The 72,089-nt window shown below is 37.8% G+C and overlaps 1 protein-coding gene across 1 annotated transcript; it reads right to left on the bottom strand.

Moving 5' to 3' along the window:
* Positions 1-29,228: 29,228 nt before the first annotated feature.
* Positions 29,229-70,210, bottom strand: dipk2aa (divergent protein kinase domain 2Aa). Its single transcript, XM_065269451.1, has 4 exons — positions 69,929-70,210; positions 59,179-60,065; positions 36,017-36,320; positions 29,229-31,094 (listed from the first exon to the last, which is right to left on the bottom strand). Exons 2-4 carry the CDS (start codon positions 59,830-59,832, stop codon positions 30,754-30,756), a joined length of 1,299 nt encoding a protein of 432 aa, XP_065125523.1. The 5' UTR covers positions 59,833-60,065; positions 69,929-70,210; the 3' UTR covers positions 29,229-30,753.
* Between the last annotated feature and the right edge of the window lie 1,879 nt (positions 70,211-72,089).

Genomic DNA, 72,089 nt, shown 5'->3' with positions numbered 1-72,089 from the left:
AAATGCAATAATCGGACGCATGCAATTTTTGCTTCTCTTCTGTGAACGTGTTTTGCATGCCACTGCGCACCCTGTTCACGCAGACATCATACATTATCAGCGTGTTCACATCCGCTCTAATGGAGGGATAAACTTTCTTACTGAATTGAAAACCTGCACAGGAGCCAGAAAACGTAGCTTCTCTATGCGCTTCGAAAGGGAGCTGTGGACTGAGCCGTTGGTTGCAATTCACAATCTCACCGCTAGATGCTCCTAAAAATTTACATACAATACCTTTAAAGGGGACATTTCACAAGACTTTTATAATATGTAAAATAAATCTTTGGTGTGCCCACAGTACGTGAAGTTCCAGCTCAAAATACCATAAAGATATTTTTTGGGTGTGTCCTTTTAAATGCAAATGAGCTGATATCTGGGCTAAATGGCCATGCAATAAAAATGCAGATTAAGAGGCGGTATTATTCCATTTTGACATCACAACAGAAGCCAGATTTCAATGACCTATTTTTTTACATGCTTGCAGAGAATGGTATACCAGACCTAAGTTACTGGATTCTTCTTATTCACATTTTCTAGGTTGACAGAATTTTCAGATTTTCATGATATGTCCCCTTTAAGGCAAAGGTTTCTGTTGCTTGTCCTGCTGCCGGTCGGGAAGATAATTTAGTAAACGCTCATACGGGTCGTGCTTGAGGAAAGTGATGAACAATCTATGCTGTTGTATTGGTTGGAATATGTTAAAAATTTCTTACACTGTCTGTGCTAGAGGTACATAACATGAATGATACTTCACATTGTGCGGCTTGGTTAGGACAATAAAACTGATAAATGGCACATATTTACAATAAATGAGGGACCTGTGCAACATCAATATAACAAAGATATGGGGCTACATATCTTGACTCTATGTATACATGACAACGATTGCACTAAATGTTTTTCTTTTGCATTTGTGAAAATTTTGTGCACACATCAAATCGTTGTCAAAACTTTCTTACACTTTTCGCTTACAGCAGACTGATCAAATGTTAGCCTGGAGATAATTTTGGACTTTGCTTGGGCACCACTTTCCATAGGTTACTAAGCCTCCAGTAACAAGTGAAGCATATATGAGTGCATTCAAATCAGCAAGAAACCTTACAAAGCAGACAGAGATTAAAGGAAGAACGGAAATACCCCAGAGACTCGAGTAGTTCCACTTCAATGTGATTTCTTGCTGTGGCAGCATTCAGACCTCGCGCAGATTCGCTGACTTCCGTCCACTCACGCAGCACTCAAGCCTGTCAGACGTCAGTTCTCGTTAATCTCTGTCAGCAGAGCATATCCTTCTCTCCCGGCCAGTTAACATTTGGATAGGTCGGTGTCTCTTTAATGAGCTCAGGGCTAGGGGGAGAGATAGGTAATACGTGAGTCTTTGCCCAAGACGCTGCGGGAGCTCACTGGGAGCTGCAAGGTTGTGACGCCACTGCTGTGCGCAGATCTGTCAGAACTGACATCGGCTGTCATGACAAAGATAAATGTATCATTTTGATGTAGTACAGAAATGTCTGCTGGAGATCTGATGTTCAACTTAAAGCAAATGTTCTTCCATAACCTGTCATCATTTATTTGCCCATATGTTCTTACAAGCTGAATCATGAATAAATGACGTTTAACTATTTGATTACAGATATGACACAACGTTGGTAATAAGTGACCTTTTTGATGAAGTGCAATGCGAATGGTATTTTATTTGAGATATTAAAGATGATCAGGATTAACATTAGATGGAGTTTTGTTCCTTTCCTTAAAGGGGGGATTCAATGGTATTTCATGCATTCTGACTTATTGACAGAGTTCTAGAATTGTTTCCTCATGCTACAAGTGACATGCTACAAGTGTCAAAAAAGCAGTTGGACGTGTTACAGAGTATTTCTGTGCCGATTGCACTTCGCCAGGGTTCGTACAAGTTTCGGAAAGTTTTTTTCGATTACAGGTCCAAATGACATTTCAGGGGTTTTCTATACGTATCACTTCTTTATATGGGCACTTCCCCCGGAAAACCCAGCCCACCCGTCAATCAGCGGGAGACGCTAGAACATACAAACATTCACATCACGCGACAGCTTTGTTTAATTTCAAAACTTAACAGCGGCACGAATGAAGAAGTGTGTTTTTGGATGTAAGGACAAGAAATCCAGCCTTATGAAAACAATGCATATAGTTTATTATCCAGGGTAGCGGAGTTTTGCGTCTGTGTTTGATGCTGTGAATTTTCCCAACCGGGTCATGAGTTGCATGCGGTAAGTAAGACTTCTGTCTTATGTTGGAAATATGCGCATGCATATTCAGGGCTCTCAAGTTTTATCAAAAGTTTGGAGTGAGATTTCATCTGTTAGGGGAGGAGCCACTTAAATATTTGCAGCAGCGACCCCTCGGCCCCAACCAATTCTCTCAGGTTTTTGGTAGCAGTTAAATTTAATATATTGTTTATAATTGATTAGCACAAATAGAAAGTTAAATGCAATGATTAATGTATACATTGGCAGGATATAAACATTACTAAAATAAAAGCCAGAGTATAGCTGAATAGCTAAAAAGAGTATGAATAAAGTATAATTTGAAAATAATGAAATAAATGAAAATGAAATATCTTGTCCTTTCCATTCCCAGGTGAAAAAAATACTATAGTAATTTATAGTAAATACTATAGTGTTTTTGACCCATACCATAGTAATGTACTTGAATTAATTTGTTGTGGTAATTCTATAGTTGCTGTGATAACATAACAACTATAGTAATATAAACGTATTACTTTATCCAATACTGTACTACATTGTCTACAACTATAGGGTATAATATACTAGAATATACACTACAGATTACTGTAGTATTAACTAAAGAATACTAACGTTAGAGTATTTATTACAGTTTATCAGTTCACTACTATAGTTAATACAGAGTATGCTGTAGCAATCATTAACAAAGTGTTGTAAATACTATAATATACTAAAATTTACTATGCTATTCTGCCCTCCAAAGCCTAAGTGCAGTATCTACGCAAACACTGAAACTGAGAAAAATGGCTTTAAAGTTTTTACACTAGCCAGCCAAACATGTTGTAGGTAGATTAGTGGTAATGCATTCATGTAATGCCTTGTTAGGAAGAAATTTTTTATAGATAAAAAACATGACCACCAATGTGACCTTTGACTCCCAAAATGCAGATACTGCACTCTGCCTTTGAAAGACCTTACACAACTAAAACACTATTGCAAAAGCAAAGTGCAGTATCTACGAACTAAATGTGTTCATTCAAGTTTTTCTCATGCTTCTTAATACATTTTGATTGTTTTTAATAACTGTAATAGTTTTATTTATGTTTGTGAATGCTAAAAATGCTCCTTTTACCACAAAGAGAGTATTTAACTCACTTTATTAATTTTTATTTATTAAAAAAATTACATCATTAGACGAGGTTTACTTTAAAACAGTAGTTAAAAATTAACATAATTTAAAAATAGAAGAACATGTTTGTCCCAAAGATATTATTGTTTCAAATGTACTATAAGTGGTAACTAACAGTATGTACATTTTAGTTAATTTTCATCTCAAAGTAGCACAGTTATGTAAACTTAGATATTTTTAAGATTAGCTTAAGAAGTACTAAACTAAATGTTTTAATAGTAAGTAGCCTACAAAATTAGTTCGTGGAGAAAGAGCACTTATTATGGAAGTGTACTTTTTCACATAGTGTGCTTTCTGCTGGCCCGGCTGCGCTCGTCAGTTTGACTGGGCTCCGCTATCTTTGCCTAACAATAAAACTTTACCAGACTCTTATCAAACTTTTGAAGGAGTAACCCCTGTCAATACAATTTGATTAGCTGCCTAAAAAGTGGAGAGATGTTCGAATCAACAAACACCAATGCGCTTGAATCGGATTATATCATTATTGTCAGAGGATATTGCCTTCAATGGACGAGCACAGGTAGGTCAAAACTTGCTAGCAGCTGGCTAGTCAATGTTAACTACTTATAAAGCTGTAATTTGCCTTAGCATGAGGTATTATTTAGCTATCTTCCTTACCAGTATTTGTTTTTTTGCGTTTTAACGCGAGTTCAACCATCATTTGGCCGCGGGATTGTGCCATGGTTGTTTCTGTGTGTTACGATCGGGGGAAACCGCAGTATCTGCGGTATCAAAGCTGGAAAAACAAAGCCAGAACGCAGTAACATCACTTACTGCGGTTTGCCTTGGTATTAGCATGGATTTTGTAGTTACTGCAATTTTGACACCCTCATTTCTCTGAAACGGGACAAAATTGAACCAGGAGACTTTGTCACAAGACAGAACAGATGTCATAAAGCTCATTTCAAGCCTTAACTCAATTTCGACCAAGTGTGTAGTTACTGCGCTTTCGCTTTGGACGGCAGTATTAGTATGGTTCAAAAACACTATAGTATTTCCTATAATATTTTTCACCTGGGATTGTTTCAGGTAGCCTCTAGTGTTTAGTACTTTCCTAAAGTTAAAGCTAATTCTGATTGCAAAGCAGTTCGATTTTTTTAATCAATAATAATTTACCTCGGCTATATTTCCCAACAACAGTTTTTATTATCTTTGATCACATTTTTGTGATTTCATCCAAGAATCGTAAAATCAAATTGCTATAAAAAAGAATGCGTTACCTACCGCTTTCATCGGATTCTTCTGTTCCAACTGCCACTTCGTCTGTGTGACGTGAGAATCTATGTTGCCTAGTAACGAATGTGCTTGCAGCAGGATCACGAAATTTACCCAGAAACAACAAATTCTGATTTCTGATTGGCTGGTAGGTGACAATTATATCAGGATGTCTAGTGTGACCGTGTCCGCGGCTCGACAGATATGAACTCGGCAGAGAACTTCTCTCCTGTGCCTCGTTCATTAATTGTATAGAGTGGGAAAAGTTTTCTTATTTTTTCAGCGTGAGAAATACAAGGTGTGGCGTGTGAGCGTGTGAACTGACTGAAATGCGTGAGTCTCACGGTGAAAGCGTGAGACTTGAGAGCCCTGCATATTATATAAATGACACGAACATGTAGTGAATCATAAGTTAAAACAGTGTTGTATAGACCAGTTCAAAAGATGTAAACAACACTGGTCCAGAAGCACTTCCTGTTTCCGTTTTTTAACACTAGATAAACGTTGGGATAAAATAAACCAACAGAACATATAAACCTGAATTAACTGAAGTTAAACAAACATCTTAAACATAATAATATATGTAAAATAAAAAATAACTGTCACAAACTGTAACAGGAAGTGTTTCTGGACCAGTGTTGTTTACATCATTTGAACTGGTCTATAGTGTTGCATGACTCATACTCGCTCCTCCCGCGGTAGTAACTCCTCCTTCTTCATTGTTTCGTACGTTATCGGAAAGATTCGGTAAAGCTAATCTTTCTTTTATTAATCTGATTAAACTAAAACTCTTCGGAGATATAAAGGATGTCATAATACTCTATAGGTACTCCAGATTAACATCAGAAATGCAGAAACAGCATGTGTTACGTGAGCTTTAAAGGTTGCCAGTGGAGTGATAGATATTAAATTGGTGTGGTATGAATCCTGATTCATCCAGATCACCAATTCTTTTTTACAGTGGCGGCTCGTGACTGCTCATCCGAGGGGTGCAAATTTAAAAATGTGTTTGTTGCGTCATGTAAACCATGTGCATCACGTGTTTTGTCAAAATAAGTGCCTGCTGCACACGCATCAAAACTGTTTTTAATAAAAGAGACGCTCACAAAATACACGCAAGACACATTCCCAACAGTAAACTCTGATTTCGCATGAGATTATGCGAGTATCTGGCAAACGTGAGCATCTCTTTTATCATAAACCCTTAGAGGCATCTGCAGCAGGTACGTCAAAAGGTGAAACGCACATTTGCGGACTATTTTAAACAGTACACTGACAGAAAGACATTAATTAGTATCATTCCAAATACAACAACGTCGGAACGGTTGTATTTTTCCACACTTGCAAACACTGGGGCGGTAATTTCACTTATGTCATGCGTGATCTTTTGACGTGCTTATGCATTACGCTTTTCAGATTGATGAGTTTTGTACAAAATCAGTGCATTTGGGAAAGGGAGCGATTTATGGATAAAATGTAGTATGTGGAAAATAATGTGTTTTTGAACCGTAAACCTCACAAACACAAAATTCCCAGTGAACACAAATACTAGTGGTAATAAATGAACTATAAGTCAATTTGTACAAAAGCACTGCCAATTTGCGCACATTTAAAAGGGGTTGAATGGACAACTTGTGTGATATATTTTTATGAAGCTTTTTGTCCTACTTGAATCTTGGCAGTTGTATTAACAGAACAGCTTTGCCTCCTTTCCTTGAAAGCAACAATTAATACAGGCCTAAAATGATATGGGGGTGAATAATGACAGAATTTTTTATTTTACTGTGAACCATTCTATTAACTTTCACATTCGGTAGACTGATTTGACTCAAGGGCATGACTGGCCAATTATTAGAAAACGCAAGACTTAGAAAGCATTTTCAAAACATGTCAGCTTACTTCACACTCAATGAGGTTGTTTCATTAAACTGACTGTAGCATGTTATTCCCTCCCAGATTATTTTAATCATTTCAAATATGCATAACATAATTTCCCATCAAATGAAATGGCTCGCTTCACTTAGCACAAAGGTCGATGCTAATTTGTCTCTCAAACCAATGATATTCACATCTTGTTAATACTCTTTGAACCTGATATTTTATTTATAATTAGCTGTCAGGATATGTAAGACTTAGCTTAGCATTGGTTTGGTTTGGTTTGGTTGAGAAACTGTGCTGGTGTCAGACCAGAAAGTGCTTACAGGAAACTGACAGGAGCTCTAATTAGCACTCTTTCTCAGTGGCTTACACAAAACTCCCACAATGTCTGACCTCACGTTTACTTTATTACAACTGCAGTTTTCCTGCGAACAATGTCATTGAACAACCGAGGGACAACGGTTTCGCACTGCAAATTCGTTTATTTTTAACAAAAATATGTGTTAGATTTTTGATGATGACAAACATTTTCTACTCTCAAAGAATAAAAAGTTAAATGTACTTAAATAAAGAAATATTTTCTTGCACAAAACAATACAGTATGTTGGAGTGGAATTAATCTAGACTTACACATTTGTCATGGCTTCTTAATCAAATTAAGTTAACTTAATCTGAGTCATAATATTTTTAGGCAATGCAATTTTGTCAAATTTTAGCTTTCCGTGAAACATTTTGCTCTTGAAAGGGTGAAAGTATTTTTGCTTCAAAACACCAAGCAAGCATGCAGGGTCCTTAGCATCTTACACATAAACCATACTCAATAACCACATTTTTATTATACAGTAGGTAGTCTAAAGCATGGGTTTTCAAACTTTATAATAACAGGGACCCTCAGATATGATAAACCTTCAGCGAGGGACCCCATTTCCTAAAATGCATATCCATATTTTGTATTAACAGAGGTTTAAACTGTGTTGGATAAATAGTAATTGTAATAGTTAAATACAGCAAATAGTTTACAATTGGAACCCCAGTTTGAAAACCCCTGGTCTAAGATAACACAGGACATACACTCACCCAAAGGATTATTAGGTACACCATACTTGTACTGTGTTGGACCCCCTTTTGCCTTCAGAACTGGCTTAATTCTACGTGGCATTGATTCAACAAGGTGCTGAAAGCATTCTTTAGAAATGTTGGCCCATATTGATAGGATAGCATCTTGCTGTTGATGGAGATTTGTGGGATGCACATCCAGGGCATGAAGCTCCCGTTCCACCACATCCCAAAGATGCTCTATTGGGTTGTTATCTGGTAACTGTGGGGGCCATTTTAGTACAGTGAACTCATTGTCATGTTCAAGAAACCAATTTGAAATGATTCGAGCTTTGTGACATGGTGCATTATCCTGCTGGAAGTAGCCATCAGAGGATGGGTACATGGTGGTCATAAAGGGATGGACATGGACAGAAACAATGCTCTGGTAGGCCGAGGCATTTAAACGATGCCCGTTTGGCACTAAGGGGCCTAAAGTGTGCCAAGAAAACACCAACACCACCAGCCTGCACAGTGGTAACAAGGAATGATGGATCCATGTTCTTATTCTGTTTACGCCAAATTCTGACAGAAATCAAGACTCATCAGACCAGGCAACATTTTTCCATTCTTCAACTTTTCCAATTTTGGTGAGCTTGTGCAAATTGTAGCCTCTTTTTCCTATTTGTAGAGGAGATGAGTGGTACCCATTGGGGTCTTCTGCTGTTGTAGCCCATCTGCCTCAAGGTTGTGCGTGTTGTGCTTCACAAATGCTTTGCTGCATACCTCGGTTGTAACGAGTGGTTAGTTCAGTCAAAGTTGCTTTTCTATCAGCTTGAATCAGTCGGCCCATTCTCCTTTGACCTCTAGCATCAACAAAGCATTTTCGCCCACAGGACTGCCGCATACTGAATGTTTTCCCTTTACACATCATTCTTTGTAAACCCTAGAAATGGTTGTGCATGAAAATCCCAGTAAATGAGCACATTGTGAAATACTCAGACCGGCCCGTCTGGCACCAACAACCATGCCACGCTCAAAATAGCTTAAATCACCCTTTTTTCCCATTCTGACATTCAGTTTGGAGTTCAGGAGATTGTCTTGACCAGGACCACACCCCTGAATGCATTGAAGCAACTGCCATGTGATTGGTTGATTAGATAATTGCATTAATGAGAAATTGAACAGGTGTTCCTAATAATTCTTTATGTGAGTGTTTAACTTAATTTGGAAACACATATATCACCACCTGTAAGAAAAAATATCTATGGCCATTGGCCAGTAAAAAATATATACATGCAGTCCTAACACAAATAGACTGATGCTACAAAATGAAACGGTTTCAGGACAAAAAAATCCTAATTGTACTACATTGGCATTATAACTAAATTCACTAAGGACTGAAACTCAATTTGTGGATTGGATGCACTTGTATAACCTGCACTAAGCATTAACAATGAATTTTTTATGAACAATAGATGCTTATCAAAGACAGGTTTACCAAAATTTTTGTAGAATCTGTTATGGATGCAACAAAAATACAAAAAATAATCCATATACACATTTCATTTTTCCATGAGCAAAGATATAAACCAAACCATTATCTGGCTAGGTTCTTTCAATTTTCAAAATCCTGCTGCATTTCTAAACAGCTCATAACAGCACACTATCATTCAAATGTGTTGGCTGCATGATAAACTAGTATATTAAACTCAGCATGAGTTAGGAGCAGCGATTGAAGTGTATGTTTCTGATGAGCCCGGTGGCCCAGCTGTTGCACTACAGTAAGACTGCCATGCAGAGCATGGAAGTTCTCATCCCCATCAGACAGAGTGATGAAGGCTCAGCAGGAGAAATGGTCTTGGTAGGGGGGAAAGCCTGGCTTTAATGTCTGGCAAAGTCCTATCAAAACCAGTCCGACTGCTTTCATCACTGTGCAACTGCCGAGCTTCAGGGGTCCATTCCGCCTGCACCCTTAACTAGAAACTGTTGGTAAATCGTTCTCTGTTGCACTTCTTTTTAGGTTATTTCCATCAACATCACCACCAGCAAACAAAGGAAAACTTGTGGTTAAAATCACCATTTCTCCCCCAGTTTTGCTTTAGCAGTCAGATTTTACTTTGGACTTGAAGTGGCATGCCGGACGAGTGCCAAATGTATAAATATAAACGAAACTGTCCTTGTCCAAAACATCTGATAATAAATCTGGGAAAGATGTTACCAATGAAACAGTATTTCAGTATTTAAGCATTTTATAATTTAATAAAAAAATATATAAAAAATAATCTAGAATTTAAATGCAGTATAAATGTACAATTTTATATCCTGAATTGCATTTATAGCAATGCATATCAAAATTTAATTGACAGAAAGTGTAGAAGAGCTGAAATGTTATCCATCATTCAGTTGTAGTTACTTTAAAACTAAATGGTAATTTTGACAGATTATATCAACATTTTGTTTTTCTGTTATACTTCTATGTTATGCAAAATTAAAAGAAAAAAAACTCTAAAATGCTTTCGGAAATAGTGTTTGTATCCTAAATGAACTTTCCAGCTCATTTTAATGTCACTCCATGACACTGCGATCATTGAGGTAGTAAATTGAATTCCCATCTCTTATTAAAGGCAATGATTAAGGACTAGATTTAGCATGCACATGTGGGAGAGACTTGATTACATAGCAGCCGTCATGCATTAACACCACTAGATTAGCAGGGAGGTCTGTATGTTTGTATCTAGTACCGTCTACCACACAACAAATTACACATCCACACTTTATGGACCCCTATGATGTCATTTGATGTTTTGAAATATGCACTTGCCTCATGGTTCAAAAGTTTTTTAACACACATCTCAATAACATGAGAATCAGGAAAATGTACTGTCCAGAAACATTACCGTCTATTTATGAAACTATACATATACATATGACAATAACAGTTATTTTCAATTGTTTTTGCATTGCAGTGTCAAACAATTCAGGAAACACAATTTTTTTCTAATATTGTCATTTTGGTGGCTGAATATTAGGAAAATTCCTTATTTGTGTCAGTAGGCGTTTTGAACTCTTAAAATAAAGGTGCTAAACGCTTTCAGCAGCAACAACATAAACAAACGGCTTTTGTGGGCTAAACGCAACATCCAGACTTTTCACATAGAATCAATAACAACGGAGTCCTTTTACAGTAGTTTTTTTCTGATAACAAGGGAAATAAGTAACAAGTAAATTACATTTGTTCATATATCATATCTGACACATAAAATCAATTATTACACTGAGCTAACATTACAGTGTAAAATTAATGTATACAATGTGAACTACAAGTCCTTGAATTCTTGCCTGGCTGCCAAACCTCTCCGCACAGTTGTGATCCATGGTCGTTGTCTCCCCTCGTCTTTAGCAAAACCAAAACATTTTATTTTCGAAAAAGTTGTTTCAGAGATCAGTTTAGCCACTAGCCAGTCCGATAAGTAATTACAGACCGGAAGTTCACTCCGGTTGAGGTGCGTAGACAGATGAAACCGTCAATATAAGGTTATTTGCAGTGACGGCACAGAAGAACTATTTTTGGTTCCCTGAAGAACCTTTCAGCCAAAGGTTCTTACCTTCCAATTCAATTCAAAATGTATTCATACAGCGCTTTTAACAAATGTTTATTGTTACAAAGCAGCTTTACCTGTCAACCCTCACAAATATCGCACTTCATGTGGACTTTCGGTCTCGTGGCCTTAAATTGCATGTGCTCGCTTATGCTGCGTTCACACCAAACGCGAATAGAGCGTTAAATTTGCATCTACCGCGTCTAGTTGGCCGCTTGAACATTCTGAATGCATTCACGTGGCTTGCGAAATAGACGCGAATAAAAACAAGCGTTTCAAGCAAAATTTATGCTCGTCCTAGGCAAAATCTGCTTCTTGTGGGAGGGCCAAGGAGTGACTCAGGGCAGGCCTTCCGCCACAGCAGCAAGCAGGCTCCTGATTGGTTTATGTGGCACGAATTGATGCCAAAGTTCAAATTTTTCAACTCGGGCGTCATTTACAAGAACTGGACACGCAAGTGAGGCGAATTATGGACCTCTTACAGTAAGTACACAAGGGCTTTAGAAAAGGTACCACTCCAGTGACAACTTTTGTACCTTCTTGTACTTTTATTTTTAAAATAATGCCATCAATGCCCCCTTTACACACATGATGCAGTCTTCGGTGAAGCCCACACTACTGCAGGCTCCACACAATTTACTAACCAAGAAGACCTTGCAGAAGAGGAATCAGATGACTGATGTGAGTAGTTCACACTAATGGGCAACTTCTCTTCCTTTTTCCGGCATGATGCTTGAGTCTGTCCCAAAATAGACTCCAGTGCACCCTCGTGGACTTGCGTCAATGGTCCCTAAAGTCTGCACTACATGATGTCATCAAAGTGTGGACTCTAAGGAAGTCCACAAGTCCGGAGTGTGCCATTTGGGACAAGGGCGATGACGAGCCGTGCGCAATAGCACACATCTGCCCCCCCAGCGGTCAAACGCAAACTCGCACATGAGATGTGTGGGCTGATGGATGTGGCGGGGTGTGCATTTTTTAAAATAAAAGTACAAGAAGGTACAAAAGTTGTCACTGGGGTGGTATCTTTTCAAATGCACTTTTGTACCCAAGATGTGCATATTGGTACCTCAAAAGTACACACTGGTACATATTAGGATCTCTTTTAAAGGTACCGTCCCAGTGACAACTTTTGTACCTTTTATCTGAGAATGTACTTAAAATAAATAGCAATTTATATAACAAATATACAATATAAATCAAAAGAAATCGAATTAATTTGTACTGTAGCATCGCTGACAATCTTGTTCGTAGGAGCTTTTACAAACTACAGTGAGCGAGATGGGATTCATTGTACAAAAAAAAAAAAACATGCTAAAAAGATACAAAGCAAATTTAAACAATGCTGGAATATCTTATGTTGCAAGAAATGAGAGATGAATACACAATCATTATGTTTCTAGGACATCTGACATAAAGAGCCTTTACCATTTTCTGAAGCAACAAAAGGTTATTTGTGGTGTATGATTTTTAAATAAAATTATTATTTTATGACATCACCATAAAGAAGCACCTTTATTTTTAAGAGTGTTATTTTAAACCCTGCTAAAACAGCTTACACCCACCCAAGTTCTCCCTGATCAAGGTCATGTTCTGTTGATCTCCCTAATATCTTATAAACTGGTAACGCGAGTAGCCTAAATTAATAAATGAAGAGTTTGTTTCCAAAATGCAATAAACACCATTTTTGAAAAAATTGAGTTACTGCCAAAATCAGTATTATATCAGGTCAGTATTTAAAAGTAAATTCTTAATTTTACGCAAAATCCAATATCCGCCGTGTTATTCTGTCATCTTTTCTCCCTTTTTTCCCAAAACGCAATAAACGCCACTCCTCCTTTTCCACAGAATGCAATAAATCCACTCCACAAATTACAGTGCACCATTCCACGCAATGAAAACAAACAATGGTAGCGCGTTGAGTACACAGAGTCCTAGTTTTCCTCATCTACTTTGTACTTCGTGACGTCAACAAACAAACAAAAACAAAATAATACTTTAATAGCATTGATAAACCTGTGATGGTTTTCTGTGACGGAAAAGAAATGTAAGCCATCAACATCTAATAATTTACGCGAGAGGCACTCGGGAGACGGGTGCTTGTTCTCCCGACAGCATCTAGCTTCTCTCGTGCTAACACATTGACCCCAGGGGATCTTATGAAAAACTTTCCATAATTTTACTCAAAGTCAACGAGAATCACAGCTGATCGCTGGGAAAATGTTAAGCGACAACGTCAAGTATAACCGCGCAGCAATGACAGTGTTCCTAATATGTCAAATTAAGTGTTTTGATTAATGCCATTAATGCTTTTTTTATCAAAGTGTACAGCTGTTCAACTAAATAAAAATAAGATGGCAAAGATGAATGCACATTTATACACTGATTTAATAGATTGGTAGAATTTTGAAAAAAAAACTTGTCATAGATTTATTGCATTTTGTGGAAAAAAAATGAAGTTATGGATTTGAATTTTTTATGTTTTTATAACCTAAAGATGCTATGTGAAAGTTTGTAACAGGAAATAGTGGTTTTCATCTTGTCACTTTCTTGGTATAGAAAACACGTTTTTACCGAAATTTGTCAAAATGGATTTATTGCGTCTTGGAACCAAACTCTTCAAATATTTTTATCTCTTTGTCAATGTGTATTTTTACTCATATTTGGCAAGTGCTGATTTTGTACCACATATAATAGCATGTAATATTAAGCAAAGTTATTTAAAAGCGTTCATTTCGTAGCTCTGTGCTAATGCCCTAAAAGCGGTGAATCACTTAGAGTATCTTCCAGCTGTTTTGTCTGTTCAAAAGGAAGCCTCTCTAAAGACATACGTCCTTTTAAGCTGCCTCAGACAAAAGCTATACTTTTATTTCACTTACCGCTATTATCTCTCCCTCACTCTATTTTATTAACACATGAGGTAGAATTGATCGTTTTGCTTCCCTTTTTCTCGGCATATCACACTCAAATCCATACTTCGGGTCTGTATTTTTCTTTTTTGATGAATACATTACCATAAATTTTGTGAAAATCCACACACGGATGTCGCTTCTAATGAGGCCACATTACCATTTCAGACAGAGCAGGCGCGGGTTTTATCTCTGTATGTGGAGACACGCTGCTACAAAGAGAATGGCAGAAACGAGCGGTGTAGAGGTTCTGTCTATCTTAATGAAGGGTGATGGTGTTCCCTTTGCCGACTGCCAGCATTTAGTGTCGAGCCAAGATCCGGCGTTATCAGTAATGCACACTGCGGTTGGCTACTTTTGGCCGTTGATCATGCAGGTGGCGGCCCTTAAGGCTAAACTATAGCAGAAACGGCAGGTTTAAAGTTACTTAAATAGGCTGAGTTTGAATAAACCAAATTGAATAAATCACCTCAAAGCCATTTTGATTCAAGGAAATTTGTGCGGCGTCCACAAGGTCATCAAAATCAAAAGACAGTCCAAAAGACTGCGCTGTACAAGTCTCTTAATGTGCTTTCTCAAAGGATTAGTTTTAAACAATATCATTGCCGTAACCATATGCGTAATTGAAAATATGCTTGCAATATTTCACACTTCCACAGATGGCGGACAGATGGAGGCGTAGATCAATGAGGTCTGTGACTGGTCTCAGATCAGAGAGTCTTGAAAGACGGGACACCTGCATGGGTTTCATTGTTTTTACCCACAGATTAAGATATGTTACACTTTATCACCTTTTAATTATGCGCAGAGAAAGTGATAAAAGCATCACTTTGTTTTTGAACACTTAGTGGGGGATAAAGATGGCAATGACTGTCGAAGGTGATTCCTGTGAGAGTGGCTATACGGGATGAACCTTTGAGTAAAGTGCAGGAAATGTCACTTTGAAAAGACTTAAGAAGTGTTTTTTAAAGAGCAAATGCAGGGAACAATCTTAGTGGAGCTCTAAGTGTGTTGAAGGGCCTTGACTATTTCAGGATCAAGTTGAATTATTTATTAGGCTGGATCAAAACCTTTCAGAGGGATAAATCGAAGCACCTACTGGCTCATAGCCATGGCCAAAATGCAAAGGGTTGCTTTATATCAAATTTAAAGAGATTGCATGTCTAGAAATTAAAATTTGGTCATGACGTGACCTACCAAAGAAGTAGGCCTAGCATAAAATAAACACATACAGTAGACTTCAATTCATAAATCATCTTTAAATATACTGTACACTGTCAAAAATTAAGGTACAAAGCTGTCACTGGGGCAGTATCCTTAAAAATAAGGTCGTAATATGTACCATTTAGGTACAAATATATGTATCATTGAATTGCCAATATGTAGATTTGATGTACTAATATGCACTTTTTTGGGTAGAAAGGTGTACCTTTTTGAAAGGGTACTGTCCCAGTGAAAACTTTTATACCTTTATTTCTGAGAGTGTATAAACTGTGAGTTTATAGTTATGTGTTGATTATCTGTGTTGTTTGTTTTGTTTTTGTGTCCGGCATTGCATTGCATAGTCACATTTAGTATGTGTATCTTATTGCTGTTATACACTGTTAGAAAAATTGGTCAACATATGTACAGTACCCCAGCTGTCACCCTTTAAAAGGTCCTAATATGTACCATTACAGATACAGTATGTATACATTTGGTAACAATATGTTCCTTTGAGATACTAATATGAACTGTTTAGGTGTAAAGCTGTACTTTTTGAAATGGCTGGAGTGCATATTTTAACCACTTTTTGTAACAGTCCTTTAAAAATCAGCTTAAATGTTGGATTAGGGACAATTACAATTGTAACCATACACCAAATGTTTAAGTCCATGAACATAATTTTCTTTTATTGCCTTTTTTCTCTCTGTATTTATACTTTATTTACTATGTACTGTAATTAAGTTTAGGGTTAGGTGAGGTGAGCAATATACTGTTTGTTTGAAGGCTGATGGATTTATTACATTGCTACTGTATTTAATAAAATGTATACTGTATTTTTATCGACTTTAGTGTTTTAGGGTGCCAGGCTGTTAAGATCTGGATAGGGACAACAGATGGTAACTAGCACTTGTAGCTAACTCTGGTTTGTTTACAGCACGTAACTTGTTTGTTGATCAATGAGCATTGTCCTTATCAAATAAAAACAAATAAATAAATATGGTTTGACTTTTTTGTATTTCATTTACTGTATTGTAGCTACCTATTTACAATAAATAAAGAAATCTGAACCATACTGTACTACTTCATCTGCCTTGCTATTATTTGTTTTTTAATGAATATCTTATTATAATTCATATACTTTACAGTCTAATATGTCTTATGAAAACATGAAGAACATGAAGGTTTGATGTTAAAAGCATTGTTTTTACAACTGTGATGCACCATACGGTATTTGAATAATATACAAGCAAAGGACAAGATCTTTAAAAAATGAACATGCAGCACAAAAAGGAATCATTTAATGGTGTATTGCATCCATTCTGAAGCATAACAAATAAATACACACTTTTATTAAATAGAAAAAGCACTGTGTAAGCATCCTTAGAAACATCTTTCATGTCCTGCCTAAAGCAAATAAAATATTGCTTTAAGAACATAATGTAAAACTGACTGTTCTGTAGCCTATATACAGTTTATTTATGAGAAAGTAAGACTTGTTCACGTCTTTGTTACAACCCCACTTTCCTACTACAGTACCTTGAACGATTTGGCAACATTGTAATTCGTCCAACAAAGCTTTTATTGATTTAGATTCTGACTGTGAGAAGAGTCACGAGACAAAAATGAGACGACATAAATAATTGAACAGTGGTTTATCTGCAACATTTCAGCAATTGCCAACTAGTCCTCCTGCCAGGGAAATGGCCATAGACAGGCATGAAGCTGTTGTCCACTATGCTTTGTGACAATATACATCACTCACAATGACAGGCAGAGTGGCAGAACAGAGAAATTCTGTCTATATATAACACACACTGCTGTCAATCTCCTCTATCTCTCCCATAATTTCCTCCTAGCCTCAGGCTTAATAGCCTATAATTTCACACCCATATACCACCTGAAGAAATTTTGTGTCACTCTTCTAGAACACACCGATGTATATTTAACACAAAACTTCATCCATAAGGTTACTGCTTTGCTAGACTGGAACCAAGAGAGATGTGATTAATGCCATTACTAGTGTTCACACTGTTACGTCCTTTCTTATTCTCAGAATCCAAGCTTGCCTATTCTAGGGCACAGGAAGCCCTTAAAGTAGTTTGATTTCCTCTGCAGAAGTGAGCCAAAGCATTGCCACTAAGCTCCTTATCCAGGCTGCCCTGCTCTCACCCCAAGGCTCTCATGATTAAAAGAGAGAGAGAGAGAGAGAGAGAGAGAGAGAGAGAGAGAGAGAGAGAGAGAGAGAGAGAGAGAGAGAGAGAGAGAGAGAGAGAGAGAGAGAGAGTTTATAAAGTGTTGGAGAGGGATCCATCTGTTAGTGCTGGAGACAGTCGCCACCACATACTGTATGATACCCCATTGTGGGAGATTTGCCCACCTCCCATACATTTAGATACTTAGAGGGCACTGTGCACCAATGCCCCACATATTGTTTGGCCTCAAACCTACACACATACACAATTACAGTTCCCTCCCACAGAAGCAAATCTGCCGAGGGGGAATTGATTTTCTGTTAAGTCAGAAAGTTAATCGTGACCTTGTTAATTCAGCTGCCCACAATCTACAAATCCTGAATCTAAATCCTGATAGATAGTTCTGTTACTGTAATTTTTTATGCTGTCTGTTTATACATTTTAAAGCAACATGTACTTACAATGTGTACAATCGTCTAGAAGATGCACTCATGTTGGGTAATAAATGTGCTTTGTCAAATATCCAGCATTGGGTTAAAAACAACACAGCAGTTTTAAGAGGTTATGCATTATCAAACTGCCTTATACTATTGTTTAAAATATCAAAACTGTGTATTATACAGTGGCGGCTCGTGATCGCTCATTCGAGGGGCGCAAATTCAAAATAAGTGTTCGGAGTGTCATGTGAACCATGCGCATCACGTTTTTTGTCAAAATAAGTGCCTGCTGCACACGCATCAAAACCGTTTTTATGATAAAAGAGATGCTCACGTTCACAAAATACACACAATACCTTCCCTTAACAGTAAACTCTGATTACGCATGAGATTATGCGAGTATCTGGCAAACCGAGCGTCTCTTTTATCATAAACTCTTTAGACACATCTGCAGCAGCCACTTATTTTGACAAGACACGTGAGGCACATAGGATCACTTGACGCGCAGAACACATATTTTGAAATAATGAACCACACACATGACGGGCTACATACATGTTGTCTTCACATCAAGTCCCCACGAAAAAGAAGTCATTATTATATATTATACCTTTGATCAAATTCACGTGTCACAAATGTCCGTAACAAACTAAATCACCAAAAAATTGCAAAATTACATTAATAGTATCCAAAATTAATCAGTAGTAGTAGTACTTTTTGGGGTGGTTTCCCGGGCAGGCCTTATCCTAGTCCCAGATTAAAATGCATGTTTGAGCTACCTTAATTTAAAAACACCTTTCACTTAGATATCTAATATATTTCAGTGTCATTGTTTTGTCTCAAGATGCACATCAGAATAGTTTTTTGTAAGGTATGTTTGTAAAAACTACTTAAATATCTTAATATAACTATAAGGCCTAGTCCTGGATTAATCTAAACTCTGTCTGGGAAACCACCTCTTTATATTTTATATTTTGATCAAAGTATGGATAGATGGTCCAAGTGAATTTGCATGTCTGGATATAAAACCCCAACAAAATGTCACTTTCCACAACTTTCTGTTCTGTCTCGTATTTGGACTTGAAACTTTTCTGCTAATACCCACCACAGATGTTATGGGATGTTATTTTAGTGTGCTAGTCACTATGCGGCTTGTGTCTTGTATCCTGCTGTTAGGTGCCAGATGTCTCTGAGGATGTTTTGCACATCTTCATGTGGTTTATTTCTATTGATGGTTTCTGTTTCTATTAAACTGGTGCTGAGATCTGGTTTTATGATGCTATGGTAAGTCTCTGATTTCTCTTAGACTTGCACTTTACAGCCACTCATACTGTAGTATTTCATAGTAAGTCAGACACTTCTTGCTGGTATAGTGATTGATCCCATGGAGGGTCTTGTATTGCAACAGCATCTCTTTGCAGTTGCTCTCAGTCTGAGGCCGTTCAGCAGTTTAGGTCTGAAAACCTCCAAAATTATTAGCAATTTCAATCCATGGGTTCCTTCAGGAATTTCCTATGGGTTTTATCACTGTTAAAAAATATTTGTTGCCTCATATTTTTTGTTGAATCAACTCAGATTTACAAGTCATTTCGACTTACTGTTATTTATCTTGACTATCAGTTATTATAACTATAGATGAGTTGGTATAACTTATAAAATATAGTTGAAAAGGTCAACTTCATTTTATAAGTTGTAGAAACTCATCTCTTGTCAAGATAAGTATTAAGTTGACATGACTTGTAAATGTGAGTTGATTCATCAAAAAGGCAGCAAAGTCACTGTTTTTTTTACAGTGATGTATAAATAACTTGGGATTTGAAAATATAGTTATACTCAACTGTGAATTTTGAAGCTGCTGTTTTTCTAAAATATATGTTGCTAACAGGTAATTAACAATGAACTGGTCAATGGTTTTGTATAATGACCACTGAACTGTAATAGTTTCACGGGTTCGCATTAACGTCATTAACATCAACTATCAAATATGATAACAAAGCATATTTGGCCTGCTGTCCGAGAGGACCGCTCCGAGCTCAGAATTTTAGCGCAAAACTAGAGTACTCCTCCCCGAGGCGATGAAGAAGGTGAAGAAGGGATGCTTCAAAAATGGGACCTATGTGGCTATGTATAGAGACCTCTGTTTGGTTTACATTATCGTGTGCCTATAAATAATTAAATTATTTTGCATGTCAATTTTATGCCTGTAGAATTTAAAATTATTGTAAAATAACAAAAAAAAGTATAGATTAAAAATCACATTTACTCTTTACTATGTACTTGAGAAGGTGTTTTGTGTTCATCATAATTTTTCGGTCAATGACGTGACGTTAATTATTTTGTGTCCGTATGGTTCAATTAAATGTAAAAGGGTTAAAATTAAATAAATTTAAAAATAAATTTGCAGATTACTTGCGTTCTCTTTTTTGAGGACCAAGTCTAAAATTTTTTAGTTTTATTTCATTTTAAAAGACTAGGGGATAATTGCAAAAATGTCAATGTGGTGTAATCGTTCTGTGAACTGGTGTAACTAGTATTTTTTTTTTAATGAAAATATAAATATATTCATAAAAAAATTTGGAACAAAACAAATCATCTAGTTCAGTGTAATATGATTTTTTTACATACACTGTAAAAAATACTTTGCTGCCTTAAAATGTTTTCATTTCAACTTACTATTATTTATCTTGACTAGAGATGAGTTGTTATAACTACAGATGAGTTGTTATAACTTATAAAATTAAGTTGACTTTTCTCAACTATATTTTATAAGTAGTGACAACTCATCTCTGTTAACATGACTTGTAAATCTTTGTTGATTTAACAAAAAAAGGCAGCAAAGTTTTTTTTACAGTGTACCTTTTTACATGATTTGTCAAAGATTATTTGGAAAACAGAGCTGTTTTCAGCATATGTCCGGACAAATATTACAAAATGCATTAAAATTTACATTTAGAAATAAACTGATATTTTAAAATGAATTTTTTTATGATTACGCTTACATGCCGTCAAAGTGTATAAAATATTTAATATTTCTCATTCTTTGGCGCAATTGGCGGTTACACCATTTGACATTTTCAGGTCTAGTCAGTCTTAACTTTCATAAAAATGATGCAAATGTAATTTTTTATTGCATAACATTAACATAAATACACTATGTGTATTGAAATAAACCTGATGCGTGTTTTTTAAAAAGATTTTTGAATTTCTCATCTTGTTTTTGTCACTGACCTATTTCCCATCTCTCTTTTAAACATTTTCATAGTTTCTTTATCTTTTAAATTTTGCAGTTGTTATGACTTGCGTTTTACATGGAAAAGTTGCTTTTAGTTTGGATTTATCACTAAATTCAATGGATCGGTTTCCCAGACAGGGATTAGACTAGTCCTAGACTAAAATAAATGTAAGAGCTGTCCAAACTGAAAACAACTTGCACTAGCATATCTTAACATACATCAGTGCCCTTTGTTTTACCTCAAAATTCACACAAGTAATGTTTTTAGTAAGGCATGTTTGTTAAAACTAGTTATATTTCCTAATTAAACTAAGGTCTAGTCCTGGCTTAAACTAATTCCTGTCTGGGAAACCGCCCCTAAGTCAGTAAGTTGTGTGCTAATTATTGCCAGTGATCATTTCATTTCTGGACACAGCACACAGCTGACTGTATTAACTTTGATGGAGCATCAACATATGCCCAGAGGAAATGCAACGCTTTTTGAATTTTATTGATCATCTGCTGCCCAATCTGTCGCTGAGTTTTTTTCTCTTTATTTATTTATTTTGCTTAAAAATAAAACATTGGTCAAACATTTCCATTTGTCACCATATCACAGACATCACCTGTGTTTCCCTATTATCACTGAAGCCCATCCACCTTAGATGTTGAAAAATGAAGATGGATTTCCCCAAATGGAAAACAATCTCATTAGTGTCGTATATAGCTGTAGAATTTCTCTCTCAATCCTTTAAAAGTGGTAAATTGTCTCTATTCTTGTCTGGATTAGACACCGTGGACTTAGAAATGACACATTTCCAAGTGTGCGCCATATAAGCCGTCACTCGACGAACGTTCTACCAGATGGCTGGCCATTCAACAAATAAACACAGCTCGGCTTTAAAAGCACTGGGTGAGTTTTAGCTTTTCATGTCTCCAAGGGACTTTTCAGTATTTCCGAGATGGGAGCCATTGGTAAAGCATCAGCATAACTGTGTATAAAGAACATATGAGCACAGTTAGCAACTCCTTCCCATCTGTACGAGCTGTGATGTTTTTACATTTCTCTGTCACAGCTTTTTGGTAGAGCATTGCACTAGCAACCCCAAAGTCATGTTTTTTAACTAGAGAATGCACATACTGATAATATGGAAGTTGCTTTGGATTAACGTGTTTTGGCATAAATGTAAATAAATGAGGAGAGGAGTCTCTTATCAGCTGCCTCTGCTTTACAGCCGTGTTTGTGAATTTATTTTATATCAGTGTGACTGGTTGGTATTTATGGTGGTGTGACTCTTTGATGAGGCTGAAAATAGCATAGCATCCTGTCTCCCCTTATCGTAAATGCCATTACATGGTGGCAATGAAAAATCTTCCCTTGAGGAAACCGCATTCATCTATTTTTTAGTGTGGTTCTGCTTTCATAATTAGCACTAATTAGCATCACCATTTTACACTAACAACACACGCACGCACGCACGCACGCACGCACGCACGCACGCACGCACGCACGCACGCACACACACACACACACACACACACACACACACAGAGATTGTTAGTGAGTGAAACTGGACTGATGGCACAGATTCAAGTTTATTGTCCCTTTTAGGAAAACTAAGATCACATCAGGCTGCCAGGAGAACAGTCACTTCCATACAAATCAGTAACACTAACATGATTGTACACTTCCTCAATGAAAAAAATAAATAAATCGGTATACACATTAAAGTAAAAAACATAAATGGAGACAATGTTTACATAATAAGCAAGGGATAGTTTATCCAAAAATTCTGCCATCATTTATTCACCTTCATGTTGTTACAAACCTGTAAGAGTTTCTTATTTTGACGAACACAAAAAAGATATTTTGATAAATGTTGGTAAGCACACAGGTGCCGTAACCATTGACTTCCATATAGGAAAACAAATGATGGTAAGCACACTCACCCATTGAATTCCATTGTATGTGTGAAAGTCAATGGTTACAATTAGTTGTGTGCTCACCATCCTTTATCAAAATATCTTCTTTTGTGTTTATCAGAAAATAAAATATTCATACAGGTTTAAAACAACATGAGGATGAGAATATGATGACAAAATTTTCTTTCAATAGTTTTACGGGCACAGTCACAAATGAATTACGCATTCTTTTTGTCCTGACAGAGTCTGTTACCCTATGATATAAAATACTCATATAAAGTCGCCTTAGAGAGGGCAGCGATCATGCTGGTGTTGACTTTCACTGGGCTTTTAAATTCTCGAGTTTATTCAGTTTTCCACACGAGGAATCACATGCGAGGCATAGCTCCAGCTGGTTGCTGTGTCTTTAGTAAAACTCCACTTAGACCTGACATGCTGATACCAGTGAACTGAATCAATCTCTTATCCATCCATCCAGTTTGGCTCTATATCTGTAAAACTACAGAACTTGTCAAACCTTAAAAGTGAGCTTACCCAAGGACACCCACGTTTTCACATTACCCACATCACTGCAGTGTTGTAGTACTCGAGACTCGGTCTTGGACTCAGTCTCGAGACCCTATTTTAATGGTCTTGGTCTTGTCATGGACTTGTGAGCATTTTGACTCAGTCTCGACTTGTACTCAAATACATTTGGAATCGGACTTATTCTCGAGTCCACACGAGTCCCTTTTAAAATATATTATATAAAATCAACTGATGTAAAATTGACACGAACAGTGATTGGTGATTTTTTGCACACATCAGACTGGCGCAAGGTCAATTGGTCAGACCTAAGATGTTGGCGCTAAAACAAAGAGTGGCACTAGACATAATTTTCTCAGACCCAACTTTATGTGGACTCGGTCTAGCCTGGCTCCGCCCTCCTACGTGCTTCCGCTTAATTTTCATTTCGCTTCAGCAGTACATCTGGGACTGCTCTGTAGAGTTTCGTTTTCTCTTGCAAAAATCTGCAGGTCCAATCAGCGAACAGAGGGGGGTGGCTAAAAAATGATGACAGTGAGGTCATGCGTCAGTTTGAGTTGTAGTTCAGTAATGGCAGCGGAGAAAGACGTGAGAAAAGCTATTCGGTCCGTTGTTGCAAAGCTGCCGAATATACAGAAGTTAAAGCCGAAGCAAGAACCAGGTTTGCTAAGTTTTGTTGGTCTGATTATTCGTACTTGTTGTTTCCGGCCGGTTTCGGCGCATGATATACGTCACGACCACATGTTAGCGACTGCGTATGGCAGATCCTGAGTGACTCTGCGCAGATCCAATAGTTTTAAACTTCAACAGAGGACCCTCCTTAACAGAAGTAACGCTTTGCAATGGAGCGTGGCCAGACTCTCTGTACAAATGAAATGAATGTACAAGAGTCTGGTTGGACCAGGCTAGACCCTGTCTTGAATCGGAATCAACCTTTTCTGGTCTTGGTCTTGACTCGTACTCAACCCTCTCTGGACTCGGTCTTGACTCGGACTTGAATGAGCTGGTCTCGAATACAACACTGCTGAACTGTATCTTGATCAGAGGGAAATTTTGATCAAATTATGAAGTCGAAGCATCCTGTATCGTTTACCTGGCACTGTGTCCAAATCACAAGCTTTTCGCTATTAATTCACTTTACCACACAGGATTTCCTGTGTCTCCGAGCGTCCTGTGCCTGATTCAGCATGTCGATGCATCTGATCTGTAGTTGCACCTCAGGTCTTTACTCTCCATTCATTTAATAGAGATGAAAAACCTGCTCTGCTCTCAAAGAAGGGAAAATGGTGATTCAGCACAAAAAGGCACAATAGATGTTTTTTAGGCTGCAAGGTCTTAGTTGAGCATTGCCTAACACTGTTGAGAGTAAACTGGATGTTCATTATTCTCGCCACAAACACAGTCAAATATATCAATGATTCTAATGATGATATATTTGGAGCCTTGTGCATTTGATCAATTAGAATGAATTCAGCCAAAAATAAGACTTAATCCATTTAAGACATTTGTACTTATTGCTCAAGCACTAAAACATCGAAGTTATTTAAAAACAACAACTACAGAGAACTCTGTGAAATCTCCTGAGCTATAAAACTGCAACAACTGCAATAAAAAAAATTCTTCTGGAATGAAATTGCATTGGCTCTGTCCCATCATTATCAAACCTGTTGTAATGTGTCCTCTTATAGGGCATACCTGAATGAACACGTGATTATTCATAATCCCTTTCAATATTCTGAGGTAAAAATACTTTCAGGACACTGTTAAACACACGTCTCCCCTTTTGTGCTTCACGGAAAAGGTCATCTGGGTCTGGAATGACATGGGGGTGAATAAATGGTGACTGAATTTTCCATTCCGGTTAAACTGCTCCTTTAAATAAAACAGAGACTTCTTGAGTTAGCAGTAAAGGACAAGTGCAATGATAAAGCACTAACAACAGTGTCCTGCAGTGCCGTGTTATTTTTGCCAGTAATAGAGATGGATGGCAGAGGGGTCAGTGCGTTGCTCTAGACACCCGCGCACACACAGATCTGTAATCATGAGGCTAACACAGCTCTAAAAGTTCCCTGAGGGGTGGCGGGGGGTATGGATGGTGCTCTCTTTTTCTTTTGCACAGGTCAATAGTAATTACATCCTATGTGTGTTCTGTAGGTTGGTCATGCGGGCACAGGGAGTAATGGGGGCACAGCTGTTCAGGCACCCTGCTGTGTTGGCTTTCCAAGTACTCTGTTTCTTTAACCTCCGTGTCTGTAATATCGCAGGGCTGGGATGGCAGATAAGACTCTGTATGTGTGTGTATGCTCTGTGTTGACGTTGGACGCAGCTCAACTTGTATTGTTAGTAGCATCCGGTCAGATGTCGCGTCTGAATTATTACATTTCGGTTTTAATTACAATTATTTGATTCGCTGTGCACTACCTTAAAGGGGTAATGTGTAACTTTTAAAGGATATATCTACATAACTATATTATTAGTTGTGTTCAAAGACCTTACATAATGAACTGTATTGTTTTTATTACCCTAGAATGAGCTGCTTTTGTCTACATACACACTGGGTACCCTTACATGTGAGTCGCCGTCATGTTTTTTACAGTAGCCCTTAATCGACAAACTGTTTTATAGAGCGCGTTTCGTCCCTACGTTGTCTCATACCATAGACATTATATACCTAGATGCCTCATAGACTGACACTGCCTATTGTAGCTGAAGTATCAGCGCGGCATCCATCTTGGAGGCGTCCCCAATGCGCCCCCCTACATTTATTTCAAGCCTCCAAGATGGCAGCCGGTAAGGAAGGTAAATAATCATAACTCCCCGAAATTTTACTGGATTTTCACGTTTTGGTTACACGCAATGTTAGTTACGATGAGATATATTATAAATGGTAAAATAACCAAAATTATTCAATTTTCCTTGTGAAAGGTAATTCCATGCGATCTGGTATCAATACTGTGCCAGTTATTGCAACCGCAAGCTGCACAAAATACGGCTATAGTTGTTCGCTTTCTATTGACTCAGGTGTTAGGGGTTGTGCACACCAAACCTTTAAACGCGGCTGAAAAATGCCTGGACAACGGCGAATGCCAGCAGTTTTTCAGCTGAGTGCCAGCTTTCTTCAGGAAAGCGCTTTGGTAGCTCTGATACGTCAGCTGTGAGACGGTTGGTTACTGTGATACTTGTCCGGCCACTCCTTTACTGTGATTGGACGGCTGCATGAGAACTGACATTGACGAGCGGAGCTTTTTACCCAAGGTTGAATATTTTTCAACTCTCAGCGCTAGCGTGGAAAAGCCGTTGAGCGGTCGTGGGCGTAAAAGTTTTGGTGTGCACGCCCCCTTAGGGTGCAGTGAGGAGACCCAACCAATATGGCGGCGACACTGGATTACATTCCAGCACGTCATGAGGCGTCTACGGATTTTGGCTTTTCCAAGAATGCAAAGAACGGACTTGCATTCTCGTGGAGATCGTCTTGCCAGGGGACCTTGGAAGAACGAACTGAGAAGGTCGCAAGAACACAGAACGCACTTGTGAGAATTGAGATGTGGGTCCCGTTGGTCACCTGGCCTCCGCCATTGTTTTTCCACAATGACTTCTGGGGCGTAAAGCGATTTCAGCACGCAGGTCTGCACTCGATGCATCCTCGATATCAAGAACACATCTGTGTATTTTCATGCGTCCTCTGTACTTGTGTTCTTGAGAATTGGAATTTAACTTCGACCATTAATGATGACGTCGAGCGAGAACAAGGATGCAAGATCGTTGAAGAACGCATATTGAGAAACCATAATGTGTATGGTCTCAGACAATGCCGACATGTTTGTCCTGTGGCAGTTACCGTAGCTTCTCATTGCATTTCGAAATAGAGGTTGGTGGCATTTCATAATCTCACCACTAGAGGCCGCTAAAAATACATTGCACCTTTAAAGTTTTCTTGATTTATGGTAAAATACAGGGGAGACTGTTGTGAACTATTCCCCTAATGTCTGTCTTTCATCAGTTAACACCAATGGGTAATTCATATTACTTCATTAATATTCAAGAAAAAATTGAGCTTCATGTTGTTCCCTCCACTTTTCAGATCAATCCTACAGCCCTGACTGGCTGTAACATCTGTGATTACAGCAAAAATTTGTATCTAACCACAACCATGTGGCTCATACGAGTTCCCGCTGACATTTATAGTGTGATACTTTTGTCCACATAATCAAAAACAAAGTGGTCATGATGTGGAAAAGTGTCCTGTCGAGACTAGATTACTCAAATTGATTCATAGTTTATTTTGTGAATCTGACCCTGGTCCACAGCTGGCATGCGTGTTTTGCGAAGATTATAAAAGAGGCCGTTAAATCACTTTACCAGAAATGTTTTTGTTTAATACAACTTAAGCTCCATACGCCAATTAATACTGACAATATTTGAGGAGCTCAGCTCCTAAACGTCACCTCAGTCAAAAATGAAATACATATGCACCAAATCTGTTTATTCCTTGCATCAGGCCATTCGGAAATACTGCTTTGTTGGTATAATTTAAAAATGCTAATTTACAGGAAAATTGTTTTGCAGCTCTTCATAACAAATGTTTTCCTCTTGTGTGCATAACCGTTTTAACATACCATTGTACAATTCCCAATGTTCCACTTTCTGCCAAGTTTCCAGAGATGATTTGATTTTGTTCCTGTCATGTGGCTATTCTCCACCAATAACAAAACAGTTTTAGTTTGCCCATAAGCTGCAACCAGTGTCTTAACATGCAGCTAATGAAATAATCAGCTAATAAAATAAATGATATCTGGAAACTTAATGCCTACTTGGGGTACTGACTCACATTAGTGAGAACTGAAGTGTTGCATTCTGGGAAAGTCCCCTTCTCCTCTCCACCTTATCCTGTAACTAAAGACACACAGCAGAACCTCATCCATCTTAAAAAAGCCCTGATCAGGCGCACGCCGGTAAGCTGATCGTCACACATTGGAGTTGCAGAAATATTAAAATACCGCCGTGTTGAGGTACTTTTTTCCCCACTTTCCACAGTCCTTAAGAAGCTCGAAACTTTTTGCTCATTTGACATCTGGCACGATTTAGCCTGGGGTATATAAAATGAAGGAGTAATATAAACACTTTTGGAGTGTCTGGGATATTGGATGACTTTTTTAAAACTGGATTTTTCTCACCACATGATTTCGTAAAAGCAGCGCTGACTCTGTACTCTTTAATCCCTACTGTGGATTTTGCAAACAGGGGAAATCTATATTTAGATGCCATGGGTGAATGTGTTTAACTTTAGAGCAGAGTCGCTCCATTCATCACCAGGAGCCTCTCGAAGGAGCGCAGACCTTGGTTCTAGCTCAAAGCCTTTATATTAATCACATCCGTGGTCAGCCGAATAGCAAACAGTTGGATTATTTTTAGGATTTAACCACACTTTATGCTGAACAGGACTATAAACGGCAAAAAAATAAGCTGTCGAACTGCATGTTTTGTGCGGTGCACCTAGCAGTTTTCTCACACTATTCTGCTTCAGATACATGGGTTGGATACATTCCAGATGAAACCATATGGTGGTTTCCAACACATGCGCGCACACACACACCTAAATACATTTCATTAGCTTCAAAATCAAAATAATGATGCTGTTGACAATACCATTTTTAATATGACAAATTTTACTGATTTAAAAATAAAAATCAGCCTGGGTACAGTAAGTATAGATATACTTTAATATACTTTTCAGTTGAAAATACAACTTTGAATGAAGGCACAGTAAGACCAGACGTTTCCGCAGTCTTAAAACAAACACGTACAGAGAGCAAACAGATTTGTTTTACAGACCATAAACAAATAAATCATTTTAACACGAACTGAGGATTCTGAAGTTGTGGTGAAGGTGGAAGATAGGAACATCTTCAACCATGCATGACTACACATACAAAAATGATATTTAAAAGCAAAATTCATTACACTCCAATATTGACTCCCAATATTGCTCAATAAAAACGTAAATTTGACAAAATAAACATTAAAATATGCACACAAATAATCAATAAGAGGACAAAAAGCAAGGATGATGGGTAATAATGATCATGATAATGTAGTGCAACTTGTCTGTAAACTTAATGCAAAAGTACAGTGCAAGTGAAGGGAACTGTATCACATGGTTGTTGTCACAAGATGACTTGGTAACTGCATTGGTCCGAAAACAGGAAGGTACAAAAAACAGAAGTTTATTTCGTTGACAAAAACATGAAACATAAGAGCTTTAATAGAATTTCCCTTTTAAATGATCCTGGTTGAAGCGTTGCTAAAGAAACAATATAAACCAAACAACGATTTTATTTCTCTTTGGCATTGTTACTTGCATACTTTATTGTTTAAAATCCTTTTTCGTCTTTGTTTCAAATGAATCCACTGAAACTGATTGCCATTTTTAACATAAAGCATCAAAGTCTCACCGAGCAGGTTCATTGTAAGAGGAAAGACTTGATCAAATTTCCCTTCAATCAGAGGCATAATTTGGCCAAGCAGGCCTTTAAATTCAGTTAAGACAAGACTAAGGTTCCCGTAGCAAAGGAACCAGGTGGTTAATTCAATATAGAGCTTAGAAATACAATTTAGCCAAGAATAAAAACAGAAAATTAGCTTCCTGTGTCATTCCAGTAATGACCCCTGCTTATGGTGCACTCACCATTATAAATTAAATAGAAACTGCACTGTAGGATCCAAATCCACAATGCCAGAGGGGTTTACTGAAGCATCAGATATTACAATCCGCTCACACGTACACAAAGCCTTGCTGAAAATCTCAGACTAAACTGGTAGCAGTGGTAATGAACATACAGTAGTAGCTGGTCTGAACTGGTCTAAGCAGCATCAGGTGGTCAACAGATTTTGGGAACAGCCAGTGACTAACCAACAGATTTGACCAGCTGGAAACCAGTATGATCTAAAACACGCCTACCAGCTTAAGCTGGATTTGGCAGCACACACAGATAGACAGATAATGCTCCAGATAATGATCCATGTTCATGTGCAAACTCCTTTTGGACAGAACCAGAAAAGGTGTGATTGATATACGTCAACCGAGAGCGAATTCTTACCCTCGCAGGTCCACCAATCCTTGTACTACTGTTGTTTATTTATCAAGGGTGGGGAGCTCGTCCCCTGCTCTTGACACTACCTGTTAGTACTGCTCAGCTGTGTGAGTTGTGTCAGATACTCCCGGAGTTCTTTAGCTGCCTGGAATCGGCCGTATTGTTTCTGAGGTCTGGTGCACTCATCCAGCAAGGCTATGAGGCGGCCATCTTTGACCACGTCATCAGGGGGGTCGTGGAGAAGACCGCCTGTGGACCCTCGCCAGGTGGCAAATCTTGAGAGCAGGTTCTGACAGACAGCGTAGTAGTTGTGGTCCACTGTGACTCGGGAGCAGAGGATGTCCTTGGAAAAGGAAAGACAGGCTTCTTTGTCGCATTCCTCATAGCGGCTCTCGTACCAAATGTCATAGTTCTCTGGTTTATCTGAGGGATAAACAAAAAAAATTTGACAAAAATACTACATACGAAAACATCTTATAATACAATTTATTTTTTGTAGTATCTACAAAGTTATTCCAATTTAATACATGTTGCGTTTTTTATAAAATAAAGATGTTGACATGATCCAACTCTTTCAGTAGAGAATAAATAAGAGATCTGTCTGACAGTAGGTGCAGTTCTACACCCATTTTAAAGCTGAACAAATCGATAACGCTGAGGATTCCTTGCAGGGCTTTTCTGAAGGTGGTGGTGGTGAGGGTGCAGAAATAGACTGGACTGTGACAACTATTTATCAGCAGAACTGTATTGAGTCATAAAGCCCTTTAAAGAGTGAGAGATCTACCGTCTTGGTCATTTGATTAAGCTCGATATAAAGCCAATAACTAATTAGACAAAAATGAAGTCACTGTGCTGCCAATCACTCTCAGGGGGAGCCAATAGACACCGCGTCCTGTCAGAGATATTTTAATGCTGAATAAGCTCTAACAACTAATTAGGTTTTGTATTATAGCACTGTGGCATGTTTAATATAAGTGATGCAGGACCACAAAAAACAGTCGTGTGTCAATTTTTGAAATTGAGATGTAGACATAATCTGAAAGCTAAATAAATAAGTGGGGGATAAATAAGTGATGTATGGTTTGTTCGAAAAGGACAATATTTGGTCGAGATACAACTTTTGAACATCTGGAATGTGAAAAATCGAAATATTGAGAAAATCGCCTTTAAAGAGCACCTATGGCAGTGGTCTTCACTATTTTTTTCATGAGAGCCACGCTGATAGTTCAGGGTCAATAGGAGAGCCGCCTTTACCGCAAAGTATCAAAAGTTACATCCAGTCATTAATAGCATGTCTGCTTATCAATCTGTTGCAAGGCAATAAATACAAGCAGGGCTCGCAAAATCGCTAGCCCGACGTCCCGGGGCTATTGTGAATTCCTGTCGGGCTACCAAAATGTATCTCCGCCCTGCACGTCGGGCTATCTTGGGGATGAAATTATATTTTAATGTTTTTGCTTGGTCTCAGATTTAGTTAGGTAATTATATTATATGTATTTCGGCATCCTCTTGTCAGTCATTATCCTCACGTAACAAGTGAAACTGTCAGGAAATGAAGTGAAAGCAAATAAACCCATCCTTTAATGTGCACGTCTGAAATGCGCGCAACCCTCTGCACGCTCTTCTCCTGGCTTCGCTCTTCACGAGCACCTGCTTGCTCTTGTGTTCAGCAAGCGCGAACTCAAGTCATTTAAAAAAAATAATGTTATTTCATTTTTACCTCATAGACTAACACTGTTTTAGCGTTTCTTTTGTCTTTCTTCAGTTAGTAACTTAAATATGTGAGAAGGAAAATATATTTGAAGGATTTCCGATCGATTTCACAGGTCTACGCTATTAAGAGAATAGGATGCTAGAAGCTTTGATAGGTGACTAAATGGCAGTGGTAAGATATTTTACCTAAAGTGTATAGAATGTTTATATGTCATTTCGTTTTACCTCAGAGTCAAAAATTATTCTAGCGAAAATAAACGGCTATGGTAAGATATGTTAACCTAAAGGGAATTAAATGTTTATTCCTTTTTAATAAATATCTATTTTAAATCTTCTGTGTTGTGTTAAAGTCACTGGTTGTTTATATATTTGATAAAATACCATGTTATCTAAATACAATGTGTGATATGTTGAGGTATTTTTATTAAAAATAACCTGTGTTATAATACATTCATATAATATTTCAGTAATATAACAATTCAATTTTTCTAACGTTAGGGGAACAGTAAAATAACCTAAAAATAACATTAGGGGAATGTTTATTTTCTTTAAGAAAACATTCCTTGCTATTAACCAAAACTAATGTTAGGGGAACGTTTTGGGAACCAAATTGTTAGCTGGGGATGGGCAGGAACAGTTGGCGCACATGGAAATCCAGCATTTATCAATATTCTACATTAAACAGTGTATTTTTTATTCGGGCTACTTATATTCATTTCAGGCTACCAAAAATGAAAGAGTGCCTGCCCGAAGGGCTACCAGGTATTTAAAAATTTTGCCAGCCTTGACAAGGGTAAATCATTCTTAATCATTTACCAGTCAAATTTGTAATTGAGACAAGATGATTTCCCTTAATGACAAAAACAGGATTTTAATGCTAAGCATTCTTATTATATGCTTATGCAGTGCCCCCCAAACCACCAGGGGGCCACCTTTCTCGTAATTTTTGCGGCGCTGCACAGAGCGGTTGGCGACTGACATTACTGTGCCACGAGAGCAATTCGAAAGCATAACAAGCAGTCTTATCTTACGGTACTTTGATGTCATATGACGATCACTCTGTGCAAGTGCTGCATGCAATTGAACACGCTTATCAACGTGCATCTTGATCTAATAGGTATGGTTTTCTTGCGTCCGTAGCAGAAAAGACAGAATAAGCACATGTCTGCATTATCATATCACTGTATTATTTACTCCCATGCGAGCCACAAATTCAAGCTTGCCGAGCCGCGCACTGAAGAACACTGACCTATGGTCTGATTTCCTTTGATATGTAAGTGTGTATTAGTACATGACATGTTGACAATATGCAAAAGGTACAAACCCCAAAGTAAACGATGACGCGAGTTATCGTCTCAAACGTAAATCTCTTTTCTTGTACTACAAATAACATACGGATTGTAGGCAACAGTTCACTTCCTGGGCTTGTTGACATGGACAAGACCGACATTATCATAATTCCTCTTGCTTGGACTCGCAGCATGTAAGTTAATTCCTGTCAGCATTAAATTGTGAGCGAATCTTTCAAACATGGTAGGGAGCGTCAAATCAGGATATCAGAGGTATGCAGGCCAATCACAACGTACAGATTAGTTGGCCAATCAGGGACACAGCGCTTTTCAAATCTATGAGTTTTGTACAAAATCAGCACGTTTCAGGAAGACAGGGATATCTGGAGCTTCAAAAATGTATGGTATGTGGAAAATAATGTGTTTTTTAACCATAATACACGCAAACACATTGTACTATGCCACATACACAAAAAAAGTTTTTTTTTAACCAACGAAATAGATGCTCTTTAAAGTTGTCAAAATTGAACATGATCTTTACCTAATATCCTAATATCCAAATGATTTTTGGCATTTAAAAAAAACATAATTTTGACCACACAATGTATTGTTGCCTACTGCGGCGAATATAACCTAGCTACGCATGACTGATTTTATGGTCCAGGGTCAATATATAATATTATAACAATAAAATGTATTTTAGCAGTCTCTATTACTTGCGAACTTCCAAAAATAATACTGCTAGTAGAGCACATGTGCTATGACTTAATACAGACCGGAAGAGCTGCACCACCCTGAGATTTAATCAGAAATACGTAGGGGGTGCGCACTGCATAGAGTCTATTATGATATACAGATTCAGATTCTGAACGCATAATGGCTTTATTACTTTTCTGGCTATGTAAATCTAATGTGAAAATTCATTCAAAGTTTTTTGTGATTATATAGTGTTTTCTATGAATTAAATCAAACTTTGATGCTCCTAATCTGATAATTAGATCATGAGACTTTAGCCTGGATTTCACAGACAGGGTCACCCTGTTTAGCTATTTTAACTTTATTTTACAATTTTTCAATGAAAGTTCACCTGTAGTTAGCTCCATTGTTGCTATATGACCTCACTTCTTAGCTTAGCGTGTGGAAACCAATCCTCATGTTCAAAATTAATACATTTTAATTATCTAATTTAACACAACTGTTTTAACTTCTGGCTAATCAAGGCATGACAAATTAAAAATGATAAAGAGCAAGTACCTTTGACACACTATAAACAGAAAATCAATCAGAGAGCAATGAATTGTGGGCTAGAATAAAGTGTGTTTTCTTAAAGTCAGTAGTCATTCAGTATTCTATGCATGATCACAGATTTAAAATGGTGTACGTCTGACTACTTGAAATATTAATGTGTGTTAAGTAATCCACCTCCTGTGGACAGACATCACTTATGTTTGCACAAATTATGACCTTTAAGTCCTTGGCGTGATCACGTATTGTACCACACCGAGAACCTGAACCCAGAAATAATTTCAATTTAAAAGATGAATAAAAGCTCGTCCACCCACTGCCCTTCGCAAATGACTCGCAACCTTGATTCCCACACAGGCCTAATGTAGTGCTTTTACATCATACCTCCACACATGAATTCAGAATAGAAACTACATTTTAAAAAGCTTGTTATTAAACACTTCAGAAAGACGTATCTACAACAAACACACACAAGCTTCATTCAAATAAACGCTGGCATAGAGTAGCAAACAGTCGTTGTAATGTACCTCACATGCTCAAAGTTCATCTGCCAGCCTAGTTTGGCATTTCTGGATAGCAGATATCCTGCCTTAGCACTGCATAAATACCTGCCAACCAGTTACCCTCCATATTCAAAAGTGCAGCTTTAGGCCACATTCATCTATTGCTATGCAAATCCTATGACGGCAATTTTAACTGAAATTCTATGCATTATCAAGTTAGGAGCTCTACTGCCTTCCAGGAGCATTTGCTGACAGTCGGTGCTTTATTCAGGTGTAGCGTTACGTGAACTTTAAGTACCAAAATAGAAACTGCTAACACTTTAAGTTGAAGTCTTGGATGGTGGAAGGCCAAACACCCGTTTCCACCTGGTCTGCGGGGCGGCTGTAATGCCGCATGTACGTTTTGTGAAACATTTATGTTGACAATGAACCCAGCCTGTGCTCCAGCCTGGCTGGGGAATAGACTAAAAGTGGGTCAGGATATATAAAAGTCAGTGGAAAAAACATCATCTAACCTGGATAACGGTTTCCAGCACAATTTATTAATGTTATAAACCAAGCCAAGCACAAAAAAAGTGAACAAAATCAAACTCACTCTGTTTTATTAATCTCTTGTCCGCCACTATGACGTTCTCTGCGTCGACCACGATGACTTTCCCGTCACGAGGCCCGACTGCAAAGTTGTCGAACGTGACGTCCAGCAGATAAAGGGCAAAGTCAAAGTCGTTATTGGTCAGCTGCTCAGCGATGTCCATCAGCTGCTTGGCCAGGTCCACTCTTTTTTCCCAGGGTGCATTGTAGAAACTCCACAGCTCCTCGCCCACATAATTCACCGCCACCATCCGACCACAGGCCCCCAGGTATTTGGCGAACGGCCAGCCCTCGTCGGAGGGAAAACTCTACGGAGATGAAACATGAGGAAAGAGAGTCAAGGTGAGCCTGAGTTTTCACATGCACATGACAACGGCTCTGTTCCAAACTTTGCCCTCTGCACGAATACTCGTACTACATAGGCAGCGACGGCACACAAATAACGCTTCGCAGGAGACCCAATGCTGCTTTAAAATACAGCCCCTATAGGCAGCTTATTAGGTTTAGGAACAAATCAAATTTTCTACCACAAAAATCATTTGGTCCCACGGTCACAGCGTACTGCTGAATTGCACTATAAGCTTAGAGCAAAGCAGTCATAACAAACTTTTCTTAAGCACTGCAGATACTCGATAGCCCCATTTCGAGCTAAATCATTAATAATTGATAAGCTACTATTAAATTTTAATTCCAAAGACTGAAATGATTTAAAGGACAAAACACAGCTTTCGGTAACCAGCAGGACTATCCAACATCTGGCCACTGTAGCCTGGGCAGGAGAGACTGAATCACGTAGACACTGCAGCTCACAGCATGGTTCGTGATGGACCTCTGGCACAATGTATCAGTTAAAAATAACCTCTTGCCGGTTCACACAACCTTAAAAGCCGCTCGCACTTGAAAATGTTAACCCAGGGCTTTAATGCAATTCATCTTTGACATTTAAGGTTTTATATTTGTAAACCCTGGGTTAATGTTCATATTCACATATTTATGAGGTCAATACCATTTATTTGATAAATACAGCTCACACGGAGCACATGAGCTGTTACAATAACTGCCTATCCACAAAGCAAAAACAAATATGGTCTCTTAATTCTGGTTAACAAACTAGTAAACAATGCATCATCCAAAACCCCTCAAGTCCTGTACAATGCACTGAATCTACAGTTTGCATGCATGCATATAAAATTTAATTGTGATCTTTGTAGCTCAGCTGTCAAAGCATTGCATTAGCAACGCAAAGGTTATGGGTTCGATCCTACAGGAACACACATACTGATCAAGGTAAAGTACTGTGCAAAAGTCTTACTGTGGGTTTACACCAGGCGCGAGTTCAACGATTTGCACGAGTAGATTACATACAAAGTCAATGCAAAGACACGATCAGACGCGTCATTCGCACCGCCCCACGCGAGGATATGGGCGGCGCGTTTGCGTTCAAAATATTCAACTCGAGCGATTCGGATGACACGAAGTTCAATCCCGCGAGTCACCTAGAGCAAGTAATGCGATGCCCCGCGTTTGGTGTGTACGTACTAGCATTATGCAGGGTTCACACCAGACGCAGTAGACGCGGCAAGCACGAGTGATTTACACGTTGAATGACTAAAACTTCACGCGCAAATGAAGCGATTGAACTCAAATGTTCAAGCGTCCAACTACGCCCGAATAGCGCATTTTTGCTGCATCTACCGCGGCCACCATCACCAGCTTTCTTGTTTTAGCAAAGTTTTAATGTCCATCCATATTTATTTTTCACTCTTTTTAAGATATAAACAGAAAATACAGGAAATATGTGCACAACATTAAAAACAATTTTCAGTACTTAACTCTTTACCCGCCATTGACGAGATATCTCGTCAATTAAGAGAAAACGCTTCCCTGCCAATGACGAGATTTTCCGTCTTTCCGCAATACCGCTATTATCCACCAGGTGGCGCCCTTCCGCAACTTTTTAAAACCGGAAGTATTGCCCTATGGCAAGCTGCTGCATGTCCGTGTCTGTTTTAAAGATCGCTCTGAATGGGATCTCTATGAAAAGTCAGTCACAAAAATGGAATTATTTTTGCTTTTTGCTCAAAATATGGTGTTTTTGCAAAAACCTACCCATATTCAAAAGCTGATTGCAAAAGAACCACTAAAGGTAGGATGAAACGGTTTTTTTTGTTTGAAAGCAGAGGGTCTGTTCTTTCATTTGGTATATTGTATGTTTATATATTTAAAGAAGAACATTTTCTGGAAGGCATTAAACTTTGGTGAAAATCATGAAAAACGCTGGCGCTGGCTGGCAACTTTTTTAAAAAACGCTGGCGGTGAAAGAGTTAATGTCGTCTTCAGCCATCAGTCAGTATTGGTGACCTCTTTTGGCACGAAACACATCTTGAGCTTTTTTAGGAGACTGAAGTCATTCGATTAGAATTAGAAATTAGGATTTAATTTCATTTAGGTTTAAGAGATCCTGCAGCTGCCTGCTATTGGTCAAGTGGAAGGGGAGTTTACACTAAATACTTGACACTTCAGCTTATACTGTTTTTATACTACATAAATATTTCCTGTATTTTCTAGTTGTATTTTAAAAAAAAGAGACTGAGAAATAATTCTATATGATCACTATACAATTGCAAAAACAACAAATCTAATGGTAGCATGGTGGCCTAAGATTTTTGCACAGTTCTGTATATCATATAATGAACTGTAAGAGTGTTCTGCCAAATCCATGAATGCTAATTAAATCGGTTTATCTCAACTACTTATATTGGACAACATCACAATGTACTTTTCAACAAACAGGAATAATATCCTTGAATACTGAATCAATGTTTAGTGCTTATTAAATTGTTTCGCAGGTCTGGCTCTTATTATCGCCCACTCTCTGACAACCAATGAACTCGAAGTAACGAACAGGGTGGCACTGGCCATGCTCTGGGAACATTTCGTCTCTACAGTTTCTTTGTCTGACAGCATCAAATGTCTGTGAAAGGGTATGTCTTGTGTAAGAGTGAGATTGAATTGTTCTGTCTCCCAAGAAAAAAAACCCTCACTGTGCCCAGTGCTAAAATTCAGTGGGTGATGCTACACTCTGCTGTTGAACTTTGTACTTCATAAACGGAAAACAAAAAAAATCAGACCACATCTCTCATCTTTTTAGTCTGTCAGTCACATATAGAGAAAAATAATAAAAACAATATTAAAAGAAAATTATTACATGACCATCTAAAAATAAAATGCTGTTGTTCATGTTGTTTTTAAACCAATCCGGTATGACATAATTCTTCTGAACACAAATGGAGGTGAATGTACATTTGTGCTCCAAACATTCAAACACAATGAATGTCTGGTTGTGTGATCATCAGGTCGCATAAACTTTCTTGCCAACACTCTTAAGTGTTTTAATATGTGTTAAGTGCGTCATAATGTTCTGCCATTGTGTAGAATTCACCTAAACTGTTTTCATTAAATGATCTCCTTTTGTGCTCATACAGGTTTGGAACAACATGAGCATGAGAAAATAATGACATTTATTAATAGGTGAACTTTAAGGAAATTAACAGTATTATATGCATATTCTCTTCAATCAGAAATAATTTTTAATTCTAGAATTACTTCTAGTATGTTACCAGTTTAAATTATCAAGTGTATAAACCTGTAAACCTGACAAGTTCAGAGTACTTAAAGGACAAGTTCGTTATTTTAGATTTAAAGCCCTGTTTTCAGATTTGTTTATGGTGAAATAGAATGGTTTTGACTGAAATTTCGACATTTTCGGCTGCCCTGAGAATTTTCGCATGTTTGTGTTTCAGCTCAGACCTCTACAATGGGTTTAATGGTGCACTGGAACAATCCTTCCTAAAATGCATTAAACTTTCGTTTACAAAGACGTGAAACTCACCGAGTGGTCAGGGGTGTTCACTGGTATGCTCACACAAAAATCGCTCCAAAAGACGCATTCCAACAGGTTTTATCGTAGTTTTTACCACCTCCATTGACATGTATTAGATGTGCTGTGAGGTACGGTATTACTCCGCGCTGGGAACTTTGTTTCTATTCTTGCAATTGGCAAAGGCGGATTAGCACCACCACCTGGGCTGGAGTGTTTATTATTCAAGCTCTAAGCGGAAGAATGTACGGGTGTGAGGCGTTTGGGGAAATAGGTCCACAAGTTAACAACGAATGCTAAAACAGCTGTTGGAAAGCATCTTTTGCAGCGATTTTTGTGTGAGCATATCAGTGAACACCCCTGACCACTCGGTGAGTTTCACGTCTTTGTAAACGAAAGTTTAATGCATTTTAGGAAGGATTGTTCCAGTGCACCATTAAACCCACTGTAGAGGTCTGAGCTGAAACACAAACACGCGAAAATTCTCAGGGCAGCCGAAAATGTTGAAATTTCAGTCAAAACCATTCTATTTCACCATAAACAATCTGAAAACAGGGCTTTAAGTCTAAAATACCGAACTTGTCCTTTAAATGTTTTTTGGTAATGGGTTTCTACATAAGTTTTAAGTAAACCAACCTTACAATTTTTAGGAAAACATATTTATAAATTATAATTATTCCAAACTTAAAAGTTTATATTTCATTGTATTTCATATTTAGTACACTACATAAAACTACTTTATTTTACCATAAGTGGTATTTAACCGTTTATTTTTTGTTCACAAGCCACAGAAACAGACAATGTGACTCATGTGTATGTAAGTGTAAAGAAACTGAGCTCAGTGCAGTGCTTGACTTCACAGTTATTGTTTATATGATAAAGCAACACCTATCCAACATACAGCCTAAGCACAGGCACTGCACTTGTTTTGAACAATGGTAACCACAACACTTAAAAATAGCTAATTAAAAAAATAGCAAACTCAACTCTAAATCTCCAACATAAATGAATGTTTGACACTATAAAGTCCCTCTCTTTACTGAAAACCACATAAAATGTCACTTTATTTAAAAACAATGCCCTCATAATTCGGCCTGCACGATAAATCGCACGCGATTGTGACGCGCATCTTGTCAGTAAAGCTGGTTCCTTGATTAGTAATAAATCACCATCAGCAGCATTTACTACACAGATCCGTAGTTTACTGACAAGTAGGGCTGCATAACGATTAATCGTGATTAATTGTTTGCAAAATAAAAGTTTTTGTTTACATCTATATGTTTGTGTATGGTGTATAATAATTATGTATATGTATATGTATATGTATATATTTATATATATATATATATATATATATTAATACACACACATGCATGTAGAACTTTAAGAAAAAAATATTTATATATTAAGTATTTATATATAATATAAATGTACAAATGTATATACGCATGTAAACATTTCTTAAATATTTAAATGCATGTGTGTGTGTGTGTGTGTTTGTATTTATATATACATAATTATTATACACAGTACACAAACATATATGATGTAAACAAAAACTTTATTCTGCAAACGATTAATCGCGATTAATCGTTATGCAGCCCGTGGATGAATCGCCTGCTAGATTTATTACTTATCAAGGAACAGGCTTTACTGACCAGATGCGCGTGACGATGGGTGCAGCCCTAATCGTAATGCAGTCTCATGCAAAGCATGCTGGGAACTGGAAATCCTTCTCAACCAATCGTGTTAATTTAATGTTAATCTGAAGTAGATTTGACTCTGAGTACGTTTACATGCACAGAATAAGCGGATAACTATTAAAAATCTGCTTATTATAGAAAACTGTTTTCATGCGTTAACATGCAAATCAATAAGCCGGCTATGCAGTCAACTGCGTTTACATGGGACTTGGAGAATTATCAGTTTTCTCACAGGCAGTGACGTCACCACCTATAGTACACAATAGTCGATCAAAAAGCCGACGGCATATCTGTCTTAAGCTGTACTGTTGTATCTCTCCTCGTGTCTGCAGAACCTGTAAATGTAACATGAGCTTTTATTTTCACAGTTTCTCTGCCAACTGCTTTAGTCGAGCGGAGACTTTTATGCGTTACCTTGCGCTTACTTCCGCGTGTGACATTTATCTTTCATACGCGGAGACATGCGCACATGGACAAAACCGCGAGAAAGCGGGTTAAGGTGTTTACATGCCACGGGAAATCGGCGTAATGAGCAAAAAACCACCTGTGCCGATCGGTTTTTGCTTACGCTGTTTATGGGCTTTCCCCGATTAAAGAAAACCGCTTTACGCGTTTACATGACCCCACACGTTAGCAGTTTATTGAGCATAATCGGCGTAAGACTGTGCATGTAAACGCACTCACTTTCTTAGCTTAACTAGCTGAATGCCTCAAACCTCAATACAACCACCAAAAGTTTGTAACTATTTGCCGTGCTTGTTAAAATTAGGCTGTTATATTGAAATGACTCCGTTTGGAAGTTATAAATAAATTATTTGACTCATTTTATTGGAGTTTGTGGTAAAATCGTTGAACACACATAAAACCTTTAAGCTGAACAAACTTTTTTCACTTTGATTTGACTGAGTACATTATACTCTTCGGGTTTTCAGTCACTCTGTAACCATCAGAATCTAGAAAGCTTTATTGCATTTTATTTAGTTATTTCAGACATACTGCATTGTATTGTACTGTACTGTATTGTATTGTATTGTTCTGTATTGTATTGTTGTTGCACTGTCTCTTATCTGGCACTGTCTACACACATGCGCTTTATGTGGCTAGACTAAAATTGTACTCATTTTAGTCCTTAGCTCTGTGTCTGTATGCATGTAGCACCATGGACTTGAGGAAATGCACTGCACTGCTACTGGATCTATGGTTGAAATAACAACAAAGCTTCTTGACTCTTGAACTTACATGCGCGTTTTGTGAGCATGTGCAGCACACGATGCATTAGATACCTTGTAAACATTCCATTTACTTGCACTGAATGTTTTCTGCTTAGTCTACATATTGCCTTGATGGTATCAAATAGCACAATGGCATTTTAACAGCCTGCATTGTTACACTTTGCTATCAAATTTCTAAGGCGTTGCATTTTAAGAGACTCCTAAAACATTAGGTGTGCAACAAGGCACTGACCTGTAGTCTAAACTAAAGCTGAAAATTCTTATCACAAACATTTACCCATTAAATGAGACCGTAGCACTACCATATATGGAGAGAAGAAAGTTTTCATACTTTCAGTCTTGACATTAAAACTGTTATATGAAAAGCTTTAAAAATTTCTGTAGCCCTCCATTAACATAGGCCATGAAATTGTTGAGTTGCATTTGGCCATTCATTGCACAATATCCAGAAACAAGCCACACGTCAGACACTTTCTGTTTTTCCTATGGGGTTCCGGATGTGTCAAAATAATGTCGTCTGCTTTATACAATACATTTGTATATGTCCATTGAAATTGTCTGTATATGTCGTCTGTTTACGGACGTCGTCCTCCCTGTCGTCTAAATATGTCGTCCTCCGTGTCGTCTGTATATGTCGTCTGAATATGTCGTTCTCCCTGTCGTCTGTATATGTCGTTCTCCCTGTCGTCTGTATATGTCGTTCTCCCTGTCGTCTGTATATGTCGTGGGAGAACGTCTGTATATGTCGTTCTCTCTGTTGTCTGTATATGTTGTTCTCCCACCTGTCCAATGCTCGTGTTAATGTCGCCCTGTTCAGCTTTGCCTTTAATGAAGTGTCTATTCAAGATAGCATCCATTATTGGCAAACACGATTTACACAACTCCGCCCATTATTATTTTTTATTTATGAGTAAAAAAAATTAAATTTCAAATGCCATAATAAGTCTTACACTGTAAAAAATAAATCAGGAGCAGGGTGCACAAATATTGGGCAAATGTTATAATAATTAAAGGGTAACAAGCAGGGGTCATTCCTATGAGGTTTCATACAGTTTAAAGATGGAAAATACCTACCAAGAAAATTGTTATTAAACACAGACAAATAAAGGTTTTGTTTTGATGTATTTACATTTGTGAAAAAAGATTTCAGCTCTATTATTATTGTTTAGTTAAAGACACGCGGGCATATTAACGGCACGTGCAGTACAGCCTTGTATGGTCCCCTGGAAGTGGATTTTGCCGTGCTCGCTTTCTCACTTGCCCTCTAAAATATCACATCGAAAAGGAAAATATTTTCAATAAAACAAGTGGAAATAGTGTGCCTTTCGAGTGTTTAATAACAATGAAAATGCTTAGCTATACTGGGTAGTGTAACGGAGGGCTTTTGCACTTCCAGAATGCAGCATCAATTTAATAACTTTAATAAACATATTCATTTAAACTCCTTTTTATTATTGCATCCTATTAATGTAAAAAAGCTGAGGTGAAAATAGTAGGCTAGTTGCCAGTACAAAGTGTAGCATCTAATTATGCTTTTTGCAAATAACTACTTTTGCTGAACACTATAAAGCGCTATTATCACCTGAAAATAGTGTATTGCTAAGAAAATTCTGTTATTGTCACTTAAGTGTTAAAATAATACATCTGTAAATAGAATATACATAGAATAGATTATCTGTCCGAACGCTCCGCCAGCAATGTTTTCCAATAAATCCTTTAACATGCATCTAGCTTTAACTCCTTGCATTTGGCATAATAGTCAAAAGCAAAATTACGTTTTTATACACATGGTGTATGTCTGTATTTAAATAAAGTCAGCTGATTATTTATTTTTACAGCAATTCAGCATCTTTTTTCGATTAATAAAATATTTTTCTGATCACAATTTGCCTTGATTAAGCACAATTTTCTCTTTACTAAATTGATGACATTATAGCAGAATTCTTTGTTTTATTTACACATTACTCACACGTTGAATTTATTTATGACATTTTTATTAAAACAAAAGCTTAACGTATTACATTAACAACGAACAAATGATAAAGTTAGTAAGTGATAAAGTCGTATTGTGTAATTTTTTACACAACCTTTCAATTCACTGGGTAGCAAGTTACATATACATTCTAAAAACAATACACATGAGAAAAACGCATGCAGAAAAGGGTCATCACTTACGTTATGGGCTTATTCATACTGTACAAACACTGCTGGCGGAGCGTTCGGACAGATAATCTATTCTATGTATATTCTATTTACAGATGTATTATATTACAGTTTTTTACAATCACTTTGCTACTATTTTCAGAACCTTGATGTCATTTTTCACAACTCTAGACACAAAACTCACAACCAAAGATCAAAATGCACATTTTTCAAAACTCTTAACTCTTTTCTCAATTGCTTGGATACAATACACATAAAACTTGGATCATTTGTTCATTCAACCAAAATCACATGTTCAATATGACACAACTTAACATCAAAGTACTACTGTTTCAAAAGGCTATTCACACATCACATTTCAAATAAGTGTCTATTCATTTTCTTACAATGATCTAAATATCAATCAATACAACTGCCCAAAATGATAAGTAACTGTTGCATTATTCCTAATAGTTGTATGGAAACAGACAAAGAATCTTCCATGTTTACTGAAAATCATGAAAGTTTCAAGATAATGAGGTTCATTGTAACCAATAAGCATGGAGCATGAACCAATTATCACTGTACTGTATAGATGCAGGCCCTTGTAATTGCTTGTCCAATTCTGCCAACTTGTTACTGATGATTGAGTGCAGATTGTGAAATGATGTGACCTATGTTGTGATTGTACTGTAGTGTTTTCATCAATACATTACAAACTTTGTTCAATGATTCCAATGTGTCTGTCGTATTCTCTCTACTACTGCAGAACTTTTACAGATATGTATTTGCTCTACATGTCTCTACAACTATCAGTTGCTTGTGTGTGATCTATAGTTATGTTTCCATGGTATTTCACAGTAAATTTGTGTTTTGAAACAATGATTGTGCAAGTGCAAGATGTCTTTAAAGATGTGAATGCACAATGCAATGTTTTGAACACTAGACAGCCTGTGTTACAAGTGATTACCGTTTTGAGTTTTGTGTCTAGAGTTGTGAAAAATGACATCAAGGTTCTGAAAATAGTAGCAAAGTGATTGTAAAAAACTGTAATAGCGCTTTATAGTGTTCAGCAAAAGTAGTTATTTGCAAAAAGCGTAATTAGATGCTACACTTTGTACTGGCAACTAGCCTACTATTTTCACCTCAGCTTTTTTACATTAATAGGATGCAATAATAAAAAGGAGTTTAAATGAATATGTTTATTAAAGTTATTAAATTGATGCTGCATTCTGGAAGTGCAAAAGCCCTCCGTTACACTACCCAGTATAGCTAAGCATTTTCATTGTTATTAAACACTCGAAAGGCACACTATTTCCACTTGTTTTATTGAAAATATTTTCCTTTTCGATGTGATATTTTAGAGGGCAAGTGAGAAAGCGAGCACGGCAAAATCCACTTCCAGGGGACCATACAAGGCTGTACTGCACGTGCCGTTAATATGCCCGCGTGTCTTTAACTAAACAATAATAATAGAGCTGAAATCTTTTTTCACAAATGTAAATACATCAAAACAAAACCTTTATTTGTCTGTGTTTAATAACAATTTTCTTGGTAGGTATTTTCCATCTTTAAACTGTATGAAACCTCATAGGAATGACCCCTGCTTGTTACCCTTTAATTATTATAACATTTGCCCAATATTTGTGCGCCCTGCTTCTGATTTATTTTTTACAGTGTAAGACTTATTATGGCATTTGAAATTAATTTTTTTTTACTCATAAATAAAAAATAATAATGGGCGGAGTTGTGTAAATCGTGTTTGCCAACGGATGCTATCTTGAATAGACACTTCATTAAAGGCAAAGCTGAACAGGGCGACATTAACACCAGCATTGGACAGGTGGGAGAACGCAGGGATTAAAGTAAAAAAAATTCTTCTGACTGAAATTTTTTTCAGGCCAAGTCATATTCCTTTAACTTACACTTTATGTAGGCGAGACCAATAACATTTTAATGGTAGATTTTTTTGCCATTAATTCCATATTAAAGTCTCCTGTAGTATATAGGTAGCTGTAGTTTACAGGGAATTTCAGATTAAGGCGAAACAGCTAAATAACTCACTATATAAAAAGAAAACATGAATATCACCACCTTTAATGAATCTTTTATTAATTATTAATTAATTAATTGTAAATGTATTAATTTGAGCATTTTTACTAATATTCTTTTTAAATCAAAGTTGAAACTGTTAACATTAGTGAATGCACCATGAACTACCGTCAATTACTGTAATGACATAAACAAGAATGCTTATATACTCTATATTTTCATTGTTTGTTCATGTTATATAATGCATTTACTAATGTAAACAAATACAACTTTTTCATATCATATTATTCAGTACACAAACAAATAATCCAGGGTCTGTTCTGTTCACAAAACAGCTTACAGTCACAGCTCTTATACGGTAACGTTATGTATGAATATAAATCCTAAACGAGTAACTCGAGTCAAACTCGTGTACAATAAGCACAGTCTGTAACCATAGTGAAAGATGTAAAATGAATGACTGTACCTTTATCAACAAATTATTATGTTACAATAGAGGCAGCGCTGATGTGCTATTTTGTGCGCAATGTTTCTGCTGTTTACTTTCTCCTAAGACCTAAATGCCCGTGTTTATATGAGGATATTTGCAAAGACTGGATTTTTGACGCATATGTTTATTTAAGGCCAATAAAGCGGCAAAAATACTCACACAATGAGAAGCGAACGCGCGACTTTGCGTGCCCATCTGACACAGAAACAGCGGCCGCATTTTGCACTGTTGTTTGACTTTGAATGGCTTAAATCACTTGTTTTTAAACTGTGGTGCTTAAATATGTGTACAAATGTTAAGTTTTTGTGACCACACGCAAATGCAACTGCAAGAGCATTTCGGAAGCAGTCTCCTCTTATGATTCCTCGAATCGCTCACGGGATTTGGATGTCATCTGCCTCCTGGTTCTTGTGGCGCCACATGAAGTTTACCCACGAGTTTAACAAACCCGTTGTATCAGCCACTGGTTAGATCAGCAGTCAAAAACGGGACGCGGGTGATCACGTACGGGGGAAATCATTTACCCCCAAAATACAGCACCCCTAGTCATACTGTGCAAAGACACGCAAGTTACCTGGCTTTTTGGTTTTCTTAGCCCACGAACTGAAAGCCTTGCCAATCTTCATCATTTCGCTAAGTCAATCTCCAGGTCTTTTACACCTTTATCGATCTCCAAAACATCGGAGCCTTCCTGCATTATAAGTTTGTCCATGCTAGCTGAAATAAAGTTTTACCTCAGCTTAACGTGATACAGCCAGAAAACCCGGAGTGGATCCGGTGCGTGGTGGTTACAGAACGCTTACAGTGGAGAGAGGAACGTGATTTGGCTCCACTCCAGGCTTTGATCACATCCCACTTAAAAAGGTGAATACACGACTCGTCTTTATGAAAAGTGAATTTAATAATTTTTCAATTGACGGAAATCCGTCTAGCGACGGAAAACTTTAATCCATGAGAACGACATATACAGACGACAGAGAGAACGACATATACAGACGTTCTCCCACGACATATACAGACGACAAAGAGAACGACATATACAGACGACAGGGAGAACACATACAGACGACAGGGAGAACGACATATACAGACGACAGGGAGAACGACATATACAGACGACAGGGAGAACGACATATACAGACGACATGGAGAACAACATATTCAGACGACATATACAGACGACACGGAGGACGACATATTCAGACAACATATTCAGACGACAGGGAGGACGACGTCCGTAAACAGACGACATATACAGACAATTTCAATGGACATATACAAATGTATTGTATAAAGCAGACGACATTATTTTGACACATCCGGAACCCCATATTTTCCAACCTGAAGTATCATTCCCTATCATCACACCCTATATTACAGGCTCAGTCAATAACACTTAACATTGCTGCTTGAGCAAAGTCACAGTATATGAACAATGTAACCGTCATATAAAACCATTTCTGAGAGCAATGGCAATAATAAAAAATACATAAGCATAATAAAAAAAAACACATATAAAAAGTCCTCTAACATGAGTGCACCATTTCTACTTCAGGAAATATGAATGACAAGCTGTAAATAGGGATGCAGCGATTATAGATTTTGATGGTACGGTTATAGTCTGATAAATAATCACGGTTGTACGGTTATTACGGTTATTAAGGATTCATTTATTTCACAACATTAATGTATAAAATCACATTAATAAATTTTTAATCAATTGCTACATTTTTCTGTATTTTCAGTTTGTTTATTTTTTCTACAATTCTTGGACAAATGATAATAATAACCTAGCTGGCTTTGACTTAAACAGTATAGGTGCCTTTAAAACCTGTAGGCTATTCATTTTAATGATCTTTTGAATAAATGTAATTTTACATTTGGACTGAATAAAGTTATATTATTTTGGTTTGTTTGAAGTATTGAAGTAAAATATATGAAGTAAAAATGATAAGAGCCTCTCAAAACGAATAATAACACAGGGTCATCCTGGGCCAGGTACTGCCAGTCATTTTGACAGGTGTAGCTTAATATTACACAAAAATCAAATATAAATATTAGGGGTGGCAAGATTAACGTGTTAACTCATGCTATTCATTAATTAATCATTAACGCGTTAAAATAATTCAACGTAATGAAATGCAGTCAGACCACCAGGAGCCCCGCCCGGGTTTGATCTTCGAGCAGGAGGTTTTTAATGCTGTACAGAGTGGACCGATTGAAGTGTGGCTCTTTCATGTACGGATGCAGGTGCGCGCGCACACACACACCCACCCATACACACACACACACTCACACACAAACCAGATGCACGAACAACCAAGAGACGCGTCACGCGCACATATTCTTTTGAACGCGGAGCTTTGTCATACAATGCACAAACCAGATGCACGAACAACCAAGAGACCCGTCACGCGCACATACTCTTTTGAACGCGGAGCTTTTTCACACAATGCATCATGACGCATGCGCCTCTTGGTGCTTCGTGGATCTGGTTTGTGCGTGCGTGAAACAAAAACACGCGGTGTAGCGAAGGCTTTACGGTTACTTAACCGTGACGTTTTAAAGCACAGTTAATAGTGAAACCGGTTAATCGCTGCATCCCTAGCTGTAAATACACACAAGGCTAACACACTAGTTAATTAGCACTAGTAATGTAGACATGTTACACTAGTCAATTAGTGTGGTTAACTAGTTTACCTGTCAATCTTATAGAAATGTATTTTATATACAAATTTTGTTTTTAAAACACCTTCCTCTTAAAGCTAATAGACGATATATCCATTGAACAAGTGCTGCACCCTGCATGCTTTTTACACAATATTATCAAAAGCATTGTCCTTTAAAGACAGCATTTATTAGTGATTTTTTTTTTAAAACATCTCTGGAAACTGTTCTGTAGATGTTATACTGTGTAAACGCCCGATGACTAACCTGCCTAAACTGGCGTTTTTAAAACGGATAAGTTGACTTGCTGTTTGACTTGCCAATCCATTGACTAGCTTTGAAAATGTGTCGTTTTGCACAGCCCTTAACATAATGGATGTACAGAACAGGCTCAGAGACCGTTTTAGACATGCATTTATTTTTTTACGGTTCAGTGGAAAATCCAGCCCATCAGGTATTGGAGAGCACGTCCGCATAACGTTCGCACCCCACCCCTACATAAACTATAACAATGAATGGAGAACCGTGTGATAGCTGGGTTGAAAGCAGGTGAAAGGCTAAAAGCACTGTTAACATCATGTTATGACAGATGACCAGGTGCTGATCATCCATATCCAAAAGCCACTTGCTGTTTTGGAAACTGCTCACTCGTTTATTCATTCACTATATCCTATAACGAAAGATATTTGAGTTTGAATACGTGGAAAACAAAAATAAAAATAAGCAAGTAATTTTGGATTAACTACCGTAAATACTATCAGATTATGAAACTTATAGATGAATTTATAGATTTTACTGTGAAGTTTGTTTTCTCACTGTCTGTCACGTTCATGTAATTCAACGATAAAAAGATTTAAAACATTTACTATTGTTTATTTATATTAGGGATGCATCGATACTTCGGATTGGTATTGGGCCATATCCGGACCTTTTCTGTGCGTTACCCATGGTTGTTGGGGTCAATCTATTAAAACGACAGTTCAATAGTTTTATGTGAAGAACAAATTTTTTTCTGTGCCCAGGATTTGCATAAGCGTAAATGACAGGATGATTTAAGCGCATCATTCTGTGCCTGGAATGCACATTTTTTTCCAAAATATAGTACAAAATAACTGTCAACTGTGTGTAGACAACATTATTGGTGAGTTTACTTTCAGTGTCCGCAAGTTAACACCACTCATGTAGCGTTCACACCAAATGCGGAAGAGGCGGCAAGCGTGAAAGAAGGGAATGAAGTGGTTCAGACACCACTACAAAATATAAGAAATGGCACATGGCAGCTCAAAGGTGCAGTGTGTAATTTTTCAAAGTATCTCTTGACATAAATGCAAAATATTATACAAAACTATATTATCAGTGGTGTATAAAGACCTTTCATAATGAACCATTATGTTTTTATAACCTTAGAATGAGATTAGGGCTGGGACGGTTGTAATTACCACCGCGGTGGTGGATTGTGACCCGCGGTCGAGAAGTGCGCCCTGCGGTGGTGTGCACGTCACAAATTATAAAAAATATAAAGTACAATCTCGCCCAGTGAGATGTCTTCAGGTTCGCGGAGGTAATGCGCTATTTGCAAGGGAAGGCAACTCATATCATTGATGACCGCTGGCTTGGAGGCAGAACAATGAGGCAAGATATTCGCCGTTTCTCAATTCGAAGACTGTAGCCTTTGGAGGTCGCATTTGCAAGCTGCATACGTCATCAAGATAAAGTCTTATTTCATAACATTAACAATTATAAAGTTACTATTATTCTTTGTTAATCATTAAGGGTGTCACAATTTCGATTTTAAATCGAAATCGATCGAAATTAAGTCACAACCTCGAACTTCGAATTAAAAAACGGGATCGTCGATGCTGCCACGCCCCCATGTCACGTCCGGTCGGCTTGCCAAGCGGGGAAAAACCTCTCAGATGTTTATATTTCCTTGAAATGCATATCATAAAGAGGATTACTACCTACTGATCTGCCTTCGGACAGAGCACAGCTCTCTGCACGTGCGTGAGAATGAGGCGCCAAGATGCAGCAGGTTATATTTTAAACAAAAGGGATAGTTTGCCTCAGCACGCATGAAACGCATAAAACTGAACAAATGCATAATGATTACTACTTAAGTTTATGTTTAGACTTCGGAAAGATGCGAGAAGGCGTGCCGTGCACGTGAGACGGAGAGAAGCGCAGCTGCTTATAAAGTAAACAAAAACTTTATTCTGTGAACAATTAATCGCGATTAGCCCGTGGATGAATCGCCTGCTAGATTTATTACTCATCAAGGAACAGGCTTTACTGACCAGATGCGCATGACGATGGGTCCAGCCCTAATCGTAATGCAGGCTCATGCAAAGCATGCTGGGAACTGGAAATCTCTCTCAACCAATCATGTTAATTTAATGTTAAACTGAAGTAGATTTGACTCTTTCTTAGCTTAACTAGCTGAATGCCTCAAACCTCAATATAACCACCAAAAGTTTGTAACTATTTGCAGTGCTTGTTAAAATTAGGCTGTTGTATTGAAATGACTCCGTTTGGAAGTTATAAATAAATTATTTGACTCATTTTATTTGAATTTGTGGTAAAATCGTTGAACACACATAAAACCTTTAAGCTGAAAAAACTTTTTTCACTTTGATTTGACTGAGTACATTATACTCTTCGGGTTTTCAGTCACTCTGTAACCATCAGAATCTAGAAAGCTTTATTGCATTTTATTTAGTTATTTCAGACATACTGCATTGTATTGTACTGTATTGTATTGTATTGAATTGTTTTGTTCTGTATTGTATTGTTGTTGCACTGTCTCTTATCTGGCAGTGTCTGCACACATGCGCTTTATGTGGCTAGACTAAAATTGTACTCATGACCCGCTGGTTTTATTTCAGATGCTAAGTTCTCTCGGGTAAAGTGAAGCCCAAAAAACCCCATGCGAGGAAAAGCATGCAATGTGTAAATTTATAATAATAATAATAATAATAAATATTAATAATAAATATTAATGGCATAGCATTTTTTTTCTTTTTTTTTTGTAAAAAAAAGTAAAAATTGAGAATTGAATCGAATCGTGACCTTAGAATCGAAAATGTAATCGAATCGAGGATTTGAAGAATCGTGACACCCCTATTAATCATACATTGTTGTAATATGCTTATGACTTGCAAATGTCTGAAAATAATAAACCAGGCTTGATGACATATACAGCCTGCATATGCGGCCTCCGGAGGGTGCAGCCTTCGGATTGAGAAACGTCTGTTCTCTCTTGGTCAAGAAAAAGTATCAATCTGCGCTACCATTACACCATCAGAACGCGTTTTCAGCGCGGTTGGAAACATTATAACCCCAAAAAGTGTTCTCACTTGCTGTTTCATGCATAGAAGTGCTACAATAAACACGCAGATAGGCGCCGATCCCCTGGGTGCTCAGGGGCTCGGTTCAAGCAGTCACCGAAATTGCCAAGCACATACGCACAGTTGCTTCACATTTACTTTACATGTCGAGTGTAAAACCACACGGAAAACGTGACCGTGCCGCTTTCCTCCTCTTCAAAGCGCGTGTGTGCTTCAGAGCGTCTTTCGTTGCTAAGTAACCTAAGCATTGCTTGCTGTGAGGAGCACCCACCGGCGGAGAAAGAAATTGGCGCCTATAAACACGCACGTTTGTTAAGAACTGTATATCTGATCATCGTTTATATTTTTATATTTTAAAATATATGTATGCATTATGTATAAGACCTATATGCATCAATGTGTACGCGTGCATGCGCACCCCCCCCCCCCCACACACACACACAATCTATAACCACCGCACCACTGTGGTGAATTAGTGCATTATCACCGCGGTGGTAAAAAACTGCCACCGTCACAGCCCTAAATGGGATGTTTTTATCTACAGCAGGAGTGGGGAACCCTGGGTCCTGGAGGGCCACTGTCCTGCATAGTTTAGTTCCAACTCTAATCAAACACACCTGAATTTCATTTCCAAGTAATCCTGAAGACTTTAATTTGATTTTTCAGGTGTGTTTAATTAGGGTTGGAACAAAACTAGGCATGGGCCGATTACCGGTTTCAAGGTATACCGAGGTTTAAAACAGTCAAGGTTTCAAAACCACTAAAATGTTCTGTGATACCGTCTCCAAGGTATGAGCTGTGTTTATACAAAATTCGTTAAATCATGAAGTCATGTGATTGATTTGATGTTTACATTTAATATATATTAAGAAAATATTATATATGTTTTGAAAGCATATTATAATTTAAAGGCTTTATTGTACCTGGCATTTGAAAATAACACATTTTAGTGTTGCAATGGCAATACCGCAACACCGTGAAACCGTGGTATTTTTGCTAAAGGTTATCATACCGCCAGAATCTTATACCGGCCCATGCCTAAACAAAACTCTGCAGGACAGTGGCCCTCCAGGACCAGGGTTCCCCACCCCTGATCTACATACACCGAGGGTCCCCTTACATGGAAGTCGCCATTTTGCGCAGCCATGCTTCTACAGAAGCCCTTAGCGGACAAACTTTTTTACCAAGTTGTCTCTGACGATTACATCGGTGGCGGCTAACATAGCTTCTCTATGCGTTTCAAAAAGCAAGGGGTGAGCAGTGGACTGAGCCGTTTGGTTGCAATGCGCAACCTCACCACTAGATGCCGCAAAAATTTACACACTGCACCTTTAACGGTTTAATACCTCTGCTACTATCCTAAAAGCATTTGGTCAAAAAGAGCAGTTTCACAACTGGATAGGTGTTGTGATTCCACCTCACACAAATGCTAAACCCCAGGTGGATGCAAGTAAGAATGTGCTGGTAATATATGTACTCAAGTTTCTTTAAATAAGAACGCATCTGCTTGACAACTAACAAAAAACTGCAACTTTCAAAGCTCCCAAGACTACAGGCTGCTCACACTATCTGCAATTATAGAGACTGTCAAACTGGTGCTGAAGTGTGAGGAGGGAATATCAAATCTGTTTGTCACTTACAGCATAGCCATCTGTGCAGACAATAAAATACAGTAATGGTATTATGATATGACAAGCAAGTGGCGTAGCGCGCTAAAACATTAAGCCATGGTTTGAGTACATCCTGATTTTACTGATGCTTTTCCTCATCTCTCATCTAAAACTTCCTGACATTGAATTATTATTATTATCTGCTATACAACAAGAAAAAATATTAAAATGCAAATGATGCTCTATACCTCTTTTGCTAAAAATGTAAAATAGAAACGCTGCATTCTTTAAAAACCTTTTGGGTTATTGTTCTGAGCGCAGATGCGTACATAGGGATTAATATAAATTCCACAAATAAACCCCATATTTGACTTAAAAGCAACATTAATTACAAATGGTGTAGTGATATTGTTGTATAGTCTGATCAATCTCATTCCAAAGGCGTTTCAAAAAGATTTTATTTTTTTAAAGCTCTGCAAATCCATAAGGGAGGAGTACACTGGTTTAAACGTCCTAAATAATAGGCACGTCCTTGATAACAACCTTGCTGTGTTCAGTCTTGTTTGTGAAAACCTTCCACACAAACAGCAGTTGACTCGTGTCAGCTCTGGGACTGTTTAGAAAGGTGCTGCAGGCATGGCAACCTCATAATAACCTCATTGTCAGGTGAAGGGAGACGAGGCGCACGACACACACTGGGTTGTGTACGAGATTAATGCCATGATGGACGTGACCCTCGGGGCTCTGCCTGTGCTATTCTCAGCCCCGGCGAGCAGATGGGCCACGTTCTCAATGGAAGAGAGAAGGCACGCGAGCGAGCAGCTTTTTATCCAATAGACACATATTTCATCACAATCTGACAAAACACTAGGCCAAGGGGAACGAATTGTGTTTCTGACCTTTTGAGAGAGAAGGGTGGATATATAAATGGCTGTAAAAATGCTACTGGACAAAAAACAGGGCATCTGAATTCTTGTCACATGCTGATTTTGTAATCCTCTCAGTGTCTTGGTTGTTTCTGGCTCCAGAGCTTCTTATTCTCCCCGGAGCTAAACATTAGCCTTGTGCCACCATCGACTGCTAATGCAAAATTGGCCTATTTCTTACTTAAACCTAAAAATACACACACACACATGCCACAAAAACCTGAACTTGATTAACTCAAGATCCATGCTGCATGGAAAATAGCACTGATGCCATACGAACGCATCTAAGCTTGATTCCTCTTGCTAAAAACAGATGACTAATTGCTAATATGGTCACCTTGAAGTGTGTCTGTCTAAATAGCCACATAAGATTGTGCCCAAGAGCCTTTGCCAGCGGTATATGGAGAAAAAAAAGGTAACAAGCAACATCCATCCGGACAGCTTTTACAAGTGAGCGGCAGCGTTTGACAAATATGCAGTAGAAATCATTTTTATACTCTACCGGACAATCAGGGCGTTACTGATTCGGGGCATTTACAAGACATTCGCAAATTCCGAAAAAAATAAGTAAAGTAGCAGATCCACTATTGCAAAAAAACAATAAACAAAAAAAAAACTAAGAACAGGAATTAAACATTATAGAGAAGGAAATGCCTCTTAGCATTCTTAAAAGAGAAAAAAGGAAGTTGACAATTGTGTGCGACCGTGTGTCTTGTCTATATTGTGTATAGTGGACTCTCCTGTCTCAACCTTTTTGTAGCGCATGCATTGTTGAGTCTCAAAATTTGGGCTGCACGCAAATGGGGTGTGCAGACGATACCTTTGAACTAATAATTAAAACTTTAGCGATTCATTTACATGACAAGGGCATTTAAAAGCCCTGAGAAGCAAACTATTTCACATAACAAGCACATTTTCAAAAACAATATCATCTCTGTATAAACTACAAAAACGCGAATTTGTGAAAATGGTGACTTAATGCGCAATGCAAGTGTTTTGTTGAAACATCGTGTGACATCGCAAACTATTGGCCTGGCATGCATTATACAGCGTTTTAGTCATTTTGGCAGATCCAGTAAATGCACATTGTTGTCTGCAAGTGAAAAATGCAATCTTTCCTGTTTTTATTACATTATTGTTGTGTAAAGGTACATAAAATGGCACGTGTTTAGTTATGGACTTACTGGTCAAGGCAGCCACTTAAAGGGCCCATATTTCGTAACTAAAAAGCACATTACAATGTGTTCGCTTGGTTTATGGTTAAAAAAACACATACCTTACATTGAAGTCCTGCCCATTTGTAACAGGTCGTTTTGTACAAAGCTCATTTTTGTACAAAGCTTGTTTTGTACAAAGCTACATTTTTTTCTGAGAAAGTGTGATGTGAACCGATTGGCCAGCTATCCATTCGGTTGTGATTGTCCGAATACCTCAATTACGTAAACGGAAATGTGACGTTCCTTACAATGTTTTGAAAGATGAGCTACCAAAGCAATAGTGAAAGCCTGGAGATACTATTGGCTTTACTTCCTTATCAACACGAGCCAGAATTTGACCCAGAAAACACAGAAGGCTAAGCTGATCAATCGGTAAGCACAATCAAAAATAAAACTATGTCTGCATTTGTAATCGTAGAAATGACAAACAAGCGCTAACGTTACTATGCCTTGCACAAAACTCGCATTTGAATCGACAGTATGAAATTCATTAAATATGAAAACCTAGGCTATAGTCAACAGAACCAGAGTGTAGTTGCAAAGGTGGAATTGCTCCTGTTTTTTAGACGAGCCTTCTACTCTCCCGTGTTTACAAAGTAGTCCTTTCGTAAAATGTGCAGCACACAATCGAACATTTGGGCTGTATTGTTCTAAAACAGTGTTGTAAATAAAACCTAACCCATGGTTTCTTAATGTTTTCTCTATTGGAAGGCCAAACAAAGTAGTTTGCCTTCGCAACGAAACACATAGCGTCTACTCGACATGGCGGCAGCAACAATACTACAGCGCAATTGAAAGTTACACTCACTATCTTTGCGTATACATTAGGGCGGTGTTATGCAAATGTTCAAACCAGTATGACATTTAACTGCATGGTCGTGTTTGAATGAGTCGTTTTAGGTAGGCGTTTCACTTTTTAAAAGAAAATCTCTTTAGATTTGAAACTTTAATTTTTAAAAAAATAAAATAACTTTAATGTGCACAGACATGATTTACCCTCCAAAAACATGAAATCAGGTCATATGACTTTTTTAAGGTTATAGATACAGCCAAACTGAAAAAGCAGTTGTCCCTTTACACTGAAACGCTTGCTACAACTTGCAGCAAACTAGTAAATCTGTCTTTGCCTCAGGAAGTGTGATGAATCATTTAAAAGATTCTGAAGGACAAACATCAGCCAACTTTTACATTATGTTTTCAACAGCGGAAACAGTGAGTGCTCACAGGTAATCTCATCCATGGCTTAGGAGACAATTCATTAGCGGCACCCCACTGCAAACTAATGACATTTCATTATGTTGACAGCGTTGCTGCAGAGGTTGCAGGGCAAGCGTGGGCTAAACTGTATGTGGCTAATCAAATTTAACGGCTGGTCTTCCAGAGAGAGATCAGATTGCCTTTATCACCAAGAATGCTTAAGGTGTGGCAGACGGATTGAATGACAGGAGGTGAGAACGGATATTGGCTGCTCACATAGAGATGTCCTTTTGTTTGGCCAACCCTTCGACAACCGGGTCAATCGCAAAAGAAATTGGAATAGATTAGCTGGGGCTTGGAAATCAATGCCGGATAGAGGTGTGCAAAATAGGGAGCTGACGTTTGGGGCAAATAAATACAGAGGACATAAATACTTAAGTTTTTTGGACTGATACACAAGTTTCTCCCTTTAAATTTCCTAGAATTTGCAGTCGGAATAACGAATAGCAATTCAACCGCGCTATTGCCCAAAGCAGTAAAATCTCTTAGTGACCGGCCGCTGACAGCAGCAAACTCTCTATTATTTACAAAGTCTTGCACAACACTTTAAAATATGCAAAGATGCACTGCTAATCCTTTTAAAGCAAGCATTTTGCAATCAAAATAGTTAGTGAATTAAATGACGTTTATAAGGAGATGTAAATACCTGCAACACAAGAGGCTCTGGGTTGAAGGCCAAAGTCATAAGCAGCTGCATCCGCTCCGTATCCTTAAGGTTCTTCAGCAGGAAGCTTCCAGAGTCCTTTGTTTCTGCGTATCTCCTGACCACCCGGTCTAAAAGCCTTTGGGACGGACAGTGGACGAGATCTGACCACCCCTCCACGACCTCTGGGGTCAGCAGCCTCACATCCCCATTCAGTCGGGAAAACTCAGTTTTGTACATGGCCTGAATAAGATCACAACGGGGTCTTCCTGTGGCCCTTTTGCATATTTTCTGATCGATCTCTGCCAGCTCTTGGTTAGAGCCCAGGCGTTTGAGCACGACCCTGCGGGTTCCTTCCCTGGGCTCTCCGTACTGGGCAAAATAAACGTTCTTTACGTTAAAAAAGTCTAGAAAGCGCAGACGACCCCACGTTTCGAAGGTCACCTGGCCGTTCATGAACTTACGACACCAGCTGGTGCCGAAACACGCCGGACACTTGTTTAGGCCGATGAACCGGCGATCGGTGAGCTCATTCCTCTGAAAGGAGGCAAAAAGGTTGTGAGTGTTCATCAGCAGGATAACGCAAAGCGCTACAATGAAGAGGAACTTGCCGCACCGGTACACACGGCCAAATTTGAGCGAAAGTATTCGCAGCATGCTGACGGGCAGCAGCGCGAGGAAGGGGGGCGTGCGACTGATCGGTCAATGTGACTGGTTCATTGTCGCTATGTGTTTTATAATCATTCCCATCATTCAGGTCATCTAGAGCAGTCTGTGCTGGCAGCTGTGTCTCCTTCCATAAGTTTCAAGAAGCCCTCTCACCATTTTTTACACGAGGGCTTTATGATTTCACACCGGTTTCAGGCATTAAGTCGCAACATCACCTTTACCTGAAACAGATCAATTATATCAGATTAATGAACTTCACAATCGCAGTGCATTTTTTAGCAGCAAAGTAGAAATGTGTTAACATTGTCATGACACATTTTTTCTTTCACACATTCACACAAAGTGGCATTTCAGAGCAGTTTAAGAAAACAGATTGTTACAACTATTAAAAGTGGATTTGATCAGAACAAACAGATGCCCATTCTATCTTAACGTTAAAATTCACATATATACTAACTTACCATAAGTCAAACCCCAATGAACAGAATTGTGGGAAGGGAAACAGGAAGTGGTAGATTAAATGAATGTCAAGAAGACTCAACAGTGTGCTGCAATGTGTGATTTCTTAATGCTAAAAAAACTACATGTGATCTAAAGTAATTTGTTTAAAAACAATTTGCATGCTTTAAAGTGCTTCACCAGAAGACAGCTTAGACAATGACAGAATTGCAGAGGCAAGTTCACATAATACTATTTGCATATTAAATATGCTTACATATTTGCCAGCATTAGATCAGTTCAGACAAACATTTGTAACTCGCAAATAATACTAAATAATTAAAAAAATTTATTTGATATTAAACAGAGGCTGGTGTCCCACGAGAAAGTCTTTTCTGTAAGAAAGTGTGCTGAATCTCTAATAAAAATTCAGCAGCGTGGTTTTGGAACATTAGCTTTAAACTCATAAAAGCAGCAAATAAAATTACAGCTTAGTTTAAAAGGAAGTGCATTTTATCACTCTGTCGCCTTTTGTTTATGTCTTAATTTTATTTTGCAAACGCTGAAAAAAAAACCCATCAAGTCACACTTGTCTGATCCTTCGAATTATTTCTAATTGTAACTGAGAAGATAAAGAGAAAAACGGAGAATAGTTGAACACAATGCATGTGTATTATGATAAGACTGAACATCAGCTGTATTATCTTAATTCTTTCTAACACTTTAATCAGCGAAGCCACTGATCAGTCTAATATACAGTCTTTCCAGAAAAACACTTTTTTGTGAATGTTGCAGTGAAAAAATCCTTGATCTTGCGGCATGTTTTCTTTAAAAAAATGCAATGGAATTTGCGGGATATTTATGCGATTTTATGGGAGGAAATTGCGGGAACTTGGAAAAATTGTGAGAGTTGTTCGTTTATGTTCACGTTGCTTAATTACGTCACTTCATAGTGTCCCATGGCAACAGGGAGGGGATGCTGCTTTTGTGTCAAGTAAATGCAACATTTTTCAGCTTTCTTCTAAGACATACGTGACTTTTTGTTACGAAAATGTGGGGATTATTAAATCATGCAAGCACTGCATATTTTACATGTGTAAATCTGAAATTTATGCGGCGAAAGTGTGGCGTATTTTAAAAAATGCGGCCGCCGCATAAATATGCGACTTTGGCTGATTATTATGCATTGAATCATGCAATCGCATAATCGCGTTTTTCTGAAAGGACTGAATATACAGCTTAAAGTGCAATGAATTGCATTTAATGATTAGGAATCATAAATTGGAAATGCAATAAGGGGCACCCTCTCAGTTCTGATGATCTAGGGTAAATTTAACTAATATCAGGAATTTCATACCCAAATAATGACCCTAGTAGTGGTGTGTCGTTCATGAACAATTTGTTCATTTTGAACGAATTTTTTATATGACTCGGGACTACCGAGTTGTCTCAGAGAGTGATTCGTTCATTTTGTGTTGACCGCGCATGCGCATTGCGCAACATATGGGCTCTGAATCTGAAACAGAAATGATTAGTTCATCGTTCTCTTGAGTCTCGAGTTCGGGACAGGTTCGAGTCTTTTGTTCTTCCTGTCAGTCCCATAGAGGCTACACTACCAGTACCGGAAAGAGAAATGATTAGTTCACCTTTCGAGTTCGGGTTCGGTCGGGTCCGAGTCTTTCGTTCTTCTGTTTTTGCACATATTTTGTATTTAATTTACTAAATATAAAACAATATAGGATACATTCAGACGCAATCAATAATACGAATCTAATGTTGTTTTTAATGTGATATACCAGCGGTCACGTGACATAAGGACTCGGACCCGGCCGAACCCGATCTCAAGACTTGAATGAACTAATCATTTATCTTTCCGGTACTGACAGCATAGCCTCTATGAGGCTGACAGGAAGAACGAAAGACTCGAACTCGTCCCGAACTCGAGAGAATGATGAACTAATCATTTCTCTTTCCGGTCCAGCCTGGCCGAACACAGAGAGTCAGTAAGACAGTGACGAGTTGACAACTAACATCTGTAAGTTAGACACGAGAGGAGGCGTACAAATGTGATAAATATGGAGTTCCGTTTCTTATATTTTGGCTTTGGCTGCATTACCATGACTTGTACACGAGGACTGACTTAGGAGTAAGCTAATAATTTCTATCTCTTGTGTATGTTTCAGAGCTTGTGTCAAGAAATAATGAAATAAGGATTTTTTTTCTCATAACTTGTTAGAAATGTCATATTTGTTTGCATAAGTGGTTATTTTGCGGTAATTTGTGAAATTATAGGTAATCATATTTTAAATGAACGAAAAGAACGAAATGACTCAAAAAAAGATTCGTTCATTTTGATGAACGAGATTCAAAGATACGAATCAGAAAAATGATCCGAACTTCCCATCACTAGACCCTAGTTAAATGGTCACCATACTTAAATATGTCAAAAGCGGCATGAAAAGAAAGAATTGGGACTTTTAAAGAATTTACATGAAAACCGCAAAATGTACTGATATGGAGATATTGTAGAAACAAATTCAGTTCACACGTTATTGATACAGCACGCATACACTTTAAAAAGTTTTTTTTCAACTTAAAATTTCACTTTAGTTTCAGTTGAGGAGAAACATTCAAGTTGAAACAAATTGAAGTATTTTTTAAGTTGATTCAACTTTTCACTTTTTACAGTGTAGGCTAGCAGAAGTGAATATAAATCCAAAGTGTTTCATTTCCCCATAGAAAATGCCAATTAGCACTTTACATTAATATTTTCTTTTATACATTGGTAATATTAATATGGTGTGTACTGAATTTGTTTTTTTAATTTTACTATCTTATTGCCTTGTTAAATGGGTCCTTGATTGATTTCTCTTTTTTAACTTCAGTTAGTGTGTAACGTTGCTGTTCAAAGTTCAAACGCTCAAAGTTCAATCCAAAGGGAGATATTTTCTTTAAAAAGCACACATTACATTGCTAAAAACACAAAAATTTTTGTATTTGCTTAGAACAAATGTGTTAAAAACAATACATTAGTGTTGATTCTGGGACAACACACTAAATGCGTTGTCTCAAAATCCACCCATCTGTGTGTTATTATTGAAATAACACAGTTTGTGTTACTTTTAACACAACTTGTGTTATATTTTAACACAAAATCAACACAAAATGAAACATAATGTGTTAAAATGTGTTAAGCTTAACTTTCTAAGAGTGTGGTATAATACAATGTGTTTGCGTGGTTTATGGTTAAAAAAACACATTATTTTCTACATCCCATGCATTATTTTTGCTCCAATAATCCCTTCCTCCCTTAAACGCACAAATTTTGTACAAAGCCCATTGTTCTGAAAAAAGGCAGTGTCCCCGATTTGCCAGACGGTGTAATTGGCCTTAATACATCTGACACCGGAAATGTGACGCTCCTCACCATGTACTGAATATTAGCTCACAATGCAATGCTGACAAGAGTTCATATCGTCTTTACTACCTTATCAATACGAGCCGAATCTGATCCAGAAAATGCAACTTTGCCAGCTTGAACAGGACGTAACAGATTAGTAATGTAAGGATATTACAACATTAAAACCATGTCTGCATTTGTGATCGTAGAAACGACGAACAACAAGCGCTACTCTACGCTGCTCAAAACCTTATGGTTTTAGTCAGTAGTAAATTCTTTAAAAAAGAAAACAAAGACTTCGTACCGGCTTTACAGCAGAAGCGGGAATTATGATAACGACCGTTTTGTCCACGTTAACCGGCCCAGGAGGTAAACTGTTGCCTACGATCCGAGTGTTTGTTGTAGTCCAAGAAGAGAGATTTACGTTGGAATCCATAACTCACACATCATCGTTCACTTTGGGATTTGTGCCTTATGCATAGCATGTACTAATACACACCAAAGGAAATGTAAAATCGTGAATTGAATAATTGGTGCTCTTTAACAGAAATCACTTCTTATAAACTACAAACAAATGGCTGGATAATTCAGCTTAACTACAGTGAGCTTTTTCCTAAAATTGACACAAACCCTGCCTCCCCAAGAACACACAACAAAGGGGGGTGAGGGGCTGCTTTTTATGTTGTAGCAAGGATGTAAACAAAGGTCAGCGCTGTTTGTCTCCGCTATCTAGTTAGCTAAATGCGTATTTATACATATTCGACAAACACCTACAAACTAGAGCCCTGTGCGGGATTGTTTTCTTAAACCCATACCCGCCGAATTTCTAACCAGGCCCCGCCCACTCCCGCAACCTGCATGTTCCACTCCCACCCATGTCTGCAATGTTTGTGTCCACTCCCATTTGTGTCCAGGCACGTTAAACATGGTTCTGTGTTTTATTAGGCCACTATAGTAAAGCCATGGTCCGTTTTTGAAATGGGCTCATAGTTCCAGCGACAGATACTTGGCTACACTTTTCTATAAAGACAAAACTACCAGTGCTTTACAGTCAGTAGTGATCACTGTAGGTCCGCAATACCTACGAGTATGAGACAACAAACAAAAAACATGTCGTTCTGAAACACCCTGTAAGATTTGGGCTTACGCGGGTTCTGCTCGATCCTCTTCACTAATTCCCTGGGTCTGATTCGGGCTCAAATATCAAACAGACAAGGCAATATTGATGCTGTTTACAATACCAGAGCACATGCAATTACCCGGCATGACATTTCTGGACAATGTGTGGTAGGTAGTTGGCGAATCTCAACAGACCAACTTACCAATCGAGCATATTGCAAACTGTATTTATGAGAAAGGGACTTTATAGAACCAAGAACTCAACTGCCTGTTTTTATAAAAATGGAAACAGCGGTCTAGCATAAAGGTAAAATATGTGAAAAACAATGTTTGTTTAAAAATGAAGCATGAACATGTTACATATTCACCCTGTAAATGCAATCAAACCTTTAAAAACAGCCAGTATACCACCCACTTTATTTATTACAATAAGCGTTTTAAAATCTGCTGTGAATTCATACCTCAAAGAGAATGAAATGAAGAGAATAATTGTGTCCATTTCCAGGTGTAGCAGATGATTCAGGCATGATCGGGCTAGTCAAATCAAAGTCAAGCAAGATAAAACTCAGATATTACATCATCGGACTGAATACAAAAGACTCACTTAAACAAGGCTGAAGTATGGGTACTTTGAATATAGTATTTGACTAAACAGGGGAGGGAATGGCCACCTTAAGTAATAAACAAAGAGTTTAACCTCCACTAACACGTAGGTCATGTTCTAACAAGGACTTATTATGAATTTCCGTTTAAATAAAATTTGAATGCATCATAAACAGTACAGACTATACAGAAATTGTGGCAGAAAAGATGTATTTACAAGGGATGCACCGAATATTCGGCCACCGAAAATTTTCGGCCGAAAATAGCCCAAAAGAGCATTTTCGGCTTTCGGCCGAAAGACTTTTATCACCGAAACAATACGGCCGAAATGTTGTGATGACGCAAACAGAAACCGCGACCTGCACGTGCTTGTCTGAAGCAACATGTATGCGGCGTGGATGTATTTAACCGCAAAAAGGCGCTAAAGTACGCACAGAGGCACCTGCGGTTGTGTCCGGTCCAGAGGTGATCATCACAGTGAGTACTCTCTTCAAAGATCAGAACTCTTGATGTGTAAACTTTAGAGAGAGTCGCGCAAATGTGTCTCATACTGTATAGTCCATTAACATACATGTGCCGAATAAAGCAATGAAAAACAACGTAACGTTTTTATGCTGCGCTGTTTGGGATTCGCCTTCGTTCTCTGTGTGCGCGCGTGCGTTTAGTGCCCTCAATAGTGCACACACGAGTAAGACGCAAACAAGCGAACGTAAAATCTTTCTGTTATTGACAGGGCACATATAAACAAAATTATCTCCAAAGTATTCTTTTTCTAATAAAAACATTTGTTTATGTCTTAAGTGTATGTATAGATTACAGTCATAAACCAGTCTCTGCTTACAGTAACCTCAAATAACCTACTGAAGTCTAACAAAGAGACAAATAGCTCTAAAAATAATAATATATTTAATTTATACAATAAAGACAGTGTTATGACTCATTTAATTTGATTTCTGTACCAAATGCTAATGTTAGCCCTTATTAATGTGCAGCTTTGTTCTTTTTTATAAATGTTTGTAATTTCTTTATTTGTTATTCGATTTTCCCCACCCCCTTTTTGCTGATCTGAAAAATAATCCGATCCATGCCTCAAAAACTGTAATGTGATCTGAACCGTGAGTTTTGTGATCTGTAACAAACCCCTAGTAAAGTTAGTACACAGTGATAGCCATAAATGCATTTGTACTAATAATTAGCATAATAATTTATTTCGGTGTTTCAGTTTCGGTTTTTCGGCCTTGGTTTCCTCATTTTCGGTTTCGGCCAAGAATTTTCATTTCGGTGCATCCCTAGTATTTACTATATTTTCTGTCCTAACAAGGGCTACTTGTCACACAAATAAGCAAAATATAAACAGTATGATTGATGACAAGTGCTACAAATCAAATTCTACATTTCTTTCAAAGATTTTTCTGATGAACTTTGATAAATAAACTAATCACTGGATTTGCCTCTGTGTAAACATGACTTTGGCTCCAGAGCTGGTAAACACAAACTTTTCAATTCAGATTTGAACAGGCAATTTTAGACATTTTAGTCTTTCTCCTTTTTACTGTGCAATATGCATCAGACGTTCACCGGACAAACTCTGGGCGGTCTGAAGTCATGCCATCTTGTGAAGAGACAATTATATCATAAACTGGCGTCTTTAAAAAGAGCAAATGAAAAACTAAATTGGATTTTGAACATTGCACAAACAACAAGAATCAGAATAAATATAAATATTTGAATGTTTTTACAATTATGTCATAATCACACAAAAAAGACTGAAACAAGTATGATAAGGGTTGGGTTCTTTTTGAGGCTCATGATGTGCGAGAAATGCTGAACCCATTTACGGTCTCACATTCAGCACTTTATGAGAGGGGTAAAAGGGTGCAATAAAACCACACCTCATCAACGTGCACTAGAAGCAGAGAGCTTCCAAAAAATTAAATGGCCCTCTCGCCGGACATCTTCTCCACCCAGTAATGACACAAATGTTTTTGCTGCATGCCACTGATGATCAAATCTAATGTGCTTTGAGATGCATGCTCTGAAGGGATAAGGCATGTCGGTAAGGAGTAAACAGGCTCAAAAAACATCTGGCTTTCAAGATGATTCATCAGGACCGGTTTCAAAGCTTCACGGCAAACATGGATGCCAGAATTATAAAATCTATTCACTTTTAAATGTTACTGAAAACTTAAGCGGATCTTGATAAATCTACAGTATTAATTTCCGTACCAAAACATAAACTTTATCCTTAAATGTGCACTCATAATTTATGACAAGAAACTGAAAGAAACCATTAAACTAACATTGAATATATCAAAAGGATTTCATTAGTAACACACATGCTAGAATGTTAAAGTAAGCCATGCGGAGTGACCAGCTAATTTTCTTCTCTATAAATGCTTGAAAAATGTGTGGCAGGCTCTTTATTGCACACCACTTGAACTTGCACTGCTCTGTGGCATTGAAATGAAAAACCACAGTTGTCACGGTTATTGACTGCTCAAGTCAATAATGTTTGATCACACAAGCATTTGGCCAAGCCATTATGCTGCACGCCAACACTCACTAACCCAACCAGATAAAAAGCTATAAATTATCCATGCAGTGCAAACGTGAAGCCATACAATGAAGAAACCAACCCTAATGTACGGGTGTGGGGGGGAGTGGATAAAGTCAGCGTGTACTTACAGCTTTGTGATTGATGGCATGAAGTGTATGTGACCTACATATGCCACACTTAGCACACTTAACTTCTTCCATGCCATGCATTATATCTTGTGTGTCACTGAAGCGCACTAAAATTTCACTTGTCCAATTCAATTTGCTCAAATTACTGCTTGTACAAAGCTCTGGTCTCAGCTTCTGTTGTCTAAAATGTGCTTATAAATATTTCATAGATGTTAAATAAATAAATAAATATTACGTATGCACAAACATATAAATATATACAGTACTGTGCAAAAGTTTTAGGCCACCATCACCAGCTTTGTTGTTTTAGCAAAGTTTTAATGTCCATTCATATTTATTGTTCACTCTTTTTAAAATACAAACAGAAAATACAGATATATATAGACATAGTTAAAAACAAAACAATTTTCAGAACTAAATGTCTTCTTCAGGCATCAGTCAGTATTTAGTGTGACTTCTCTTGGCACCAAGCACATATTGAGATTTTTTGAGGAGACTGAAGTCCTGAAGTCATTTGATTAGAATTAGAATTTAGGATTTAATTTCATTTAGGTTTAAGAGATCCTGCACCTGCCTGATATTGATCAAGTGGAAGGGGAGTTTACTCTAAATACTTGACACTTCAGCTTATACTTTTATACTGTTTTTAATACTACATACACATTTCCTGTATTTTCTGGTTGTATTCTAATAAAGAGACTGAGAAATAATCATATAAGATCACTATACAATTGCAAAAACAACAAATTTAATGATAGCATGGTGCCCTAAGACTTTTGCACAGTAATGTAGATCCTAACTACACCAACCTACTTGAGTCCTTAAAAAAATGCTAAGAAAAAGAGTCTGGTTTCAAGTGTCTTGAGAGTTTAGTTTGAATGCTCCAGTTATATAAAGCAAGGACATAGCATTACGACACACACCTCCAGAGTCCTGAACAGTTTTTATTCATGTGCCATCACTGACTTGAACTCCATTTAAAATTAAGTTGTGTTTTCACACAAGTTACAGGGTTTGTACACTAATATTCTGTTTTGTATGGGTGTGTGTGTGTGTGTGCAATAACAGTATGTTTTACTTTTGCAGTCATATACTGGACATATATTAGCTGTAATTTGTATGCCATTTTTGTTTACAGTTGCCTTGTCTTCTGTTTGTCTAAGATTTCCACATTGTGTGTAGGCTACTAAAGTTCCCACGTGCTATTGCGCACCACAAGACATCATGCTGAGCAACTCGCCATCCAGTGTAAACTTTGTAATTAGTATTGCTATGCTACCTGACGACATAAGGGTCTTATTTGTGTTACAGCACAGCATCAGATGACCGCTCGGTCAACTCGCCACGTCAATCAGGTGCGCGCTCGCTTTGATCGCGAGTACTGCGGACACTTGGACAGTACAGTACAGTACAATCTAGTTCTGACAAACAGAGCACTACTTCAGTAAAACAAAAAGAAGAAGAGTCAAAGCAGCGAGGCAACGGAGCAATGCACTGAGAAACTTCTCCTGGCGGACGGTTTGTTAACTCTACGAACTTCAAAGGTTTAACGTTACAAGATGCACGGTAAAAATAAACAGTCACACAACTAGTTCAACGACAAGTAGCCCATGTTTTATCCTTGGCCGTTAGTTGATGCGCATAATACTCTCTAGAATTTAGTTGCTAATATTTATCACGAACTTAAATGAAAAGTTTCTCGATTCATTCGTTTTACTACAAACAGCGGTCAGTTAAAGTTCCTTACCTTTCCGCCGCCTACTGTCCAGTTTTAACAGAAAGCGCAGTTAATATGTATATGATTGCAGAAAATTACAATACATAAATCTCACAACCTACCAAACACAAAGCAGGCGAAAACTACCGGTTTATTCCACTGGCTTGGAGAGGAAGCATTCGTTGTCTATTTATGAACTTGTGTCTTTTATTGCCAGTCTTCCACATACACGCATTCCCACGTTGTCCATGTGTCGCGTGTACATTGCTATTTCCGTTTCTTTATTCCGTTAAAATTCACACGGGTCGCTGAAACACCTTTCCCTCTCGATCTCGAGACAACTTCGGTCTACGAAAAGCTGCACAAAAGACCAGACTTCGCGGATCGGGTTTCGTATTTACGACCCTCATGTTCAGTTTACGATACTGGTTACTAGGTGATAGTGTTTTAACTCCTCCCCCTCAATCTCTTGAGCGCTCTCTCTCTCTCTCTCTCTCTCTCTCTCTCTCTCTCTCTCTCTCTCTCTCTCTCTCTCTCTCTCTCTCTCTCTCTCTCTCTCTCTCTCTCTCTCTCTCTCTCTCTCTCTCTCTCTCTCTCTCTCTCTCTCTCTCTCTCTCTCTCTCTCTCTCTCTCTCTCTCTCTCTCTCTCTCTCTCTCTCCTAAGCAATTAGTGATCTCAGCTAATGTTGCGGTCTGCAGGTCTGTGACCAGTATACAAATGTTTCTCTAGTTTTCTAAAGGAAATTATATCGTTAGCATGTTAATTTGAATTAAGTGTTGAATTGGCAAGAATTGTAGAAATTTTTAGTATTTTGGTAAATCTCCCCTAAAGAGGGCACTTACTGTTCTTGAGATGTTTTGTACAAAACCCAGTGTTCTGCTTAGACTGGTCTTACACCACATTTTTTCTTTGAGACTGGTCAAAGTCAGTATTATGTGATTTATCTTATTTAAAGCCAAACAGTAAGACTGTTTAGTCCTAAGTAGTTGCTATTTGGTCAGATAAGACACAACTTAATGGCTATGTTTATTCAACTAGCCACTGATCAATATTTTACCATTATAAAAAGTGTGTTTGTGTGCATCAATGGGTTGAGGGGTGAGTGGGGCACAAACTAAATTGGGGTTAATTGTAACATGGCTACTTTACATACAGTATTTCTACAGGACCGAGCAATCTGTGCTTTTGGTCTTTTTCTCTTATTGTCAGAAGATGATCTCATTTTTTTTTTTTTGTTCAGATATTGAACAGAGAGTGTTTTGAAGACTTGGAAGTAAATTCCTTCATCTTGTGTTTTTTAATTTCTGAGTTGGATGTGTAAGTCACCCAATCCAACCTTTTATTATTTTAATCACTGTCTACCTATAACACCATTTTTAAACCATTCACCAACTCTTAGTAACTGATGGCTGGGATTGAAAACATTTTTACACAGCAGGGTTAGTTGTAACACAGTGTTACAATTAAGGATACAATGATAATGAAATAAAACCAATGTTAATACCATTAATCAAAATAATAAGTGTTAATACAATATCAAGAGAAATAACTGACAAACTAACAAAAACTTGTCTTAATTGGCTGCAGCCTTTAAAAAAAATCTATTTATATGTTATTGATGCATAATACAAGGATGGTTCGATGAAGGATCGTGGATGAATGAATGTCTGGATATCTATCTATTATAGGCAGATATAAGCAATATTCACCTTTAGTATAGGATTTTATTGAATTAAACAAAATTTTCTAGCAGGTGTTACAACAAATCTTCGTTTGTTACAATTAACCCCACCTATGGGGTAAGTTGTAACATTTACACTCCTGTTACTTTCGGTGTAATTGTACAATAATGGTAGGTCCCACGTGTGTGTTGATTGTGTAAAAAAAGATGAATCTATCTTTAATATTTTTTTAATGAAAGAGCCAAAGCCAAAAAGGATTACTTTGTGCCCCGCTCTACTCTACTCAACATACATTAAACACAGACAAATCAAAAGTCTAAGAAACACAAAACTACAAAGAATCATTTCAAACAGGAGTTCAAAATGGCGTTGTATGAAATCCCTTGATGTCTGGGTCGGTGTCATCTTCCATGGTGTTGTTGGGTTATCTGATGTCTTTGTGGTTGTCCTATGAGGTCCTTCCACGGTCTGGCATCATCTTCCACTGGTGTTGGGTCATCTGACTTCCTTGTGGGAGGCTGAATCTGACCTGGAGCTGGTGTAACTGCCTCAGGATGGGCATCCAAAGATAGAAGAGCAGAAAAAGCATAGCAGCAGTTT

This window comes from Paramisgurnus dabryanus, chromosome 6 (assembly GCF_030506205.2).
Source record: "Paramisgurnus dabryanus chromosome 6, PD_genome_1.1, whole genome shotgun sequence".
NCBI classification, from domain to species: domain Eukaryota; kingdom Metazoa; phylum Chordata; class Actinopteri; order Cypriniformes; family Cobitidae; genus Paramisgurnus; species Paramisgurnus dabryanus.
Note: the sequence above shows the minus strand (reverse complement) of the source record. Positions and strands in the feature narration are given on the sequence as shown.

Excerpts from the sequence above, each read along its gene's own strand:
- dipk2aa (XM_065269451.1), bottom strand. The coding sequence starts at position 59,832 with ATGCTGCGAATACTTTCGCTCAAATTTGGCCGTGTGTACCGGTGCGGC. Across the intron at positions 36,321-59,178 it reads CAGAGCCTCTTGTGTTGCAG|AGTTTTCCCTCCGACGAGGG; the intron begins GTATTTACATCT and ends TCATCTCCGTAG. Across the intron at positions 31,095-36,016 it reads CAAGAGATTAATAAAACAGA|ATAAACCAGAGAACTATGAC; the intron begins GTGAGTTTGATT and ends TTTATCCCTCAG.